The sequence below is a fragment of the Papaver somniferum genome, chromosome 8, assembly GCF_003573695.1.
Source record: "Papaver somniferum cultivar HN1 chromosome 8, ASM357369v1, whole genome shotgun sequence".
Lineage (NCBI taxonomy): Eukaryota > Viridiplantae > Streptophyta > Magnoliopsida > Ranunculales > Papaveraceae > Papaver > Papaver somniferum.
The window spans coordinates 174535325-174607099 of NC_039365.1; the positions used below are offsets into that span (position 1 = coordinate 174535325).

The 71775-nt window shown below is 36.6% G+C and overlaps 7 protein-coding genes across 13 annotated transcripts; 4 read left to right on the forward strand and 3 right to left on the reverse strand.

Annotated features, from left to right (window-relative positions):
- The first annotated feature begins 3107 nt into the window (after nt 1–3107).
- LOC113306489 (uncharacterized mitochondrial protein AtMg00810-like) lies at nt 3108–5038 on the forward strand. The gene is made up of 3 exons (XM_026555418.1): nt 3108–3219; nt 3664–4466; nt 4982–5038. Exons 1-3 carry the CDS (start codon nt 3108–3110, stop codon nt 5036–5038), a joined length of 972 nt encoding a protein of 323 aa, XP_026411203.1.
- A 15472-nt stretch (nt 5039–20510) lies between these two features.
- Nucleotides 20511–26597, forward strand: LOC113304021 (1,2-dihydroxy-3-keto-5-methylthiopentene dioxygenase 1-like). Of its 2 annotated transcripts, none has more exons than XM_026553121.1 (4): nt 20511–20698; nt 20790–20884; nt 20996–21226; nt 25923–26597. In XM_026553121.1, the coding sequence occupies exons 1-4, from the start codon at nt 20605–20607 to the stop codon at nt 26055–26057; spliced, it is 555 nt and encodes a 184-aa protein (XP_026408906.1). In that variant the 5' UTR covers nt 20511–20604; the 3' UTR covers nt 26058–26597. The 2 variants fall into 2 exon arrangements, with proteins under 2 accessions (XP_026408906.1, XP_026408905.1); XM_026553120.1 differs by lacking the exons at nt 20511–20698; nt 20790–20884; nt 20996–21226 and adding exons at nt 25040–25276; nt 25377–25471; nt 25583–25822 and having other exon boundaries at nt 25923–26587.
- A 5755-nt stretch (nt 26598–32352) lies between these two features.
- Nucleotides 32353–32791, forward strand: LOC113304023 (uncharacterized protein At2g39795, mitochondrial-like). The gene is made up of 2 exons (XM_026553122.1): nt 32353–32473; nt 32574–32791. Exons 1-2 carry the CDS (start codon nt 32379–32381, stop codon nt 32731–32733), a joined length of 255 nt encoding a protein of 84 aa, XP_026408907.1. The 5' UTR covers nt 32353–32378; the 3' UTR covers nt 32734–32791.
- A 9610-nt stretch (nt 32792–42401) lies between these two features.
- On the reverse strand, nt 42402–51278 carry LOC113304024 (nuclear pore complex protein NUP98A-like). 6 transcript variants are annotated; one of them, XM_026553128.1, is made up of 6 exons: nt 49726–51278; nt 47905–48037; nt 46735–46840; nt 46524–46611; nt 46128–46200; nt 42402–45887 (listed from the first exon to the last, which is right to left on the reverse strand). In XM_026553128.1, exon 6 carries the CDS (start codon nt 45123–45125, stop codon nt 42576–42578), a length of 2550 nt encoding a protein of 849 aa, XP_026408913.1. In that variant the 5' UTR covers nt 45126–45887; nt 46128–46200; nt 46524–46611; nt 46735–46840; nt 47905–48037; nt 49726–51278; the 3' UTR covers nt 42402–42575. The 6 variants fall into 6 exon arrangements, with proteins under 6 accessions (XP_026408913.1, XP_026408908.1, XP_026408912.1 ...); XM_026553123.1 differs by having other exon boundaries at nt 46128–46399; XM_026553127.1 differs by having other exon boundaries at nt 46289–46611.
- Nucleotides 49736–51091, reverse strand: LOC113306490 (F-box/kelch-repeat protein At3g23880-like). Its single transcript, XM_026555419.1, has one exon. It carries the CDS (start codon nt 51089–51091, stop codon nt 49736–49738), a length of 1356 nt encoding a protein of 451 aa, XP_026411204.1.
- Nucleotides 51279–69585: 18307 nt separating the features above from the next.
- LOC113306492 (putative B3 domain-containing protein At4g03170) lies at nt 69586–69960 on the forward strand. Its single transcript, XM_026555420.1, has one exon. It carries the CDS (start codon nt 69586–69588, stop codon nt 69958–69960), a length of 375 nt encoding a protein of 124 aa, XP_026411205.1.
- Nucleotides 69961–71035: 1075 nt separating this feature from the next.
- Nucleotides 71036–71495, reverse strand: LOC113302538 (peroxidase P7-like). The gene is made up of 2 exons (XM_026551461.1): nt 71397–71495; nt 71036–71286 (listed from the first exon to the last, which is right to left on the reverse strand). The coding sequence occupies exons 1-2, from the start codon at nt 71442–71444 to the stop codon at nt 71044–71046; spliced, it is 291 nt and encodes a 96-aa protein (XP_026407246.1). The 5' UTR covers nt 71445–71495; the 3' UTR covers nt 71036–71043.
- Between the last annotated feature and the right edge of the window lie 280 nt (nt 71496–71775).

The window sequence follows — 71775 nt, forward strand, 5'->3', positions numbered from 1 at the left end:
ACCTCACACAAGAAGATCTGCAACTTCACTAAAATGTACTGTTGGAACAAAGAAGAATATTTGGTGGTTTCTCTTCTATATATATATGGTTGGTTTATACAGTAAGAAAATATACGGCAATATATTCTCTCTAGATATGCTGTAATCTATACAAGATATGTGTAATCTATATAAGCCCTGTAAAACTCCATTGACAAGATAATAAGAAACCCTAAGTCATTCTTTTCCTGTGGATGTAGGATGTAGCCGAACCACGTAAATCTTGTGTTAAGTCTATCATCTTTTAGTAACAACATGGTATCAGGGGATCGTTAACGATCCTGGCCATTATTCTACAGTTAAACAATTTGTTTTTCCTTTTTTTTCCTTTGTGTCTATGATGGCACAATCAGATCATAATACTAGTTTACGGGTTAACCTCTGTTCTGTTGAATGATGTCAGTTGGTCAAGGGCTGCTGCTCTTGGTCTTGGGGGTAAGAGGAAATCTGGATATATTAGTGAAAACAGTACACGTCCAGATGCTAAAGATTCAAAATATGATGATTGGATTGCTGATGATCAACTTGTTCGCACATGGCTTCTCCAGTCGATGGAACCACATATTTCAGAAATTTTTTCGTTCTCAGATTCGGCAAAAGATTTGTGGATTTCTATTGCCAGTCTGTATGGCTTAAAAAATAATGCTGCTCGAGTGTTTGAACTGAAACGTGAGATTGCTGAGGCTGAACAAGGTACGAAAAGTTTTACTCAGCACTATGGGTATTTAAAGAAGAAGTGGGATGAACTTGATACATATCGTCCTCATACAACTGACTCCAAAGCTCTCTTGAAAAAGGTTGAGGAAGATAAAATATTTGATGTGCTCAGCAGCCTCAAACCAGAGTACGAATCTCTTAGAAGAACTATTCTCATGAGTGATGAACTACCAAGTTTGTCAAGTGTTTGTGCAACTGTGCAGCGCGAAGAAACACGAAAGAAAGTCATGAATCTTGTTTCTAAAGGCACAACAGACCTGGATGCAGCTGAATCCAGCGCTCTTCTGAGCCAGAAAGATGATAAACAAAGAGCTTTGCCAGTAGAAAAGGATAAAAATTTCCGTGCTAAGGGTAAGCGAGATGTTTTTCATTATGATCATTGTAATAAAACTGGTCACAGCAAGGACCGATGTTGGGATATTTATCCTCATCTTAAAGCTAATTTTGAAAAAAATAAGATTGCTCGAGCCGCAGTAGCTGATAATACTTCATTCACCATGGATCAATTGAAGAATTTTTTTCAACAGTTGGGTAACAAAACGGAGCACAAGTCAACACATGCTTCAGGTAACTTATTAGCTTTTCTTACCTCGACTGTTTCAAAATGTCACACTTGGATTATTGACTCAGGAGCTACGGATCACATGGCGAATGATCCTTCATCGGTTCATCAATTTATTCCCAGTTCTCATATAAATGTTTCTGTTGCTAATGGCACTACTTTCCCTGTGCTGGGCAGTGGGAAAATCAATTTTTTTCCAGATTGCCCGTCCTCTAATGCACTTGTTGTTCCATCGTTTCCTACTCAGCTATTATCTGTAGGTCAAATCACTAATTCTCTGAATTGTGATGTTACATTTACCCCTACTTCGGTCATCTTTCAGGATCGAAAAATGAATAAGACGATTGGTAAAGGCATATTTTCTCATGGATTGTACCTGTTACGCTCCAGTGACATGGCGTGTCTCACTGAAATCTCTAATCAGCATTCTCTTTATCATAAACGGTTTGGACATCCTTATGGTCGTATTTTGTCTAGGATTTTTCCCACAATTCCTGTCCAGTCTCAAGTCTGTGATGTTTGTCAATTTTCTAAACAATCTCGTTTCTCATTTACTAATTCTGTGACTCGATCTACTATGGCTTTTGAATTAATTCATTCCGATTTATGGAGTCCTGCTCCAATTGATTCTTATGATGGGTATAAATATTTTGTTATATTTATAGATGATTGGTCACGTGCTACATGGATATACTTACTCAAATCCAAAAATGAAGTTTCATCTGTGTTTGAGGAATTTTATCTTATGATACGTAACCAATTTGATGCACAAGTAAAAATTTTCAGATCAGATAATGGCACTGAGTTTGTCAAAGGACTTCTCCCAAGTTATCTTCGCAGTCATGGCATTATTCATCAAACTAGCTGTGTTGGTACTTCACAGCAAAATGGTGTTGCTGAACGGAAGTTACGGCACATTTTGGAAGCAACTCGTGCTCTTATGATTCAAATGAATTTTCCAAAAAAATACTGGTCACATGGTTCTTTGACAGCCACTTATTTGATCAATCGTCTTCCTAGTCGTGTGCTTGATTTTAGATCTCCATTGGAGGTATTAAAGAATCATCCACCTAGCATTTCTCATCTAAGAATATTTGGCTGTGTATGTTATGTGCATTTACAGGACAAACATCGTGATAAACTGGACTCACGGGCAACCAAATGTGTGTTTTTTGGATACTCTTCTACAAAAAAGGGGTACATTTGTTATAACCCACCTACTAGAAAACTTCAGATTTCGCGTGATGTTGTTTTCGATGAAACAGTGACTTATTTTCAGTATGAATCTAGCAGTCGGTCTCAGGGGGAGTGTTGGAATGATTTTGCACCACTTCCAGTTATTAGCAGTGAGTTACCTACTGCAACTGATTGCCACAGAGACAATGGTGTTATGGTAGAATTGGTGGATCCGCCTAATGTATTGTTGGAACCGCATAATGAAGCAGTTCATGACATAGCTCCAGACAATGATGTTACTGATGATAATATAGTGCTGCAAAATGTGCCGCAACAATTTTCAGTTACAGAAAATGATGTTACTAACGACAATATGGTTCCACAAAATCAACAACCTGTGGTACCAACTGTCAGAACTTCAAGTCGAGAGAAGAAAGCTCCACAGAAATACAAAGATTTCTTTACCTATCATTCCGCTGCGTATCCTTTACAGGCACATTTAACCTATGATCATATAGGTTCTTCACATTCTGCTTTTCTAAGCGCTATATCCAGTCATCAAGAACCTAAAAGTTAAAATGAAGCAAAGTATGATTCGAAATGGAAGGCACCAATGGAAAATGAGTTACGGGCCTTAGATGCAAATAATACTTACAGTATTGTCAAGTTGCCTCCTGGGAAGAAGACTGTTGGCTGTCGGTGGGTGTACAAAATTAAATACAAAAGTGATGGAACAATGGAGCGCTATAAGGCGAGATTAGTGGCTATAGGATTTTCTCAAAGATACGGGGAAGACTACACAAAAACATTTGCACCAGTTGCAAAGATGAATACTTTTCGTGTTCTTATGTCTCTTGCAGTTAATAAAGATTGGAAGTTGTTTCAAATGGATGTGAAGAATGCATTCTTACATGGTGATCTAGAAGAAGAGGTATATATGAGTATACCTCCTGGACATCCTCGAGAATGTGAGAGCAATATGGTTTGCAAGCTAAAGAAAGCAATATATGGTTTAAAGCAGTCACCGCGTGCGTGGTATGCAAAGTTAAGCTCAGTACTCATCTAGAATAAGTTCAAAAGGAGCTATGCCGTTTCTTCCTTGTTTATTAAAAGAGGTAATCTTGGTACAACTTTAGTTTTGGTGTATGTTGATGACCTTGTGATTACAGGAGATAATCAACAAGAGATTAAAAATCTTAAAGCAATGCTTCATTCTAGATTCGATATCAAGGATTTAGGGATACTGAAGTATTTCTTAGGCTTAGAAATTGCTTACTCAAAGAAGGGTATTTTTCTGAATCAAAGAAAATACGTGTTGGACCTGTTGAAGGCTACAGGAAAATTGGGAGTAAAACCTTGTGATACTCCTACAGAAAGTGGCAACAAACTTGATAATGACGGTGATGTGCTAAAGGATATTGGGTCATATCAAAGGTTAGTTGGCAAGCTAATTTACCTTACTGTTACCATACCTGACATAACATATGCAGTAAGCCTAGTTAGTCGCTATATGCATGCACCCCGTGTTAAACACTTGAATGCAGTAACTAGGATTTTACAATACTTAAAAGGGTCACCAGGCAGAGGAGTTGTGATGACAAAAAATGAAGCTTATTCAATTTCTAGTTACTGTATAACAGCATACTCGGATGCTGAGTATGCTGGATGTCCAGTTGATCGTAAATCAACAACAGGGTATTGCATCTTCTTTGGTGGTAACTTAGTTACATGGAAAAGTAAGAAACAAAATGTTGTTTCTCGATCGAGTGCTGAAGCTGAGTATAGATCCATGGCTTCAACTACATGTGAGATTGTTTGGCTTCGAGCATTATTGAAAGAATTGGGGTGTCTTCCATCTCAGCCAGCTAAGATGTTCTGTGATAATCAAGCTGCGATACAAATTGCTTCAAATCCCATCTTTCATGAGCACACAAAGCACATAGAAGTGGACTGTCACTTTATTAGAGAGAAGGTATTGGACAAAGTAATCTGCACTCCCTTTGTTCGTAGCCATCAACAACTGGCAGATGTTTTTACTAAGGGTTTACCCGTCAAGCAATTCAATGGAATATTATCCAAGTTGGGCTCCATTGATATCTTCGCACCAACTTGAGGGGGAGTGTTGGAACAGAGAAGAATATTTGGTGGTTTCTCTTCTATATATATGGTTGGTTTATACAGTAAGAAAATATACGGCAATATATTCTCTCTAGATATGCTGTAATCTATACAAGATATGTGTAATCTATATAAGCCCTGTAAAACTCCATTGACAAGATAATAAAAAACCCTAAGTCTTTCTTCTCCCGTGGATGTAGGCTGCAGCCGAACCACGTAAATCTTGTGTTAAGTCTATCATTTTTTAGTAACAACATGTACGTATTTAGTATTTTAGGGCATATAGCATTTTTACTTTTATTACAATGACAAGATAGACAGATAAGATACCTGGTGATTTATCAGTATGCATTTGTATATTTGTTGCAGTCATATCAGAATTCAGAGCTTAGCAAATGTGGGTTTTCTCTTTTGGATTTGGGCTGAGACTGCCTCTGTTAAGTCAGAAGATAGAGGCATCGCCGAATTCCAGGTAGCAACGTAATTTAATCCCTGATCCACACTCATGTCTCTACTTCTTAAGAATACCTCTTTCATTCCGATCGCTGCACGCGGAGACTTCATTGCAATTCCTAACATTTCATTCATAAGCATTTCTTAGCAGATAGTACAAGAGCAAAACATGAGAACAAGGGGAGTCTTTCTCGAGGCATATTAGCTAACCTGAAGTGTGATAACTAATAACATGCATGCACCTAAAATTACTGGTTGAACCTACACATAAATCTATCCACTTTCTAGGTTTACAGTTTACAAACTTTACATGAATGGGGCAGTTATACTACAAAGTCTATCTAAGTTCTAACTCCACTTAGGACTAGCAGAAGTTCGGAGATCTTCCCAGTGATAGATTAAGTTCAAAAATTCATTTCAAGAAGAAAAAAAACTTGAGCTGGAAATCCCAAATCCTTTTATTAAGATTGAATGAAGTATAAGAATTGTTTTATTAATGTTCTTCCTTAAGCTAATATCCACCAAAAGTGGTACGTAATAACCCACGAAAGATATACATCTTGTTAACCTTTTACTAATTACGAAACTCAACTGAAAAATACAGGGAGACTAATACAGAACATATCATCTCACTGTTCCTACCGAGTCCCACCAGTTTCCAATCTTGTTCACCGTTCCCACAAGGCCGTGACCTATATTCCAAGGTTCCAATACTAAAAAAGAGAAAGAAACTCTATCTATTCCTGTTTGTGAAACGACCAAGTAACAATATTGTGCATCTCTTTATCTCTTCTCCTAAACATCTTCAACTCCCCATTATTCTTATACTTCAAGTTCACTTCATTCTCTTAATATCTAGTAGTGTTGACCTATTTACAAAAACATGATATGGACACAATTACAGAGTTCAAAATCGACAATACTAGGCAGGGAACCTGGAACCCATCTATAGGCCTTAAAATAATTGGAACCGTAAACCCTTTGGGGTTAATGCCAATGATCCAGGGACTGATTAACAAACAACTAATATAACTGCAATAACAAACTTTTATTAACTGCGATGACAACCAACTACAATGCCAGATAAATAAATTTAGGAAACTTACACACTATTTATTCAATCTATGACAACTTTGGATCGACATTTCAAGATGACAATTTGCATGACTTTGAAATCATGTATACCTTTGAACACAAATTACAGATTTCAACAACTTCATTTACTTCAGCCTCCGGACCAATGGCCTAATGAGAACAATGCAATTCTTTAATAAAAACCTTCGTGAAATTAAACTTATTCGAACAACTTAATTAGAAATAACTAATTCCACATTACCCTGAAATCTTATAATTTTAATTCCACAATGAACTGGAAAAAGCCTATGTATCAATTTTAAATAAACTTATACAATTATATATACCCATATGACATAATTCACAATGAAAAAACAGAAAGAAAGAAAAAAAATCAAACCTTTTTCAAGAGATGGAAAGTGATACCATGAACTGATTCCGTTAAATAAAGAAGAATTGTAGTTTTCAATCTTCATTGCATATCGACACAACTCAATTTTTGAACACACCATTGGTGTACGGATTCTTCACTACTTCAGTTGCAGCAGGGACGGAGCCAGAAATTCCATATAAGGGGGGCGAATTTGAAATAAAATTTATTTAAGGGGGGCATATTAAGAGATTTTTTTTAATTAGTAAGAATTATAAGGGATTACCAATGAATTAACCAGAAATAGGGGGCGGGGGCCACCCCTGAGCTCTACATAGCTCCGTCCCTGAGTTGCAGATAGTTATATGGGTGAAGAACAACAATGGTGGTAGGTGATCATCTATTGGATTAAGTTCGTGACTCTTGATACGGCTATAAAAGAAGGTTGAAGGACTGTAGAACAGGATTTTAGCTAAACCATATAGCCTAACCTAACCCAACATACTGTAACTAACTCAACTGGGGAGGATATATTTGGTATGAATCGGTACTGGTGACTGGGCGGGTCACACTGAGTCAGACTCGCATACGGTTGTTAGCTCTTTTAAGAATTCGACCGTGACTGCACCTTTCCATTGAATAGTCGATTTGCATGAGGTTCGCTCAAAAATAAAAACTTTGCTCTGAATTAATAATAATTTTACTAAAAAACAGAAACAAAACATCACAGTTTGTGCTATAGAACTTTTCCAAATACTATATAACTTTTCCTAATATTAATAGTTTAAATATGGAAAAATCCTAATCGAAAATAAAATGAACAAAATATTTTTCTCGGATTAGAGAGCTTCCCTAGTATAAGTCCTTGGACCCTAAAGGAATTAGAAAAATGTTTACATATTTTGTTTAGATTCCTCCTACATTTCATTTGTTGTCATCTCACAATTTCTTTGATTCTTTGCTATAATATAATTCTTGGACATTATATTCATATTATTAGAGCATTGCTCGGTTGAATCCACCAAGCGTTGGTATGTCAAGTTTGATTGTCATATTTTAGTGAATCAAAACTCATGTTAAGAGTCGTTTGATTATGTACTAGAGTTAATCTTCGTATAGGTTAGCTTGAAAGCATTAGGATATGAGACATTACAAGTATTGCGAAGTCTTGAAGATGTGAAGAAGCAAGGAGCTACAACGACAACAATCATCCTTCCACTTGAGGTTAGTGATATTTGACTTGAACTGTTTCATTCCCTAACGTATCTTTTAAGTCGTGCATATTGAAAACATAACTGCGAAGCATATATGAACTCTAAATAGACATAGTATTAAGGAGTACAATAAGAGGTTTATTGCTTAACCATTAAACTTTGTAGATAAGACATCGCCATAATCATTTAAATGTTATTGTGATTTTATATGGGTATGAGGTGAGGATTTCATCATAGGGAACAATGTTTACATGTGTTCTACGGAAGTAAGTTCATAAACTTGTTTGTGGACCGAAAAGGAAATTTCCAGGAGTTATTGGTTTTGTTATTCATTGCATATCTTATGAACAACCAATATGTGTGATAGACTATAAGCGCTCACAACTTGTTGTGTTCTTAGTAGAACTATTCACAAAGTCCTGACTTTTGTATTGGTATAACTTTTATTAGTAAAACCAATCTTAAGTAATCACCGGTGGTATGATCGGATTATTTCTGCCTTGGGTAAAGGAAACCGATCCTAGTAATGGAAACGGAACCGATCCTTGTAAGGGTTGCAGTACATCAAGGGGAACCGATCCTTTTACGGAGTGCAACAAGGTTTATAGCAGAAAGGGGAACCGATCCTATGGACATGTGCAACACATATAAGTTAGATACCATATATATGTGGGGAACCGATCCTAGTACCTAGTCAACCGAATCTTTTGGAAGCTAGTATGACTATGCGTAGTACTCACATGGAGGTAGAACTGAAACTTGTTTTGGTAGAACCGTAAACCCATGATTGTGATTGAATGTTGGTTTGATCAATCACATAGTTCTTTAAAGTCATATGAACCAATTCCAAACTTGTTTGGAAGTGTGGCAAATCGGTTTCAAGGTTGTAAGTGTGAAAGAGAACTTACAAAGTAAATATGTCGACAAACTTTGAACACGTGTTGTGAATGTTTATTTCTATAATTGTTCAAAGATATTCCTTAACGGCTAAGGAAAGAGAATCCCAGGATCGAAACATAAGTAAGTTAAGAATCTTTTAATTAAGGTTATTAATTTCATTGTGTAGGGAAATTACAGAATTAGTAATGTGCATTTACTAATTAGATTTTCCGAGTGGTTTCGATTGTTATTTTTGGACAGAGCATTTCCAGGAATTATGGAAACCGAATTTGTGCTTTAATGAATATCTTGAGAATATTTTCGGTTTTAGAAATTCCTTGGTGTCCAAACTTCCTTGTATATAAATGCACGAATTTTTCCTTTCTAGCAAATTAATCCTTCGTAACAACAGACTTCCTCTTTTGTCTTTGTTACTGGTGTAGCCGCCTATCGGAGAAGAGAGTAATCTAATTAGGTGAAATATCTTACGACCGCTCGTTTTAAAGTCTTCTTTGGGATTTAGAAGCTCTAGCGCGACCCGTTGGTGGGAAACTAGATAATTGCGGTTTATCTTTGTTTTCGATTGATTGACTAACGGTGGTTGAAATCTGATTGCACCTAGTTTGTTTATTCTTGAGAATCTTCTCTTATGATATAAGATTCAATAAAACTAGTTCAGAGTTTCGACAGGGATTTTTAGACTGTTGTTAGTTCTAAAGACGATCTTGTGATAATCCATTGTTAAAAGAATCTCTTCTGTGCGTGATTGATCACAAGAGATTCAAATGATTGTGTGCATGTTTTTATTGAAGATTTGAAGAAAAAGAAGATATTGAAGATCTGACTTGGGTTTTATAATCTTTGGTGTGCACAATACTTGGTTGGGTAAAAGAGGATCCAATTAATAATCTGTTTATCCTTGTGGTAGATTTGATTGATTAATTGAGTAGATCGGCATCAACACGGTTCTTCGGATTAAAGGTGTTGTTGGATTAATCTTAATCGGTTACCTTTGGGTGATTGAACATAAGATAGATCTAGACCCGACGAAGGAGTTTATGTTGAGAAAAACGAAAGATTCTTTGTCCGACTCATATCACTTGGTTGAATAGAGTTGATATCAAACATATTTCTTGTTTCTTTATGGTTTGGAATACAAACCAATGGGATTGTTCCAAGTACGTGACTTATTCATAAGTCGGAGGCGTGGGAATACATACGGAACTAGGTGAACTATAGGGTTAATTACTTGGTCTCAACTATACGAAGTTAAGTGTAATTTTGTGTAGCGGATTAATCCTGAGAGTATTCAATTCTGGACTAGGTCCCGGGGTTTTTCTGCATTTGCAGTTTCCTCGTTAACAAAATCTTGTTGTGTCATTTACTTTTATTTTCCGCATTGTAATTGTTTTATTATAATTAAAGTAAATTACACAAATGTTAATTCCTATTTACTTGATAAGAAATCCTATTGTGTTTGGTTAAATCCGAATCTTTATATAAAGTAAACATACATCGTTGTTGTATTGTATCGATTTCGTATCCATAAACGATCACACAAAGTGTGAACCGATTAGTTGTATTGTCTCGACTCAGTCCATAGACAATCACTTTCGGAGAAAGGACTTATAGGTAGGAAATTTTTTAGCTTGAGGTATATTTGGATACCCTCTCCTTTTCACATATTTTATTCACCATAGCCACCTATAAATCCCTTCTCTAGATAATAGAAATCCAGACATACAAATGGTTAGAATATATAGGTAGTTATACCTGTAAATCGGCTTATGAATTAATTTGTCATTATAATTATATGTAATATAATGTAATGGAGGTGTTATTTTTTTATGGTAAACAACGAAGTTTTGACTAATCAGTAACGCAATTGATAAGTGTCTATTTTGACACAATTTCTATGAACTCAAATATTTTAAGCATAAAGCCTAGCGTAAAGCATATATGTGTGTCTTGACACAAAAACTGGATAAACACTGAAACCTTCACATCTACTCCACCAAGCTATCACGAAACTGTTGATGGTGGTTTTTAGCTTAGGGTTAAAATCATAAAGTCAAACAGTGACGTCACACTTGAGTAATAATGTCGCCACTAGCATATTTATTGAACCATTCAACATGTCTACCTTTTTTATGTATATGCCATGCTCCACGGCAGATCCCTCGGTACTGACTGACATCATCTCTGCACATGCCAGCCGCGCATGCTAGCCAAACGTGCCAATCACGCGTGCCACATGTTTTAAACTAGGGTTTCGACACGCTAAAACCTAATAGCCATATCTCCGCACCAAAGGCATACCAACCATGCCAGCCGCACCATAGTGCCAATGACATGCCATGCCAGCGACACCTCCGCGCCAAAGGCATCCCAACCATGCCAGCCGCCCCTCCGTGATAATGGCATGCCATGCCAGCCACATCTCCGCGCCAAACGGATACCAACCATGCCAGCCTCACCATAGTGCCAATGGTATGTCATGCCAGCCGCACCACTGTGCCAATGGCCTGCAATGCCGGCCACATTTCCACCCCAAAGGCATGCCAACCATGCCAACCGCACCACTATTCCAATGGCATGCCATGCCAGCCACATCTCCGTGCCAAAGGCATACCAACCATGCCAGCCACACCATAGTGCCAATGACATGCCATGCCAGCCACACCTCCGCGCCAAAGGCATGCCAACCATGCATGTCAGCCGCACCTCCGTGCCAATGGCATGCCATGCCAGCCACATCTCCTTGCCAAAGGCATGCCAACCATGACAGCCGCACCACTGTGCCAATGACATGCCATGCCAGCCACATCTCCGCGCCAAAGGCATACCAACCATGTCAGCCGCACAATAGTGCCAAAGGCATTCCATGCCAGCCACACCTCCGCACCAAAGCCATGCCGGCTATGCCTTCATGCCGTTGGCTTCCAAACGAATGGTTGCAACAATCAACGACCACCTTTCCTTTTGAGATGCAAATCTCAGCCTTCCAAGTTCGCCACCAAACGCGTGGCAACTTTTGGCCCAATGCCAAGCCCTAATTTTGGCTGCGCCTAAACTATCCCAAAACCCTAATTTTGGCCGCGCCTAAAACTATGCCAAAATCCTAGCTTGGCCGCGCCAAAGCCATGCCGGCTATGCCTCCATGCCGCTGGCTGCCAAACGAAGGGTTGAAACAATCAATAGCCACCATTCCTTCTGAGATGCAAATCTCAGCCGTCCAAGTTCGCCACCAAACTCGTGGAAACTTTTGGCCAAATGCCAAGCCCTAATTTTGGTCGCGCCTAAACTATGCCAAAACCCTAATTTTGGCCGCGCTTAAAACTATGCCAAAATCCTAGCTTGGCCGCGCATAAACCATGCCAAAGCCATGCCTCCATGCCGCTGGATGCCAAACGGAGGGTTGCAACAATCAACGGCTACCCCTCCTTCTGAGACGCAAATCTCAGCCGTACAAGCTTGCCACCAAACCAAACGATTTGTGGAAACCTCTTGGCTGTGACGCAAAAGTTCCACGGTTTGTGCCAAACCCTAATTTGGGCCGCGCCAAGAGCATGAACGAGCCGTTCCGTCCATGCCTCCATGCCGCTGGCCGCCAAACGGAGGGTTGCAACAATCAACAGCTACCCTTCCTTATGAGACGCAAATCTCAGCCGTACAAGCTTTCCACCAAAACAAACGATTTGTGGCAACCTCTTGGCTGCGATGCCAAAGTTACACGGTTTGTGCCAAAACCTAATTTGGGCCGCGCCAAGAGCATGCACGAGCCGTGATGGCCATGCCTCCATGCCTTTGGCCTCCAAACAGAGGGTTGCAACAATCAACGGCCACCCTCCTTATGAGATGCAAATCTCAGCCGTACAAGCTTGCCACCAAATGACTTGTGGAAATCTCCTGGATACGCTGCCAACTCTTTGGCCACGACAAACACTTAGCTATACCAATTAGCTTCCCAAATTGCTAACGTTTCACTTTCTAATACAAGTCGTAAAACAACCACTCTTCCAGAAATCAATTATTCTGGTCTCAACACTCTCTTCGTTTCCCTCCCTAAGACCAACCCTTCTCCTTCACTTTGTACCGAAGCAAGTATGGAATGGCCATTTCTTGGTTTAGGCCGGATTTGTACAGATTGATCTCTCGAATCTAAAGTACTCTCGTGCAATATATTGTTTTAGGTGTAGACTCGTTTCTCACCCACACACGACATTACCGAAATCAGCAAAAATTGTTTTCACCCTCAAACTGAAACCTTTAGTTTAAAATTTGGTTACCTTTTTTTTTGGGTAAACAAAATTCATTATTGAAAATTAATGTGGTTCAGGCTCAAAATGCCTTGACAACACAGACTCGATCAATCCAAGGGGAGTAATCCTTGTACTCTTCTACAATAAATTTATTCATCCTAATTTTCCTAGAGATGAGATCTGCTAAATTATTATCCTCTTTTTTAATATAAGAAAGTTTTCTGAAATTAAACTATATAAAATAGTTTTGATCTCTTTTATGATCTTATTATTTTCCCGTCTGACATGAAGATGATCATTGGTTATAGAATTAACCACGACTTTCAGAATCAGCTATCAAGTGAACATTATACATCCTTAAGCTTTTGATCCATCTTATAGATTCTATAATAGCCATACATTCACTGGGTTCATCATCAATTACTCTAGTTGCATAAGTGTCCTTGACTCCTTCACAATTTCCTATAACAGAAAATAACACCATACCAGTGCCAGCTTCATTAGATAAGTGATTAAAGGAAGCATCAACATATAATGTGTTCTTGACATCTTCATTGTGGCTCACATTATTAGTATCAGTTAAATTCCTAGGAACAGGTTGCAAAGTTAAGCGAATATTACGCAACTGATCATTAATTCTAGAAACAGTAGAAACACTGTTTAAATATTTATTCTCAAAGATGCATTAATAACTTTCTTTCGATATCACCCATATCCAACCGTCAGTTTGTTTCTCTATTTAATCATTTCTTCAACTCCAACATCATTGATGTCATTGAACCAAGTGAGAATCCATTTTCGGACAGAATTTTAGTTAAGATTTACCTGAGCAATGTCAATATTGACTAACCTCCAGACTGCCCTGGCATGTGAGCAGTTAATGAGAGATTTTATTTCATTGATTCATATACTGCAATATGGATCCATGGTTTTGTTGTGCCGAGAAAGTCTTAGTTTAGTAGGCACAATTCATTTTAAACACTTCCATACGAAATTTTTTACTCTGTGAGGTAAATTCATACTCCATAGGGTCTTCCAAATCTTCTTAGGTATAGTGTTCAGAGCATCTTGATTATTCACCTTATTTTCCACTAACTTATTATATGCACTTTTGACTGTAAATACTCCATATTTTGTAGGTTTTCATCTGACTACATCCTCTTCTTGCAGAGAGATTATCATGATATTTATCCTGTCAACAACTTCAGTGGATAATAAAGAATTTCATAAACATATGTTCCAAGCAGCAATGTCAGGAAACATCAGTTTATTAACCCAAATGTAAGAAAGATGATTAGGACCGCTAGGAACTGGTTTAATATCCATACCAATTATTCAGTTATCTAACTATATTCTTGTTTCCTTACCATTGTTAACCTCCATGCAATAATTTTCTTGAATAATATGTAATCCAACTTCAATGCCTCTCCATACCCATGAAGTATTATACTTCTTGGAATTTATATGCGAAAACTCTTCATTCTTGAAGTACATAAGAATTTGTGTAACTAAGTGATCACTCTGATGACTTATTCTCCCGGCCAGTTTAGTTAAGAGAACATGGTTAAGCATCTCAAGATCTCTAAAATCCAAACCACCTAAATCCTTAGGAATGCACATATTTTCCCAGGCAATTAGTTTTGGACCTTTGTTGTTTTCATGTCCCCACCAAAAATTTCTTTATTGTGTATCTTATTTCTTAATCATCTTATTTGGCATTTTGAAAGTGCTCATATAATACATGCGCACCGAGTTGAGTACAACTTTAACCATAATAGTTCTTCCTGCTAGACAGATATTAATGCCTTGCCAGTTAGATAATCTTCTTTCAAAAGCCATGTTGACCTCTTCAAACGAATTAATTTTAAAATTACCGATGAGAAATGATGAATCCAGATACTTCTCCTTCTTGTCCATATATTTTACCTCAAGGATGTTCTTAAGAGTATTACTAACATCAGGATCCATATTGTTACTAAACAAAATGGAGGATTCATCAAAATTAATGACTTTACCAGATTGTGAACTAGAATCATGCAGAATTAACGAGTTAACCAGATTGTGAATTAAATTTTAGTTACTAAAGCTAATAAAATCATGGAATCATTAAGCACCTACCCATTCCCAAATCCGCGCAGTAACATGTTTCAAAATATCCCGTTCCTGTGAATTAAACTCCTCCTCTATTTCTCGGTTCTCTTTACTTTATCCTGCTAATCCTATAATCAACTTAAAATAGCTACCATCAATAAAAATAAATTCATCATGGATTGCTCTCGTGGCATATATGCTGGAGTACCTTCACACTCGGATATGCCCAATGTAGTAAATTCTCGAAATAATGTAGTCCCTATCCATTGGCACTGCTAGTTCAATTCTTGTTCTTTTTCCGTTCACCACAACTTTTAATTGTGTTACTTCATACAGGTCAAGAACTATACTAATGAAGCGCTTTCATTTTTATTTACAGATGACGACGAAGTCGTAAAATTCTTGTAGAAATTGATTTCCCATTCAAGCCCAATTGTCGGAGGTGTCCCTTGCAAATTGAAGTCATCCATTTCAATTCAATTGTCCCACAATGCTTATCTACAGAGAATCATATATTTAAGCAACGCTAGTATTCAACTAACCATCGAGCAATGACATGACAAGCGCATAAATACTAGCCGTCCGGTTGATGTAGCGATGAAAAGATCCTTCTTTGCATAAATCCTAAATACCACTTGTTGACTTATTCTTGAATTTTTATCTTCATTCAACAACCACCCCGATGGCTAAACCAAAACAAAAAAAAAACTTAAGTTCTTGAATAATTTTCTTCACCATATCTGTCACCGACCACCTTCTTCACCATCTTCATGACTCACAGATCACCACCATCACTCACTACACATCTAAAGTCGTTCATTTTAGATGAATCAAAAAATACCTTAGTCAGTCCAGAAATGACCGTTTGTAAAAGCACGTAGTCGTTCATATACAACCTACTATTGCTTTACACATTCGTTCGTATTTGAAATACTATAACACCTTCTAGTCGTCCAGAAATCAGTGAATACTTCAACGAAATTCAAAAAAATAAATAAAATGAAAATGGAATGTCCAATGTTGATCACTTATTACTTCCGAATCTTTCCCACTTAATGTGTTTTCAGTAGATTAATATAATTATTGGATGTAGGATTCATCTAAAGTTTAGATATTTTTCCCTAGATTTTCAGTAATGGAATTCCCCATGATAATGGCTTATGGATTAATCATCGATTAATTCATCTATTCATGGATGAATTAAATGATAAAATAATGAGTTTCTGGTGCATTGTAATTAAAAAAAATCCTAACCCAGGACCGGTAGTCTTTAGTTGTAACGGTTTTTTAATAAAAAGAGATTAACAAAGAAGAAGACAAATATTGTAATAGTTAGGGTCAAATTTAATTTGAATTTTTCAGGTGGTGAATAAGAAAAAATAAAACTAACAACTAAAATTACATTAGAAATTGTGAGATAGGTGGTAAATAGGAACACAGTGGGTGGTAAAGCATGTACATAGTTTTGAATTTCATTTCATTCATCTCAATTTTACTTTTTAGTTTATTAGTTCTTAGTTTTAGTTAGAGCTTAGTGCTTTTTAGGTTTAGTTTTGGGGTTTACCCTCCCTTGTCGGCGGCAAGTTGTTTGCGTGTTCATGACGTTTCTTTTTATGCTTTTCAAGCTTCTTTATTTATATACTTTAATGGTTGTTCTCTATTGAGGTTTTTAGTTTTTAGGTACATCAAAAGTTACCGCCGGTGACCGAAAGCCACGTCGAAATTTTCATCACCCCGGTCAAGACTTAAAGAAAATCACTCCTACTTTGGAGCATCTTTTTCTATAGAAGAAGATAATCAACAAAAATGACGAACTATTGATCCGAAAAACGTTTCTCCTCCTATTCAATTGGTTCTCTACTCACACATGTTTCTAGTCTTATTTAGGTGTTCTTTCTCTTTTCTTGTTAGAATGCTTGATGTTATACTGGTATCATATGGTATTTCAATTTAGTTCTTAAAATTTGATGTGTTGAGCTGTTTGTAATCTTAACTTTGAATCATCAATCAAGAAAAAGAGTTTTATCAAAAAAACAAAAAAAAAAGGAAGAGAGAACTGAATAAAAAAAATGTAGGATTTGGTTAGGTATACCGTGCATTTGACAATGGCATGATGTTGCTGTGTTTCAGTTCTCCCTGAAGCTTGAAACTCACATTCTAAATTGAGAGAAACACATGATCCGAACTCACCAACTCGGCATGCATCGACTGTGGGGATACCTGCACCCAAGTTGCGGGAAAATGATTGGGGGACAAAAAAGTGGCCGAAAAATTGAAATTACTCGGTTTGGTATTACTAAAAATCATAACTGCCCAAAGAAGAATATCGTAATTGTTTTTTGTTCCTCCTTTAATACTTATACACCAATGATGCAAGGTCTGGCATTAAAGTTCACAAAGTTTCGTTACTCTTTATCTTCGCATACAATATAAACTCCATTTATTAATACTCGATTATTAAATAAATTCTCTCACATAATATTTTTAGTTGGTACCATGTGGGGACAATGTGTCAAATTAATAATTTTCTAAAATTGTAAAACAACAAAAAATTGAGTAATTATGTAGACCCCATATGAAATATAAATTAATAATTCGTTATATCTATATCCAATACATTAGTGATGTATAAATATTTTTTGAAAAAAATGATTCAATTGTCTTCTGATTTTTTTTTCAATTTTTTTTACTTAATATTCAGACTTTGTGCACATTCCACAATAAAAGAATATATTACATAGTAGGCAAGCGAGTAACAAGCTGCGCCGCAAACCCTTTTCAAAATCAAATATCACATTAAATTTCATCTCTAATTTTTCTTATCATCGTAAGAATTTATGGTGTTATTTTCTCATAGCTCAGCGAGAAAGTATTTAATGTGATTGCCAATTTAATAACATCGTTTCGTGAGAGGTATTTATTGTTAAGCTTTCATCATTTCCATTCATATCTATATTAGTTTCCATAACGATTTCAATTATTTCTTCATCAATCAACAATTACGTAACTTCTCATTGTCTTCGGGATATTCATGGCATCTTGATATTCATTGAGTGGCGATAACCCAACTTTTCAATCAAATTTTGTAGGTCTTGAGTGATTTCATCTGAATTGTATGAACTTGTATTATTTGTTGATCTAAGTTTACAATGAAACAAAGTGAGAGATTAAAGAGTGCTTTGAAGAATATTATTATTCTTCGATATTCATAAAATAATCATGTCATAATTAAAATCTATATAGAAATTAATAAGATTTTTCTTTTTTGAAGCATGGAAAAAGTTAATAAGATATTCATTAATATCTAAATTATTAATATCTAAATTAATAATCATTAATTTATTGGTTAATTGTTATCCCGCTTAACTAAAAAATTTTGTTAAGTGACTCATGTGGAGTCACCTTCGCACGTGTAATAACTTTTTAGCTGCTTTTCTAATATATGCATGCTTCAAAAAAAAAAGGTATTTTGTAAAAGGGTCGTATGTTTAGTGTCTAATTAGGGTCTGGGTAGTAGAAGATACAGTTGATGTAATAGGGTCGTAGACTAACTCTGACCATTAGAAAACTGTTAGTCTTTTTATGTTATCCTACCAGACACCCTGACCATCAGTTGACGGGTATTGACTGTTAAATCATTGTCAAAACCAACTTACATCGCCTTCTTCAGTTCTGCCATCTTCTTCAATATGCCTGAACTTAATTAACTAATGAGAGATCGACAATTTAAGCACTTCATCATTATCTCTATCAAATTTAATTTTAATACTGTATAATAAGATAAACCAAATGGATTATTATCTTTAATCACAAAATTCAACCAAATTTGGAGTATAACAAACCCATAAACACATGTTTTTATCAGGAGTTCATTTTGACGAATGAACTCCTGATAAAAGGTGATTTCTGAAAAAATAAGTAGAAATTATCAGGAGTTCATTTTGACGAATGGACTGCTACAAAGAATAAGTAGAAATTAACACGGAAGGGTACTTTAGACCATTTAATATTTTTAAATAATTATGGACCAAATGGAAAAGGTAATTTTTAAAAGGACTAAACAGACATGGGACCACCTAAAAAGGACCAACCGATATTTTTCCCATGTTAGTTTCTATATATATAGCACTGGTGCTGGTGGTTATTGTGTGTGAAGTAGATTTGGTTGTGGAGGGGAAAGAAGGAGATGAAAGAAAATCACTAACGAAAAGTGAGGTATCAGATCCAGTTAAGTGCTATGACGGGGTTAGGAATATTTAGGATATCATGTCCTTTTAAGGTTTTGCGAGGGTATTTTGGTAAAATATGCAGACAATCAAAGTTAGTCTATGTTAGTCTACGACCCTTTTACATCAACTGTATCTTTTACGACCCAGACCCTAATTATACATTATACATGCGACCCTTTTACAAAATATCTCAAAAAAATAACTAATAAATTCTGATGATCCCAACAATATTAAGTTATAGAGTTTATACTATAATTTATTTTATTTTCTTCGGTGTGGACAACAGTAGAAACAAAAATACAAGCTTTGCTCTAAATTTATAATAATTTTCTAAAAAAACCAAACCACAACAAGACATAGTGCAGTAGTACTATATATAATTTAATTCAAATAATAATTTAAAACATGTCAAAAGCCTAATCAAGAACAGAATTGAACAAAATGTTTTGTCGGGTTAGAGAGCTTCCCTAATACAGCATAAACCCTTGGACCCTTAGGGCCTTAGCAAAATGTTTACATACTTTTTTTAGTTTCCTCCTAGATTTCAGTTCTTATTTCACAATTTCTCTGATTATTTCACTATAATATGATTCTTGGACGGAAATCTATTCCCCAAAATTTTACTCGCCAAATAATAGCCTCCTGTACCGTCGCTGGATAATAGAAATTTAGACATACAATTGGTTAAAATGGATATGATAGGTACTTAGACATGTAAATCGGCTTATGCACGTATCATTATAATTACATATGATGGAGGTGTTCCTTTCTTATGGTAAACAATGAAGTTTTGACTAATTATTAACACAATTGATATGTGTCTGTCTTGACACAATTTCTCTGAACTCAAACATTTCAAGCGCAAAAAAGAGTCGGCAAGTAACAAATGCTAACATAAAGCCTAGTGAGTGAATCACGGGAAGGCAAGGTAATCGTGGAAGGTTCAGTTTGATTTTTGGGTACCAAAATGCACAAGGATTGCGACTAACAAAATCATAGGAGCATCAACCAGTGATTTATTGCCAAGTTTGGACACAACGGCGGTCCCCTTGAGTTATACTCCTCGCCTATTTCTCGATCTATTTACTTCATGCTAAAATACTATTTATCCAATAAAATGATTTCCCATTCAGGCCCAAATTGTGATAACGATTCATCGTCCGAAGGCGTCCCTGGGCAAACTGAAGTCACCGCTTTAAATACAATAGTCCCACATCGCTCATTAAGATAGGATCGTATCACTTTTTTGCCGTCCGTCTGATATAGCTATAAAAAGATCCTTCTAAATGCTAGTGAGTGATATTTTTATCTTTTTCCCCCATTTCCCATTTCTTTTGAATGATACAAGAGGTTACAGAGTAAGCTTTTAAGTACTCAAAAACCAATATCGAACCAGAGCCATAAAAAATAAGAAGAGACCATGGAGGCATGGTACATGGAGGAAGCCTCTGAGGATCAAAGACTTCCTCACCAAAAAATTCCTAATCAACCTGTCTCACTAAACAAATTAGAAGGTACATAGAGTTTCCTTTCATTTATCCCAATTTTACTTCCATCTTTCTGTTCTCAATTGTATGATTTTTTTTTAATCCTTTTTGTTGGTAGATATTGGGGTATTATACTGGCACTTGAACCCAAAAGACTATGAAAACGATAAGGAGTTGCAGGAAATCAGACAAACTAGAGGATACAACTACATGGTGAATCTTCCCCCCTTTGTAACACCCTTTTCACTGATTTGGGTATTTCTTAAATTTGGACCATTTGGTAGGATGATTGTTAATTTTTGAGTATGGGTTTTGTTTTTGCAGGATTTATGTCCAGAAAAAGTTGAAAATTATGAAGAGAAACTCAAGAATTTCTTTAGAGAGCATATCCACGCTGATGAAGAGATTCGTTACTGCTTACAAGGGAGTGGATACTTTGATGTTCGAGATAATGATGATCAGTGGATTAGAATTTGGATCAAAGAAGGTGATATGATTGTTTTACCTGCTGGTATTTACCATCGATTTACTCTAGACAAAGGAAATTATGTCAAGGTAAAATGGAAATGTGTTTTCTCTGAATGTCATTTACTCTAGCATTAATGAACGCAATAGAGAAAGTCTTCCCATTAGTACATAATATGCTTTGGACATTCCATATATGGTGCAATGTGATGAATAGGTGCAAGCCATAAATTTGTCCACCAAATAGGAAATTGAAGAGATTAATAAGCTACAGGAAGATGAACAAGAGGATAGACAAGAGGAATTTGAAAAACAATACATTCTAAATCACGCTAAATGGGGTTGCTTTCTCCGGTGAATGGGAGTCATTGACTTGGTCTCTCACCGAAGAAGAGTATAATATAAATCTTGCCGCATTTATCGAACATTGGTCTAGCCCCGATTATCCTGAGGATATTGTAACGTATGTGGTTGAGAAATGGTTGAAGCCGCACAAATGGCGTTTCGTTTATGCAATTAGTTACCAACCATCATAAATACTTTGGGAATCAAGCGACAAGTTTGGCAGAATCGGCTCACCACCGGTTGAAGAAAAATCTTTTTGGATGTGTCGAGAATTTTGTGATTGTGTTTAACGCAATGGAAAATTACTTCAACCGCGAGATTGATAGAATTAAAGAGAAATTTCAAAAAATCCGCATCATGAAGTACAAAAAGATGGTAACATCAAGAAATTGGAGGACCTTCGGTTGTTCAAGGGACTCCATTATAATGTTTCACATGCTTGCATTAAGAAGTTAATGGTAGATGTTAATTTGATTGAGACATGGGGAACCAAGTTAGAAGAGGTGTGTGTTTGCAACATGATGAAGTCTATGAGACTCCATTGTCGCCATATAGTATTTAACTATGAACATGGCATAATCCCTTTAAGCGATATAGATCCATATTGCCAACAATTAAGTTTTTTCCATCCTTCAAAGGGTGATGCCGGAGAAGATTTTGATGATAATGAAATGCTAAGAATCATTCTCGAGATGTACCGGAACATGAACAAACTCGAAAGGAAAATATTTTGGGATGACATGCGGACGATTGTTTATCCGCACATTTCGGAGAATGTCCAAGAACCGAAAAAAGGAAAGGGCAAAGGTAGGCCAAGCACCAAAGAAACAAAAAAATAAGTAAGAGAATATGCAAAGGTGTTGGCTAGGAGGAAAAGGGAAATGAACGCTTTTACTAGAGATCCTTCGGGCATGAGCATACCGCGGCGAAGTACCAAGAAGATTCTAAGAAAAGGGCTAGGAGTATTATGGAAAAGGGAGACACAAGTGAACGGGATACGAAGAAAAAAGGACCGATGTTACACTCGGCACCAATCCAACCTACTCCATCGGAACCGAGCCAACCAACTCAACGAGACGTGAAGCTTAAGGCTCCAATGTGCCCCATCCAATAAAGAAGTCGATCAATTGATGATATACCACAACTTATTAATAAAAGCTATTTGGAAGAGTTACCTCTTTACATTAGAGAGTACGTCATATCCACCGATGACGTCCCTCCGGATGGTAATTGCGGTTTCCACGTTGTCGTACAACAACTAGATCCCTTTAACTAAGGTGCCAAGCTATATAATGATTGTCCAATCACCTATGTCTGGTAAAGGTTGTTGATGAAGCTAAAGGAGAACCCGGAATTTTACAAGACAATGTTGTGCGATAGGGATGCTAGTCTCAATGTGCAGTTTGTTTGGTATCAACGCCGTCTCCACGGGGACAATACAATCACAAGGGATCATTGGATGGGCGTTCCAATATGTGGGCACTTAATCGCCGATGCATTCAATTGCGTGGTTCACTATTTCTCAAAAGATGCTAGTTTTACATAAACTCCGAAAACAACCATATGTGTTGAGCAACTTAAACATAGGAGAGTGGTGATTATGTTGATTAAGAACAACCACTTTATAGGCCTCCGATTAGAAGACAATTATCCATTGCCTCCGATATACGGAAACTCTTATTGCGTAAATTTAACCCGACACAATGTTGGGTTAGTGCATTATGTATGAGTATAACATGGAGATGTGGAAAGCTTTGAAGAAGCCGAACGAAATTATACACGAAGGTCAAATTTCCCTTGAGGATGATTAAATGTACCATTAATTAAACTAAGTATGCTTTGAACATCATATTATGAATTAAAGATTGTGTTTTTTTGAAATTTGGTCTTATTTTTGGGTGTATTATAGTGTAGTTGTATAATTTTCTTTTATTTTTTAAGGTTTACAATGATATATTCGGTTAGAAAAAGAAGTTTATGTAGCAATCGAATCGCTTTGTTTGGTTGCCTAGTACAATTTCGCAGGTAACCGAACCCTACGCTGAACTGTTATTCAAAGTAGTTTGATTACGTATTAAATTTCGCAGGTAACCGAACTACTATCACACTCTCCTTGCTTTTGGAAGCATTGAGTTCGGTTACCTGGTAAAATTGTACTGGTAGCCAAACTATGAGTTCTTTTGTTTTCTGGTGGCATTCGGTTATCCACTGTATTTAGCGAACTAACCGAAACTGCAGTTCGGTTAGCCTATAGTTTTGTGAACGTACAAAACTGTCTGTTCGGTATGATCTATAACTTGGACAAACAACCAAACTTTTAGCTGGACAGAGCAATTAGACTAGTTTTCGGTCATTAAAAGTAGGCATGTCAATATGTGTCCGATATCCGGAATTCGTTTCCGAGTATTCGATATCCTATAGGATTTTATCTGTTTTATCGGATATCAGATATCAGATCGGATATTCTATCGGATATTTCTTCCTTAATATATCGGAATCGGATTAGGCTCCATCCTAATTGTTAATATCCGATATCCGTTGGAACAATGACTTGTTTGTGATTTACCCTAACCATATTAGAGTCGAGTAGAAGAATAAGGAAAAATATCCGATATGAAATATTTGAGAAATTGACTTAAATTTCAATTATGAACAAGTTTTATAGGGTTTTTAACATTTTTTATCGGAACCGGATATTGTCGGATAAATATCCGATAACTTAGTCTATCAGAATCGATATCTGATTTTGATATCCTATAGAATATTATCAGATATCGAATATCTGATAGCGCTTAACCTATCGGATACGGATTTCCAAATATCCGACGGATATTCTTCCATTGACACCCCTAATTAAAAGTTCTATAATTTAGTTAAAATTGAAAAACAATAAAAACCAAACATTTTTTTTTATTGAATTCTTTTGGCTCCTGGACTTCATAACCATTCTTCTTTGGAAGTTGGCGAGTCTCCAATAGCAGGTGTTAAAAATCCTATGTGGATTTTTTTAAGACCCTTATTTAGGAGGATTTGCACATATGTTAAATATAGGACCCCATGACTAATAAACCATCTCCAATAGTATTAAAGTTTGACCCTTAAAAACGTTATGCAATGAAATCTTAACCGTTTAATTGTACTTTAACTAATTATTAAAAATAAAAAATATGACATGAAGGTCATTACGGAGGTCAAGATAAGACTTTTTTCAAAACCTTCAAATTTCATCCCTCCCGTTTTGGAGGACCTACTGTTGGAGATTGGTTTAGTTAAAAAGAAGGTCTAAAATCCTAGGTGTTACTAAAAAATAAATCTTCCACCTTAGAGCTTCTCCAATGGATCATCTGTGAAATAAAAAGTCTTCATCCACGTAGGATGCACTACCATTTTTTTTTAAAAGAATCTCCAATCCTAGCCTATTTAACTAATATGGAGATGACATGGCATATTTTTAGGTAGACATCCTCTTGGCTAACCCAACCGAGCTGCAATACCACGAATTTCCAAATAAATACGAGCCGTCCATTTGACATGTAGCGATAAAAATCGATAGTTTATCTTATTCTTCTAGATGCAACCGATAGTTTATCTTATTCTCCGGTTCCTATTTCTTTTGAATGATACAGGCTACACAGTATGCTTTAAGTACTCAAAAATCGAACGGGAACCATAAAAAAAAAAATCGAAAAGAAGAAGATACCATGGAGGCATGGTACATGGACGAAAGCTCTGAGGATCAAAGACTTCCTCACCAAAAAAATCCTAATCAACCCGTCTCTCTGAACAAATTAGCAGGTACATAGAGTTTCATTTCATTTATCCCAATTTTAGTTTTATCTTTCTGTTCTCAATTTTATTCAATTGTAAGATTTTCTTAACTTTTTTTTGTTGCTAGATATTGGGGTGTTACACTGGCACTTGAACCCAAAAGACTATGAAAATGATAAGGAGTTGCAGAATATCAGGCAAACTAGAGGATACAATTACATGGTGAATTTCTCCCCTTTTTTAAAACCCTTTTCACTGATTTGGGGATTTCTTAAATTTGGACCATTTGGTATGATGATTGTTAATTTTTGAATATGAGTTTGGTTTTTGCAGGATTTATTAGATTTATGTCCAGAGAAAGTTGAGAATTATGAAGGTAAACTCAAGAATTTCTTCAGAGAGCATATCCATGCTGATGAAGAGATTCGTTACTGCTTACAAGGGAGTGGATACTTTGATGTTCGAGACAGCGATGATCGGTGGATTAGAATTTGGATCAAAGAAGGTGATATGATTGTTTTACCCGCTGGTATTTACCATCGATTTACTCTAGACAAAGGAAATTATGTCAAGGTAAAACAGAAAACGAATTTCTCTATATGTTAGTTTTGTGGAATTTAGAGACCTTTTAGACTTTGTTGAGGTGTTTTTTGAATTATGTGATATGTTGCAGTTGATGAGGTTGTTTGTTGGCGAGCCAGTGTGGACTTGTTATAATCGTCCACAAGAAGATCATCCAGCTAGAGTGGGTTACGTCAAGAATTTTGTTGATGATAATCAGCAGGGAGTGCCGCTGGAAGCTCATTGAGTAAGCCTTTAGCTGTTTTTATGCACATCATGTTCTCTATAGTTGTCCTATGTGTATTTTAGACTCTATAACTATTAAGGCATGAAGAGCCGATAGTATAAGATACTGGAGCATTGATGACAATAAGCAGGGAATGGTGCTGGAAGCTCATTGAGTAAGCCAATACCGGTTTTTATGCCCATCATGTTCTCTTTAGTTGTTCTATGTGTATTTTAGACTCTATAATTGAAGGCATAAGAGCGAACAGTGTAAGTCAAGTTTGGTGCATCTATATCAACTTATCAAGCCTATGTATTTGTGTCGGGGATGTTGAATTTGGTGTCAGGAGACGAACCTACTCCTGAGAATACTCCTAAGCTTGAACTGTTTACATTCCTTGAGAATATATTGTAGATTATTGGATTTGTGTATTCCAATTGGTGTTCTCTTCGTAGATTTGAGAAATCACTTGTGAGTTTCACAACACTTGATCACCAGAATACAAACCCCTGTCAGGGTTGCTATGGTATAAATTCTAATTTCATGTCTTATGTTATGGAATATCTATGTTACGCTCTGTAGTATAGCTTTTGGAAACTTACTTTACGAAGCCCACTGCCATGAATATATACAGTCTCGGCTGCTAAGACCAGAGTCTGAAGCTGCGAGAATCAGCATTGACTTGATTAAACTGTCACCGGTATGTTTATTTTCTGAAAGGCAAGTTAACTTTGTGTTCAACACTGAGAATTCCAGGATTCCCACATAAGATTAGACTTCGCCAGTTATTATGAACTAACTCAAACCTGCTATGTTTGAGACTTGAGAATAATATTTTACTGCCTTTTCTGTTCGAATGTGATTACATACTTGCTTGAAGCTTGACCTGTTACAAAATGATGATTCAAAGTATAAGAGGTCGAAGAAGAATCCTTAATGGAACAATAATACTTTAGGAGGCCTTAGACTCTGAACCAGTTGCAGTCTACAAATCAAAGTATCTATCTGTCAGATATATTTAAAATGCTTAGAAAAAGAATGTTTATCTAGTTAGACTGTAGAAAGAATTTTCTTTTTCGAGCATGGGTGACCGACCAGAATGAGTCCTGCTACTGGAACTACTAGTAACAACTGACAGTCATGAATTCTGAGATTCTAGTAATTTTTTTTTTGCAGGGCTAGTACACAGAGATACTGGAATGTGTTCAGTTGTGTTGGTTGAATATCCACAACCTTAGGGATATTTTTCTTTTGGGATCAAAACATATGATAATTTAGCGTTTTTTCGACAAAATTTGCACTCTTACTTTTGATTTGAAATCACTAATTTGCATCATTACTCTTACTTTTGATTTGAAATCAGAAATTTTCTTGGAATAGACTAGTATTATAATACCTCATCCCATCGTTTCCTAATGTGAAAGTCCTTAGGAAAGTTGATAGTTTCCCATCTCTAGGATTTGTCCTCTCCATATCCAAGGACCTCCTGGATTCAAAAAGATGGAGCCAACCTTAAGATTCAGGTCGTATGCGAATCTTCCCAGTATTCATGCCACGGAAAGTAACATCTAGAATTTCATGTTTAGAAACGTTAAATGTAGAAATTGGTACCCCGCATTCAAGTCTCCACCCAAAGTTAACCAACCATGTTCGTCATTTTTCTTGTTTATGTCTGTTACGGCTTCTTCTTGCAATGGTTTGCTTATATAACTCAAGCCCAAATGCAGTTCATGAGCGAAGCCCGGAGATGCAGAACTGTCATGGTTGTTATGAAGTGACACCGCTCATTTGCAAAGGATTGTATCTCTTATTCTCTCTATCATGCCTCTGACATGATGAAGAAAATAGGCTCATCTTTTTGAATATTTTGTTGCTGGTTGTTTTTTCTTCAGCTGGGGCAGCTACCCCTGCCCAGCCGGTAAAATGACCGAAGATAAAAAGGAGTAGCGTCCTAAAATACTTCACTTTTGCCCCATTCATTTATAACCGGCATCATATATGTAGTTGGCCCGACCGAGCGAAGTGAGGGAGGACTTTCTAAATGGTCATCTTTTTGTAATATGTGACACAAAGAGATTGTAAATGGTCCGGGCCGAAAAACCAAAAACGCCCGTTTGAATCAACTTTTTTTTTTCCTTAGACATTTTCGTAAATGAACAGAATAGGAAGGGAAAATTGGTAGTAGACATTTTCGTAAATAAATCAAAGAAGAAGGCCAATTAAATATAAGAGTCAAACTATATTTTAATTCCTTATATATCGTTTTTTCAGGGGTATAATTGGCAACCAAATTTTAATATAACATATCTAAAAATCAGCGCCTTTCAATTTTACAAATTTTATTTTGTTGAAACTTTTAAAAGAATCTACTCAATGAGTATGGACAATAATATCAAATTTAGAATTTTTACGAAAAATTTGGAGGTATATATAATTTACAGTTGGTTAATGAAGAACAAATAATCGTAACTCCATCTGGAACCCTAATTTTGAACAGATTTTTTTTTGAGGATTCTGATCCATTCTGGGTTTTTGTTAGTTAAAATTAGAGAAATAAGTTTCTTTTTTAATTGTTTTGTTTTGATAATATTTTAGGTTTAAGATGGAAGGGTTGTTGATAATGATCGATTTTAATGGTTTAATTGATGGAAGGTTTTTTCAGTGGTATTAGAAAATTGGTCTCCTTTTTTACGATGAAAGGGTAATTTATATATTTACTATATCTTCAGGACACCCCATAACCGACTAACTAGATATCATAATAATGGAAATACGCCTCTGTTAGAAAGTGAAGCCCCCTGTATGGAGTTTCCTAAATTAATAATAATTTTACTAAAAACCAAAACATAATATCGTACGATACTATATAACTTATTAAAATAATAGTTTAAACATGACAAAAGCCAATCAAGAACAAAATGTTTTTCTTGGATTAAAGAGCATCCCAGGTATAAACCTGGGAACCCTAGGGCCTTAATGGAATGTTTACATATTTTGTTTAGTTTCCTCCCCCGTTTTTCATTTGTTGTTATTTCACAATTCCTTTGATTCTTCACTATGATATATATACAACTCTTGAACACTATATCTAGGACTGAACATGATTTCGGTTTTCCGCTGGAATCTACCAAACCAGACCAATTAGAAAGAAATCAAACCGAACCATTTTCTAATGGATTGGTTACGGTGTAGAAAGTGGAAAACCGATAGTGTTGGTTTTGGTTTGGTTTGACCTCTAAAACCGAACCAAAAACCATTGGAAAATCGATTAATTTTTAAACTTAATTTCTACCCTTGATTTACAAGTATTAGATTCTACCCATTGATTTAGAGGATAAATAGAGACCCTAAATCTAATATTTCATTATGATACTCTCCCTCTTTCTCTTTCTCCTTCTCTAAGTCGCCTCCGTTCTCCACCGCCAACTACAGCCGCTGCTACTCGACTTTTTTCTTCCCGTCTTCCTTCTTTTTTATTTGTCAATAACTAAATTAAGATATATTATATATCTTCTTTTGATCTCTAGAATTGGAGTAAGCTTTAACTATTCTTGATATTTTTTTTTGTCTGTAAATTTGTGTAAACCAGTACTATCGGCAACTATGATTTTTATATCTGTAAATTTGTGTTTTTTTTTTTGATTTTATATAATTATTGGTTAACCAAAAACCACTGGGACAAACCGAAACCCACAGGAACCATTTGGAAACCGAACCAATGGTTAATGGATTGGTTTGGTTTAGATTTTTAGAAACCAATAGTATTGGTTTCGGTTTTGATTTGGCTAGAAACCGAACCAAAACCGACCATGAACATCCCTAATTATATCCATGTTGGATCCACTGAACTCACTTCTCCAAATAATAGCCTCCTATAAATACCCTCGCTGGATAATAAAAATTCATAAAAATAGATGATATGTAGTTAGACATATAAATCGGCCTATGAATGTGTCATCGTAACTACATGATGAGTGAGGGAGATTTCTGCATCACATGTAATGAAGGTGTTCCTTTTTGATGGTACATGATAAAGTTTTTGACTACTTAGTAACACAATTGATATATGTTTGTCTTGACATAATTTCTGTGAGCTCGAACATTTCAAGCATAAAAAAAAGCAGGCAAGTAATAGATGCTAGCATAAAGCCTAGTGAATGAATCACGGGAAGGCAAGTTATTTGTGAAATGTACCGTTTGATTTTTGGGTACTAAAATGCACAAGGACTTCCACTAACAAAATCATAGGAGCATCAACCAAACCAAAACGTTCCCTCTCTCCTCTTTCACGTCCCTCAACAGAAGAAAAGCTCTCACTCGTTTGAAACACCACCTGCTCAGATCTCATCCGTTTTGGGCCAGGTCTGAACGGGATTTTCATCTCTTTTTATTACTTTTCACTAGATTTTTGTTAAGAATGCACACAGTATGGTTCGACTCGGTTCTTGTCGAGACCGAGTACCTGTACCTCCCTAGCCTCGGTTCCTATTTTTTGGACCGATACCTGTACCATGTACTTCGGTTCCGGTACTAATCGGGACCAGTACGGTACCAGGTACGGTTCCGGTACTAACCTCGGTTCTAGACAAATTATCTCTCCAGATCACAAACATCTCTCCGTTGCTGTCCAGCGTTACCTCACCTGAATCATGTCTGAATGTTACAATCCAATCATCGCACCCGTAGTTAACATCACAGCCTTTCCATCTTTAGAGATCCTAACTGTAAGTGTAACCGATCTCAATATCCCGTTGCAACACGGTGTAGATGAATCATACAGCGTAACCATCCCCACTATAGGCTCAGCAAATCTAACAGCAGCTACCGTATGGGGTGCGATGAGAGGATTAGAAACATTTTCGCAACTTGTTTGGGCTTAAAGGTTACTAGTTGGAACTGGTCTGTACATTTCTGATTGGCCGACTTTTGGCCATAGAGGTGTTATGCTTGATACATCCAGAAACGAAACTACTATGGAGTTGATGATATTATACGGATTATTGGAGCAATGAGTGCCAACAAGCTCAACGTGTTTCATTGGCATATAATTGATTCCCATTCTTTTCCTTTGGTTTTGCCTTTCGAACCAGAACTAGCTCGAAAAGGATTTTATGGACCTGAAATGCGTTATTCTACAGCTAACGTATAAAAGATAGTCGATATTGGATTTCAACATGGAGAAAAGAAGATGAAGTTGTAAAAATTATGGACCTGAAATGCGTTATTCTACAGATAATGGTGTTAGTCACATGTACACCATTGTATATATGATAATTCGTCTTCATTTTACCGATGAAGATGAAGTTGTAAAAATTATTTTCTCTCACAGCGGTGATTAATGGGCCTAAGAAGCCAAGAGGCATCCCTCTGCGAAACTGTCCCATAATGCTTAGTGAAAACTACAGGGAGACCCATTCTCCCTGATGTTTCTACTGTGAAACCCACGCTCCCAAAACTACAGGCGCGCACCTAAATTCTGGAAGAAAATTATTCTCAAACCCAAAATATATAAAAATCATGTTTTCCCGAGATTTCCAATTCAATAAAACTACTTCTCCTCCTTCTAAAACCCTAAAAACATCGAGATTTCTGAGAAACCCTCGGCAAAAATGGCGACTTTGAGTAGAATGATGAATAAAGCCGCATATTCAGTAATCCCGCTAGCAACCGAACTCCTTGTAGAAACTACACCTCTGCCATCTTCACTACCCCATTGAAGACCAGCACCGCCATTGAAACTGTCACCGGCAATAGTAATCTATTTAGAACAACTCCAATTCTAACTCATCGTCAGTTCTCTTCTCTAGCTAAGAAGAAACCAGATTCCGATGACACTCTTCTCAGAGTTATTGATTCTGAAATCGTTGATGCTGAGGAGGAAGCTGGAGATTTTGAGGGTTTTTTTTTTTCTAAATTTGGAAAGTTTGTTTTATGAATTTCTGTAATGGGTTTGTGTTAATTTTGCAATTAGTTACTTTAATTTTGATTTCATAGTAAGAGATTAATTTGGTTGCCCTTGTCTTCATCAATTGAACAAGATTATTGTCTGTATGTGTGTTCTCAATAGGTTGGTGAGGCACCAAGTGAGTTTCCATTCAAGATTGTGGATAATGATGGAGCTGAAACTATTACACTGACTAGGAACTATCAAGGTGAGGAGATCAAAGTCACAGTGTTCAAGCCTGATCTCTCTGGTGATTATGAAGAGGGTGATGAGGAAGACCAAGACGACCAGGAAGCAAATCAAGGTGGTGAGGAGGTGGAAGAAGAAGCTGGTTCTCAGCCTGTTGATATGGTTGTAACTGTTAAGAAAAAACCGGTCCAACTTTGGAATTCGATGTTATGGTTGAGGCAGATGAAATTACAATCAACAATTTGGCTGTCAAGAATCCAAATGTTTCGGATGAGGATATTGCTTACGAAGGACCTGAGTTCTCGTAAGTTGAATTCATTTTGAGTTTTGGTTATTATATTTCTTGCTATTGGTTTTTGGAGTTATCTATTGATGTTGGTCTTTTGTTGCGTTTTGTTTTGAAGGAGTTTGGATGCGGAACTGCATGAAGCTTTCCACACATATTTGGAAGTCAGAGGGATTAAACCAAGCATTGCCAATTTCTTACATGACTACATGGTTAAGAAAGAGCATAAGGAATACACTGCGTGGTTGAAGAACTTGAAGAATTTCATTGCCAACTAGATGTTGCTCGAGTTCAAGAGCTTTTGAAGGTTAAATACTCTTGCGCAGGGTTAGGAAAACAGATTGTGTGTTCACAAATGAATGTTTTTTCTGGTGTTGGACGATGTTTACTAGAAATTGAGAGACAAATACTGGGGTCCGTTGCTGGTGTTGGTCTGTTTAGTGTCTGCAGATCATGGTTAAATACAGGCTCGAGATGTGCAGGTTGTGGTGATGTGCAATAGCCGATATAAGGTGCACTTAGCCGCGTTGCATAATCCGTTAGGAGATTTGGTTAGTGCTGTGGAAGATTTGGTCAAGGATAAACAACAAGAACATAACCAGCTGCAGCTGCTTGACCGCACCGTTTCCTTGCTAGTTTGTTGTGCGTTTGTGGGATGAGTAAAAGGGTTGTTTGCAACGGATGTGGCGTTAATTAGAAACCAGTAGGGTGAGCTAACTTGGGTACCAATTTGTTTCAGCATCGGATAGAGTTTGTTATGACTGCATAACATGTCAAGATCAGATTTGGTTTTTAGTCTGTTGGGTGTTGTTTTAAGTTGTTATGCAGCTATGAAAATGGATGCATAACCTGTTATGCATCTACAAAATTTGTTGCATAACTTGTTATGCAGTCCAGAAAACGGTTGCATAACACGTTATGCATCAACTTTTTCATCACTATTGAAACCAACAAAAACAAAGACTGCACAACTTGTCACGCACCTACAATAATATCTGCATAACATGTTATGCAGTCGTGAAAATTGATGCATAACCTGTTATGCATCCGAAAATATGGCTGCATAATGCATTATGCATCGAGAAATTTGTTGCAAAATCATTTACGCATCGAGAAAATAGATGCATAACCTGTTATGCATCCGAAAATATGTTTGCATAATGCATTATGCATCAATTTTTTATGTACGCACTAAAATCAACCAAAACAATGGATACATAACTTGTTATGCAGTCGATAAAATGGTTGCATAATTCGTTATGCGTCTGCGGAATGTGTTATGCATCTTTTTTGGTGGCTGCATAATGGTTATGTAGTCAGTTTTCGAAATTTTGCCTAAAATGATGATCACCTCTGATTTTTTCGTGAAAAACAAAAATTTAATATTGTTGTTTGTACTCGTTGCGTAACTCTCTTAAAAAGATTTCCAACGATATAAAATTTGTAAAATTCCAAGGCGCGGATTTTTAGATATGTTATATCCAAGTTGCGTTGTCAATTATACCCCTGAAAAATTAGGCTGCATAACGAGTTATGCCTGAAAAATTAGTATGCATAACGAGTTATGTATTAATTCTTAATAATTTTGGATAATTTTGGGTGTCAGAGAAATAATTATGGGTGTCACGGTGTACAAAATTAATTGTGGGCCTGAGAATGAGAATATTTTTTTTTGGGGTCTCCCCCTAATTTCCCCTAATGCTTAACTGGACAAAATTACATCTCTCCCTTTTAAAGAATTTGAAGCTGGCCAAAACTAAGCCGTTAGGTCTGATTAGATTAAAATGCAGCCGTCGGATATGAGAGATTCCCGAAACTCCTGCACATAGGGAGTGAGGTATAATATATTGTACTCTATAGGGGTCTTACCTTAATAACTGAGTTTTAGAAGGATCAAGATTTCTTTCACTTTATCGTTCTTTTCCGTTATAAATAAGGGATACAGAATATATGCATCACCCCACAATTCAAATAATTAATTCTTAATCAAAATTTTCAACTTATACTCCATTTCTATCAGAAATTTTCACCGCATAATGATGACGATGATGATTATTGCAGATAAATAAAACGTGTTGTTAAATAGAAACGCAAGATTGGATTCAACAAATTTCTTACTAGGGCTAAAAGAAAACTCAATCAGCACCGTCCGATGTTTGTCAATGGGTTTTCCTAATTTTGGGATTTTCAATGAAATTTCGACTGAAATTGGACACTGTTATCAAAATGAAAGAATTTTCAGGGTTTCCATTTCTTAGATGACCGGGAGTTTACGGAGAACAGAAGTTTCAAAAATCTTTCCTTAAATTTGAGCTAGAGCTTAAAAAAAAATCGTCTTCTTTTTCGGATAATTTTGAAAGGCCAAAGAAATTCGCTAAAGGTTTTGAGCTCCGGACTCACTTTCTTCTTCAATCACTTGCACTACTAAGATTTCAGCTTATTGACTAACATATTTTTAGCCAACGTGGACTCAACTTGTCTCTTTACGTAATGCAAGGAATCAACTTACTATCGAGCACTGAACAAGCACATATAGGGTTCCCATTTATCTTCAGATTTTCCCTTTCCCTCCCTGAAGATCCCTTTCCTTGCAAGAAAATATGTGCATTTTCATGAGCTCATTTATTTTGGTGCGATCATAAGTTCTCATTATTGTTACCTTCCCTTGGGGCAGCTGCCCCTGTCAATTTTATATCATCAGCATTTTGGCTTCAAGACTTCACTGCCGTACTTAGTTGGCGGGTTTGAAGATAAATTCTGTTTTAAACTAGCAAACAAAACCAAACATAAAACTTGTCTAACTAGTCCAAAATATTTCGTTCAAAACATGGTGGTGCGATGAGCTGGAGTGAAGTTCAACACTACCACGGCAATACATATCTCTAATGGGTGTCTCCCTATCTCTCTCTTTCTCTCTGGCAATGTCTTCCTTTTCAACTTCTCATTTCTCATTTTGCACTATACCTCCCTTTCGATCCAATGACAGGTAAGATAGTATAGTAATTAAGCACTTGATTTCTGAATTTTTTAAACAAGGTTAGTGGTTAAGTGCCTATTCTTTAACTTGAAGATCTTTGTAATGTTTTGAAACAGAAACTCTACACTCAAACAAAACATTAGAGAGACCGGAGCAATTTCTATGTCTCTTGTCGTAAGGCCTGCACCTCAACTGCGGAAGCTTAATAGAACGGGAATATATAGGAACATTTGTACTTATCGCGTATCAGTTTCATTGGTATGCCGAATGAGGTCATTTTTCGATGGGGCATTTTCATGCTTAGCTTTCTCAGCCTTCCATGATCAAACAAACAATGAAACTAGGAGTTATATGGGTAAAATTATCAGTTGCGATAATGGATTTAGCCGGGTTGATTCAATTGTTCAAATACTGCACGAATGTGCAAGGAGCTTTTCTACAGACATACAGAATCATGAATTTTTAAGTGGTCGGTTGGAGCTGGAAAAAGCATGGGTCGGTGTGGATGTAAATTCATGGTATAAACATATAGCATATCAGGTATGAACCCGGGATGATGTTGTTAATCACACGATTGCTAAATCTTGAAGTATGAAGTTAGCTGACATATTTCTCTAGAGTTGGCTATTTTTTCATTCATGGTATGTGTTGGAATTCGGTTGGGATGGATTTAGCGACGTTATTCTTTAGAGTTAATTGGCGAAAATTGGTTCGCTTATGGATGGTTTCCCTTAACTATATCCTTGCAAGTTGCAACACAATTCAATTATATGGTTGGAATCTGTTTGTCAATGTTGAGCAGGCAGCAGTATGTGCACTGTTGAATACATCAATAAGAGAGAGGCTGTTGCCATTTGGTGAATGCAGTGCTGAGCTTTCTCTAGTGCGAAAAGTGTGAGTTACATACTTTTGTGGGTTTTGGTTCTTTTGACTTTCTTATTTAGTTCTTTTCTTTTCCTCAAAGATCAAACTTCATCACAGGATAACCATTTTCGTTGACAGTTTTCAGTCTCTCCTCAAGGATAACCATGATTTTTGAGCATATTGATGGTCAGCTGGCAATAAGGGACACAAGAAATGAAACATTTTGGTCATATTGTGTAATTTATAGGTCGTGGTTGAAGAATGCGGATGGGTCAATTTTTACGCTACAATTCCATCTACAGATCTTAACGATAGAAGGCGGTCCAAGCAGCATACAATCCAAGCAGAGAAAGAAATTATTCTCTCTGCTGTTTTCACAACATGTTCTGACGTTTTCTCAGCATTTGAGCACTATCAAACTTCAACACAACATTCTTTCAATATGAAAGTGGCTGCAGTTTTTCAGCAAAGGTATACAAATTCGACTCATATTGAATTGAAATGTGGTCTGTTTACTCAGTAGTTTCTTTGATACTTTTCCCAGTCAGGTTCTCTTAAGCGTTTGTTTAGAAGATTATTGGGCAGCATATTATAAATCTGGGTACGTTTGCGTGGCTTTTTGGGGTATTCTATGTTAGTCATGTGTTATTAACAAACTAGTAATTGTTTGGGATATCATCTAACAGAGAACTACTAAAGAGTGCTGAAATAAGTCTTCGTGATCCAGTATTGCAACCAACTACTCCACGCACAACCGACGTATCTGTATACTCCATAGTGCTTCGAGAGATTGTCGACTTTTTCATACCGGGGTATAACTACAATAACATCGTGGCTCAAACTATCAAGGTATGTTGGTATCTATATTTTTATGCACTCTCTCTCTCTCCCAAATGGGTAAAAACTACCGTGAACTACTTAGCCACGAGCTCCTTGGCAAGATGTAGACACAAAAAAAACTTTAAATATGCCAATGCTGTGCTACAGAGCGTTTGCGCTGGTGAAACGAGAACATACGGAAGTTTGTTCAAGAAATCCGTTAACAGGCTGATATGTATAAGCTGTGTAAGGTTCACAAATCTTGTTCATTTTTTTTTTGTAACATAGAATTTAATTATCTTAATAGCGAAAAAATAACTAATTAACTGTTTCATCGTATTGATTTGTAGGATATTATGAAAGGAACTCAGTTGTTGTTCATCGATATATCTGTCTTTCGGCCTCCTCTTCAAGTGCATATATAGCGGCCACAATCTCACACAACTACAAACAAAAACACTGAGCCAAACAATTGCTGATTTTGGCGCAGTTATTCCCATAACAGTTCTTATGCTGATTCCTGTGAGTACTAGTGTACATTCCGTTCGTGTTGAAAGAAATTTTACGGTTACTTCGAATTTTAATAGTTGTTGAATTTTGATTCCTTCTCCTTATTCACCCGAAAGGTTGGGAATGGTGAAACAATTGAACAGAATTAAGAAGATGGAAACTGAGACATGGATGAACAATTATACCCAATGAATGTAACTCCATTCCTCCTCTTTGCTATAATCCTTTTATGACAATGTAAAAATAAACAAAGACCTATTCTCTTATATGACGGTTAAGTTGTTTCTAGTCGTCTTTCATGCTTTTCGAAACAACAAAATTCATTCCAAAAGTACTGAGATAGCACAAGAAATCATCCTTCATGTTACATGTCTTTGCTACCTTTTGTTGTTTTTACTTGCATGAGAAAATATCAAAGTCGTTATATAATTACTCGACAGTATATTTTCATTACCTCCTCTAAAGATCGGTAATACGCAATAATATTAAAGAAAAAGCCAAACAAAGAAACGAAAAGAAAAACAACTATCAAAGCTAACAACTAACTATGACATGTTCTACGACTTTTCTTTAGCTTTGAGGATTTGAACATCTGGATGTTGGATCAAGGTTTATTGGTATGTGAGTTCATCATTCGCCATGATTGGTTGTTGTTGGCCACCTGTGAGAGGGAGGAGCAGTGGAGGGAAACCTTTAACTGATGACAATATGTTTGAGAAAAGAGATACTATACGATATGATTTAGACCAACGACAATACAATCAGACGATATCGAGTTGGACTTGGATTTTCGTAGACTTCCTTGAGTCAAGTAATATTTTGAGAACCGGATCGGGTATCGAACTGGCAAGTCATTGGATCCGATTGTGATTCCCGGGTCAATTGTGTAAGAAGCTAAGAACCTGTAACATCATCAATGACAATTCCATTTCATAGTTCAATTGTTCAAAAAGGAATATAACCTATATCCCTTAACTATTTTTCTTTCTTTCTCCTCCCATAGGCCACCACTATGTTACGCCCGCCACCGCCACCCCTCAGCACTTACCGCTACAATTGCTGCTGCCTAAATGGACTTATAAATGTTAAGCTTAAAGTAGTTCAAGCTCTTGTGCCCAACTCGAAGCTTCTAGTTTATTAACTCATCAGCATCGATTGACCCAAAACACCAGCAAGTTAACTCACGGTGAGAGAAACCAACAACTAAAATATTGTTCATATCAAAGTAATTAGAGTTGTAAAGTGATAAAAAAAAACATTTAAATTTTAAATTCAGAGAAAATCACAGAAATAAAAAATTTAAAAACAAATTACATAAATTCTTTAAATTTAATCCCACAAAGTTATAACAGTTGTATCCATGCGGATATTACCGGGATAAATTGGATAACAAAGTGTTCCGCCAAGATTTTGTTTTCACTGATGGTGGGACGCTAGTGTTCCTTATCTTTAAAAAAGAAAATATTTTCTTTATCAGTAAACCATAATTTCTAAAATTTAATTATACTTTATTCAGTTTACCCCAATATCTCACGGCTTCTTTTATTCAACGTTTTTTTGAACTATTAAAGATTATACTGGTTGAATATCGTTTAGGTTTGCAACTCAACAAGAAGGTCATCCAGAATGCCAACCAATAAATAAGCATATGAGTCACAAGGAAATAACGTAGGTTCAATTGAATGCACATGTTAGTTAATTTCATGTTGTATTTTCGAACGTCATTTAAATTGCATGTAATCCTTCCCTAGTGCTAATCTCCTGTGTCTGTTTATTAAGTTCTCAGTAGAACATATTTCTTGGACCAAACTCTTAAGCCATAAACTTTCGGTTGCCACTATGCCCGAATCAAACAGAAAATTTACATGCCAGTCGATGTTATAAGCTGAAGCCAGCACATGAGGATGTTGAGTCACGTATCAAAATTTGTGTTGGCAAGAGGCGCAGTAAATGACGTTTCAATACGCTTATCTTAGTACCATTTGAGGTTTCAATACGTTCATCCGCACTCCTAGAGTTATATATATTTCATATAGATGCTGATCCAGAAATCTAAAATTTTGATACGAAGAGGCAACAAATTTTCAGCGTGCAACGAAATTTTAGGGCGGGTATTAGGCACAATTAGGCTTGGAAACGAGCCCAGCAGAGTAGGCAACTGCCCAACCTTGCCATGAGCTGGCTCAGCCACCGGTTCATGCAACTATGCATGTCTATGCCAAGTTGCCAAAGCAGCAATGGCAATTGGTTGCCTGACTTGATTAGTTAATTATCAAGAAACCTATACCATCGAAGTATTTAAAAAAGTTAAAACTCCTATCCGTGAGAATCCCAAATACGAAAATCTGTTTTCACCAAAATTGGTATACATAAATATTAGGGTTGCATTTCGAGAGTTAATAAATTCTTTGGCTTCATTCAATATTTTTCTTCTTCTTTCTGTTTAGGTTTATCAAAGGATTCAAAGCACTGTTTTCTTCTCAAAATAATGGAGAGATATTCACAAGAGGCTATGGAAGTCGACGAAAATATCAATGATAATCAAAAATCATATAAAGATGAAGTAGAAGTGGCTGCAATGATTCTTTGTAGTTTCAAATCAAAGAATGAGCCTTGGTGGAAGAAATTGGAATTAGGGTTTCCAGACATTATTCCTCCTGCACCACGAGGACCACCACCATTTGTACCATTGCAAGAGGAACAAGATTATGAGTTTTTTGATAACATTCTTGATATTGATTCAATGGAGCAAGAAATAAGTAGAATGGCACAGCCGTATTCAATAGTCTCAACTACAAAGCAATTGTACAAAAGCGATATTATTAAAAGCCAAGGAAGATTAAATTTAAACAAAGAATTTGTTGAGACGGAGATACTAGAATCATTGCTAAACATTAAAAAGATTCCGAAGGAAGGAATTGCAGTTAAAGTATATGACAATGGATTACAGAAGTTCGATATGTTTCTCAAGGATTGGGGTCTTTTGGTTCTTACTAGTGATTGGAATCATTTTCGAAGTGCTAATAAGTTTCGAGAAGGTGAGAGCATACAAATATGGGCTTTTCTTGATGTTGATGATGGTAGACTTTGTTTTGCTATTTGCAGATGTTGAATATATCACAACAGATGGAGATCATGGAGTATTGGAGAACAAAGTAGGTAGAAGAAAACGGTACATAAAAAATATGCAGATAGTAAAAAGGTAAAAAATTAGCAATAAATAATTATAATGCAAAAGATTAGGTTTCATATGTTATTTTCAGTTTAGTTTTTCTATATATCTTCGATTTTTTTGATGAAAGTTTTTAGGTTTCAAGTAGTAGTTTCCTCTCAACTTCTTTGCTGACACATATGTTAGAGTTTTTTATTTCCATATATATTATGATAAGAGAGCTCGAAATTTGATTACTGGGTCTGTGAAGTTTTATACCTTTAATCTTTTTCATCAAATTCTTACAAACATAGATTTAAAAAAGTTATAAGCCTTGATTTCTGCAACATATTTTGCATTTTACTGTGCATATATATTGACTTCTTGCATACCGGTTCTGTGTGGAGTTGAAGCCCTGGGACTGGGATGTCTGTTACACCATAATACAGTTCTGTCTGCAAGCCATTGCACCCCAATAAACTGAAAGAATACGGCATTTATTCATTTGAAAACAATAAATTTCTGCTTCCCATAAACAAATGCTGCATAATCAGTTGTTACATTTGTAGTTTCAATTCCTGAAAGAACATCTTTTCCATCTTTTTCCCGCTGCTCAACTTTTCCAAGTGAAGGTTAATGTATCGGCTAGCTCAGACCCGGAGAGGTATAGGCTGTTCTGCTGAGATGGTGGAGTCCAAAGATTTATTCACAACTTCTGAGCAGAAAACAAAAACAAAAACTAGCTTGTGAAAAAAGGGTAACCGAGACCAAGAGTGCAATCTTGAATCTCCAATATCCCAATCTACACTGGAAAGAGCTAAAAGGACAACCATATGTAACATAGGGATTTAGATAGGAAATTACTATTGCTGCAGTGGTATCTACTTGTAACTATCTAGTTTTTACTTATTTAATAAGATTCGAAGTGACACCCCCACTTTTAAGTACTACTCACATAATCCAAGAGTGCAGCATAGAACAGGTTCAACAGAATCTATTAACAAACTGTCATTCAGAGAGATAGGAGAAAGTGACGTGGTCGTTGAGACGGTGTGGATGGTATTCTAGCATCTCCCTGAAGTACTCCTTGACGTTATCCTTAGCTACCTTGGCCTCTTAACCTCAAATTGTTGATCTAATCCCACATTTATTGGCTGTCCAAACATATTACAAACCAACTCATTAGCAACTAAACCAATGTTCGAAAAACCTTTTACAACAATTATTAAGGCGAAACAGATATCTAATAGCTAGAGTGATCACACTCCTACACTAATATAGCAGGTCACTAAATAACTCAGACTCATCAGTCTTAAACTGTCTACCTTGAGTTACAAGTACTTTCCTGGCACTTTGACACATGTCCTGAACAATGTGTGTTCTCAATACCCCAAGAATAGTGCCAACCAAGAACTCCCATCATGAAATTCTTGGAACTGACGAGTAGATTCTTACTGTTTCTGAAGATAAAATCTCAGAAATCACAATCATTTACCTAAGTGAGACTAGCGTTTTGATGAAATTCATCCAATTTTGAGCTTCATATAAGACTGAATTTGTAGCTTAGAGTGGGAGTGAGAGAATTAGGTCCTGAAATTCGTATTGACACCAACTGTATTCTTCATTCATCAATAGTAGTACTGGGATAACATTTTACGAACACTGAAAAATTAAAAAGGAAAACAAAGTAGTACAAGGAGAGAAGAGTATCAAAAACCTAGAGCGATTCATACATGCACCCAACTCAGGAAAAATAAATAAATTAAAAGAACACCACCACTTATATATACATGTATTGACTAAAAGTGGTTCACCCTGAACTTCCACTCTCCCTTGATGGGATCATAAGAAACAAACTCGGCACCCTGGTCAACCGTTTTCTTCATCAGCAACTCTTTGAACTTTTCAACCTTAACCCCTTCCAAGTATTGCTGTCCAGTTTTCTTATCAAAGCACTTGATGTTGAGGAGTGTCACCACTGCAGCCTTGTTCAGTCCTTGTCCAACTGGGGGCTTCTTACTATCATCCAGGTAAACTATCACCTCCCGGTTGTTGAATTGTACCAGGGACTCCAGGTCAAGGTTTCGCACATCAGTCTCTCCTGCAAACTTGATGCTACGTAACCCATGCCTTCCAACGATGAAGTCCTTCACCTTACCGCAGAATCCTGGCTCTGCCCTCTCCTTGGCTGCTAATTCTTGAATCTCAGGCTCCGTGTAGTAGTCACAGTAGTGGAGTTTTGGCATCAGCGCCTCAATATCTGCCCCGTTCTCATTTACTGTCCGCTCCTTGTCATTGCTATTCTCTGCCAATGATGGATTACTCTTATGGTTTTCATGGTTGATAGAGCCATTCAAACTTGAACCTAAATCTTTCTCGGAGACTTTACCATTCTCGTGCAGAGGAGTATTGTTGGTATTCTTTGATTTTTCTGCAGAGACTCTTGAGGTCCAATGTTCAAGGGGGCGTATAACAAGAGCTCTTGGATTCTCCCTTGGAATGAAAAGGGCATCTGCTTTTGGCGTGCTAGGAGGTTCCTCATCATCACCGAAAAATGGCACCCTTGAGCTCTTGTTGTTAGCAGATCTCCTAGCAGGTAGCCTAATCCTGTTCTGAGACAAATGTCTAGAAGTCATCAACAAGGGGGAAACTCTGACAGGTTCCGCTTTCTCGACCACAGGCATCCTAGATATTCCATATTGAATTGATGGTGCAGCTCTTGTATGTCCAATTGATATTTGAGGCATTGCAGGAAGTGTTCCAAAAGGATTCATTGTAACACCAGATGGTTGTGTAGCTGGTGGATTACTTTGGTTGCCAGTAGACAGTTGGGGAAAGGTGTTCTGCCCAAAACCACTTGATGTCTGTTGCTGCTGAAAACCACTGCTATGAAAGTTAAAAGCTGGCAGAGTCTGTTGTGATGGGTTTGTTTGGCCTTGTTGCTGAAAACTGCTGCTAGGGAAGTTAAAAGCCGGTGCCGGAGTCTGTTGTGATTGGTTTGTTTGGCCTTGTTGCTGAAAACCGCTGCTAGGGAAGTTAAAAGCTGGCGGAGTCTGCTGTGCTGGGTTTGTTTGGCCTTGTTGCTGAAAACTAAAAGCTGGGGTAGTCTGTTGCGATGCGTTTGTTTGGCCAATGCTCGTACTGTTCCAGGCAGGCGTTGAATTGAAAGTATTGTTCCAGACGCTAGAATTTTGTGTACCAACCGTGCTCGTCAGAGGAGCAGATCTTGTGCTTACTGGTGCAAAGGCTGTATTTGGCTGTTGGAATGCAGATGGTGTAACAAAGGGGTTGGCTGCTCCGGGTATTGAATTAAAAGGCGAGGTTGCAGTTGAAGGAGTAGTTCCAAAAGTAAAGGCTGGAGTGGTGGTGAATGAAGGAGTAGTTCCAAAATTATATGGAGTGGATGCAGGAGTAATACTGGGTTGATTAAATGCATTTGTTGACGTTAATGATGTACCTGTTGCAAACGGGTTTGATGGTGTTGATCCAGCCGTCCCTGAAGTGTTGAAACCAGTAAAGGTAGTTGTTTTCTGAAGACCAAGTGAAAATGGGTTGGGATTTGTCGTCGTAGAGGTAAATGAATTTGGCTGAGTAATTTGACCACCTTTATCACCCAACTGGTAATCTTCCCATCTCAGTTCTTCATGACTTTTCTCTGCATAAACAGGCATACAAGATATTGATTGAAATTTATGTATTTCAGTCTTCCCACCAAGAAGTTCCTCGGTATTTGTAGGAGCGAATGGCACTGCTCTGCTTCCACCACGTGATGGTTGACCGAAACCTGGAGTTCCAAATGTAGAGGGTGTTGTAGTCTGCATACTAATAGAAGAACTTTGGAATCCGAAGGGAGCCGGATTTGAACTAAAAGGGTTGTTACCAAATCCAGAATTTGGTTGGCCAAACCTAGAACTCAAAGGTTGAGCACCAAAAGGAGGAGCGGTTGTGGAAGCAGCATGTGTAGCACCAAATCCTAGGTTGCCAAATCCCCCTCCGAAGCCTGTATTTTGTTGAGACCCGAATCCTGCAGTTGGTTGGGACCCGAAGCCTGTATTAGGTTGGGACCCGAATAGTGTATTTGGTTGGGACCCGAATCCTGTATTTGGTTGAGACCCGAAGACCGGTGTAGTTGGAGTAGCGAAGGCTGGAGTTGTACCAAAAGCCGGAGTGTTTGCATTGGAAGCAGGCTTCTGCCCAAATATAGAAGTTCCGGCGAAGGCGGATGTAGTACCGAAAGCTGGAGTTGTGCCAAAGGAACTTACCGGGGCTGATGCTGTATTTCCAACCGCCGGCAATGAAAGAGCCGGAGTTCCTCCTCCGAAATTACTCGTTGAAGTGCCGCTAAACATAGACCCCGCTGCCTGAGTACCAAACGGAGTTGTAGGAGTGTCAAAAGGCTTAGGAGAAAAAAACTGTTGTTTTGCCCGAAAACCGACTGCTGCTGTGTACCAAACGTAGGTGCAGAATTGTTGAACATTGTTTCTGATTCTGATTCTTCAATTCGCAATCAATAATATTCGAGAGAGAGAAAAAAATTTAGAAGATAGATTATTCAATCGAGCATCCTCTATTTATAGAGGACGATTTTACCGAGTCTGCTTAAATATAAAGCTACGCGGTAACTGCTTAAATCTAAAGCTATCTAAATACAAACCAAAGTAAAAGAAAAAAAAAAAAAAAAGGAAATAATAATATTACTACTGTCGGTTTCAGGCCAACGTCAGCTTATTTACTTGGTATTCCAAATATATATCGTCCTCGGAAATTCAGAACCAACCCGGGAACGGAAACTCAATTCAGGACCAACTCGGGAACCTAGTTAATCTTATTTAGTGTTCACCTTGGCGGATTTTGTCGCCGACGATGACCACGATGAAGAAGATGAAGGATACTAGCTACAGCTACGATGATCAAATACTGTGCAAGATACTGAGCAGACTCCCATTGAAATCCCTTATGCGTTTCAAATGTGTAAGCAAACCTTGGCAATCCTTAATTGATTTACACCATAGCCGGCAACTGAAATTTTTTTTACGTCCCATATAATGCTTCTTCCTCGTGACAATAAGTTGAGAGCCCTCGTTAACTTTGAGAGTTACTGGACAGCCAACCTGTGCTTAGACACAAACAAAGAGATAACGAAAACAACAACAGTTCAGGAAGCAGCTATATCGAACAAAGATTTGTTGGTTCGTAAGCAAGTATCGAAACCTATTAATGGTATGATCTGTTTAATCAACAAAGTAGAAAGAAACGATAGGCCTGGTCTTGAAAAGTTAAAAGAAGATCATGCTGCTTCTCTGTATAATATCATCACCCAAGAATCAGCACCTTGGATCAGATCAACTTACTTAGCACAAGTAGAGCAGTGGTGTGATTTATCGAAAGTATATGTGTCTCGTACTTACGAATTTGGATTTGACCCTGCAACCAAGGAATACAAAGTGATATGTATATGGAGAATATCTGGATGGTTACTTCAATATTTTGAAGGGTGTGGGGAGTACACAACATTAGACGAACACCGCCCTGTGTACGAGGCATGTTACAGAATGTGCGAGATCTTGACTCTAGGCAAGGACACTGCTTGGAGAAGGATTGATAAGGTACCACCGTCAGATTACTGCCAAGTAAAACATGGTTCTGTGTATGTGAATGGTACCGTATATTGGACGCATTACTAGAATTTTGTTCTGACACTAGTGGCATTTGATGTTGGAAGAGAGGAGTACAGAGCTATATCGGACCTTGATTTCATCAGCCACCATATGTCTGACCTTGATTGCATTAGCTCCCATGAGTCCTTTTATATTATGAAGTTGGATGGGCATCTAGCTATAAAAGAGGACACAGGAAATCACAATGTCAATCTATGGATACTTGATGATGACTGTGACAGAAATATCAGTACTAGAAATACTAGTAGCATAAGATGGACTAAAGAGATTATTACGTTACCTCTTGACTGGAGCTATCAAAAAATTCGGTTTCACGCCATTGCCGGGACAGAGTACTTGATCCTAGAATGCTGTCTGGGTTATCATGAACCGCATGTCTGGGTTCACTGTTACAATAGGAAAAACAAGACTTTCAGCAGGATTAGATTTACTGGAGATGGAAGTCCCGTATCCTTGTTAGGTGCGTATATAGGTCATCCCTTTCACATGTTTACAACATATGTTGAAAGTCTTTTAACCTTTCAGAGGAGTCATAGGCCAGCAAGGAAGGCACCTGACACGAGCTCAACCAAGAAGGAGAGTCGGACACCTGACACGAGCTCAACCAAATAACACATTGAAAGTTTTAGTTTTTATCCTTGTTAGGTGTGTATATAGGTCATCCCTTTCACATGTTTACAACATATGTTGAAAGTCTTTTAACCTTTCAGAGGAGTCATAGGCCAGCAAGGAAGGCACCTGACACGAGCTCAACCAAGAAGGAGAGTCGGACACCTGACACGAGCTCAACCAAATAACACATTGAAAGTTTTAGTTTTTGATCTCCTTTTAATTTTTGATTTCAGCATTAGGTCGTGACGTGAAGTTTTTCTTAATGATTCAAAAAATAGGCCATGAAATACTTCATATTTGTGCCATGATTGGCGTTCAGAGATTGCTTTGTTCTGTTTTTGAAAAGATTTCTAAGTGTAGAATGAGATTTGCTTTGTTGTCATGAGTCATTTATGCAAGCTTTAATGATGCAGGAAAAGCAAATAGGTGAACCATTCTATTTGTGGTTTGTATGTCAGAGATCAATGTTATCCTACTCTAGTTTGTAGGAAAAGCACGTTTCTGACTGCTTCATTTACAGTTACTAGTTAATAGTCTCTGTGCATATCTTTTCTCTAGTGTGGATACATTCCTGAGTTGAGGCTCATAAAAAATGCGCACGTATTCCTATCACAAGTCTCATGTCTTCAGATAGTGAACTGTTTGTTATTCACAATCTCCTATCAAGTTAACAAAAAAGATTGCGCAGGTACCTCGCTATAGCAATCTGATTTTTTTTATCTAATACAATGATTCAAATAACTAAACTGTGGTATAGTCCATTAACAAACAAACAAACAAACAAAAATCATCACAGGGCTTCCAGAGAAGTGAAACCAAAGTGTCTACACATACTTACTTTTCTCCATTGATCCAAAGTTACAGACCGTGTGCATGTTTGGAAACTTGGCAACCACCAAAACAAAGACAGCAAGCGTGTTGAGAAAGAGTATCGGTTGTTGTAGTCAGTTATGTGCGGGGTTATTAGGTACCTACAAAAAAAATGTTGCGTTTTATACTTCATATATCAAGTTAAACACCACATCAAGATACACCCATAATGCTCCCAAATTGTCAGCTCCTTTGATCCGACAAATAACATATGAGGAAAATATCAATCTTCGACCCATGACTATGAGTATTATGTAAAAACAAAAAAAGAAGTACTTGGAAATCAAATGCAACAATGAATTGGGCAACATGGTAAATATATAAGAAAAGGAGAAAGATCCCATTAAGGATCAACTCAAGTTTATTCGGGTGGATAGATGTAAATATGTAACTCAAGAGGAAGTTCAAAAATGAGAAATTAAAAAAAATGAAGATTTTCCAGACTAAAGTTTTTAGAGATATATTAACATGCTTCTTCAAATTATATATGGCTGAAACATCTTCCCATAGTTGGGTCATTTCTTTCTTCAAGATCTTTCAAGATATGTTTTCTTTCTTTTTTGCAGTACCATTTTGGCAAACCAACAATTCGGTGCATTCTCTGAGAAACAACCAATATACTGCAAGGATATAAAGTCAGAAATATTTTAACCTTATGTCAGCCTGAATAGGAGGTACTAGGCCTCATTGACCTCTGATATAATTTTGTTCCATGAGCTTAGATTGTTTAAAGCTATAACTTCTAAACGTTGCAAAGTACAACCTGTCCTGGAAAATTGTTCTGGGAATAAACCCGCTTCTTTGATTAGCATGCGGTTCAGGCTTTCTGAAATAGTTGGAGCTGAAGCATCTCAAACTTAAATGTTTCAACAAACTTTTCATCGATTATATGATGCACCTACATCCTAACACAACCTTAGGAAACTGATTCTGAAAGACAACGAAATCACAAACTCTATCATCCTCATATAAGCATGTTGGGGACATTTAAACCTAAGCCAATTTATCAGTGATTAACTTCAATTCCAAGAGCTAAAGTTGTTATTTTAAATCCAGTTTCATGAAGGCAGACAAAGCAATACAAGTAAAATAACAAATAAATAGAACAGAAAATACAACAGATTAGCAAAAGAACCATGGGAATTAAGCTTTTGGCTGCAAGTGCAGGGAGCAATTAGACCAAGTAGGCCTAATGTGTGTAAGGAGGTACCTTTGCTAATAGTTTGTAAATGAAATCAGTGTTCTGAATCCCGGTAGTAGTAGTCCACAAGTTACCTTGCTAATTGATGTTAGTCATCGCCTAGTTGACTCTATTGTTCAATGATATTTATTGATGAATGAAGACAAACTTTTCAGTGCAGTTACCTATTCAAACTACCATTCGTAGTTGCATTATGAAAACACTAGACATAAATGAACAACTATAAATAAATCCCTAAACTATTATCAGATAAAGTGAACTGTTAAGGTGGTAAGACAAACATAATCGAATATATTTCCTCATACTGCTGGAAGGCTATCACTTTCAGCAATTGTGCCTACATTTACTTAATCGACTCCCATGCATTAACAAAATAAGTAACCAAAGTATACATCATATGTACTCTGCCCTGTAGATAAGGCAAGTCACTAAAAAACTGCAAAGTTAACAAAAGCCATCTAGCTTAACGTAAGAAAGTATAAACACTCCAATAATGTTGGATACATGATATGAAAACAGAAAAATAGTAGTCTACATAATATCACTCACTAAGACAATATCAACAGCATTTAGGTCAAAGAAGATTACCAGTTTATAACTAGGAATCCCTGGCCTCATCTACATCCAGCTGCTCCAAAGAAGAACCATGGCTTTCTGTCTCCTCAATTTCAATCGACTCCATAATCTCCTTATCCTTTACCCATATTTCTTTCAATGAAAGTAAGGCATCCAGGGCCTCAACCTCTTCCGGCTGCTCCAAAAGCAAATCACGTCTTCCTGCCTTTTCAACTTCAATCGGCTCCATTATCTTTGTACCTTCTTCCCCTAGGCCTTTCAACGAAACTAAGGTGTTTTTGTGTGGAAATATTTCATGAATAAAACATTCCTTAAGATCCCCAAACCTTTTAGAGGTAGAAGATTTTGGGCCGTAAATATTGAACCACTCCGCAGAGTGAGTTAAAGCACCGCCACTCTTCGTAACAGCTACTAATGTGCTTTGTATAAGCCTAAACTCTTTAGTCCAACCAAATGACTGATATCTCTCGCTCTCTTTCATGCCATGATTATCGTTCTTCTTTTTCAATAGCCATATGTCAAACCATTCTGTTTCATCTCCTTCGACAAGTTGCCAAACAGCTACATACAAACACCCATCCAAAACTCCTATTGTGTTCCAAGTCCAAAATCCATTTGGTGGCACAGGAGGTGGTGACAGATTTTCACAAAACTTTTCCTGAGTCAAGTCGAAGGTAACGATCATTTCTAAATCACCCGAAACCCAATAAAGAGCTCCATTGGCAAAGACACCTTGTGGTAAAAACGCATAAGATGATTGGCAGAGGTCCATATCGAATCTTCCAAGGTTTCTCCATCCGCTGCGACTACCTAGTGTGTATATCTGGACATCTATGAATATGGGCTCCGAGGAAGCATGTATTGCTACAACTTTGTACTCATTTGTTGAAGAAAGGTAACCAAACCCATTAGCCCACATACAATGCTCATGATTATCACAATACTGTGTCTTGATTTCAGGAAGCATTATTTGTTCTCTAGTAATCGGGTTACAAATACAAATAGATGGGGTTCCAGTAAGACAAAGCAGACCATTAGAAGAACCAACAATCTTAGCATCTCTAAATGGAGGTTTGAAATTAACCTTTTTAATTCTCTCAATAGACGTTTCTGAGTTATGATTCTTGTTATACTCAAAATATTTGAACTCTAGGTTATCATAATCCATATATTTCTTACTAGTTGAAGCAAGAAAACTCAACTTACCAGAATCATCGTCCTGATTGTGATGATGGAAGTGAATTTTAGAGAATGATACAGGACGAAGAAGATTTCCCCAAATTTTACATACTGATTTACAGTCAGGGATCGTTTCGGCTGGAACTCTGGTTAAAATTTCCAATGTGGTCTCTAATGGTAGACGGCTGAAGCAATCCATGAAACCTTCTTTGATTTTTACAGAAAGAGAACACACAGAAAGGGATTTTCTTGCTAGGGTTCAAGAAATGTTGCGATGGAAAATTGGGGTTTTCTTGTTAGGGTTCAAGAAATGGTGTGATAGAAAATGGGGGTTTTCTTGTTAGGGTTCAAGAAATTGGTGTGATGGAAAATTAAGCATGGAAATGAAAAAGAGGTGGACGATCTATACGAACTACTACGGACTACGGAGTGTCTCATATCGGTGGGTTTGATACACGTGGAATGTATACAGCACGTCAATTTGGGTGGCACCCCGTCAAGGCTAGGCTACAATACACTACGATTCAATTCCCTCCCAAATTTTCATAGCTTTTGGGCCATGGGATTTTTTTCTTTTTTTTCTTTTTTTTGTTGGTGGGTTTGGACGTAGAATTTAAAGGTGAGATTCATGAGTCTATGGGAGTTGGTGAAATTATGTTTTTTTTCGGTACGTTTGGTTGCCCAAGTCCCTGGATAACATTTTTCACGAAAATTAGTTTTCCAACAAATCCTCCATATGGAATCCAATCTCCACCCTAAAATTTGCTGGAAAATTTATCAAGGGATTTATGAACCCATTTATTTTAACTTTAAATCTCATATATATACCACATTTTAAGATTCTGAGAGTAATACCAAACAACATATGGACTTTATAACAAACTAATACTATGAATATTAGCAACTGTAAATGAGTTATCAAACACAAAAGGGATTTACATGACTCCTAGAATTTTTGATCCCATGGGATTATAAATCCTTGAAATCATGAATTCTGTAAACAAACTCACCATTAGTGAATTGGTTATATATATTGAAAGGAAAAACTGACACCAGGAATCAATAGACTGACCCTAAGAAAAAGGAAAAAATGATTATTCTGATCAAGGCGGTTGACGCCCTAATGTTCCAAACTGCTGACAGGTATTTTTCCTCTGAAAAACAGAATTTTCTAAAACAGAACTTGACAAAGCAATAGACCTATAATTTATTTTATCTAATATTAAAATTGCAGAAAGAAAATTTAGCGTGATTAGACTCCAACTTTGATGAAGAGACGATTTGTAAGCCTCTTTTGCCAACTTATATGCTCCCTGGTTACTGTCTCTTGGTGTGTAGATAAATCCAAAAAAATTATCACAACTAGATAAAATGAACATTGCTTCTTTGAGATCGATTCATTATGCCATTTGACTAAGCTGTTCTTCCCTTGCATAAAAGCCAAATTCTCTCGCGATCTCCTTCCATCCAGAAATATTTTAAATTTATCTGTTTAGCACATTTAACTCCCTTCAAAAGAGCTAATGCCTCTGCGTTTTTTGGATATGTTGCTCTGAAGAATCTTGAATTTGGTCTTTGCTTGTTCTCTGCACAGTTCCTTCATATTAGACCAAAACCAGAAATCAAGGATTTTGAAACCCAAGTCTTAGATTGGCTTTCTAATGGAGGATTCCAATAACAATTTGTTTTCTCAATTTGATGTGAAACATTAGATTTATTCTTATTTGCATCTTCTGTCGGTTTCTAAAATTGTAAGTGTCTTAGAACAGCAAGGCTAATGCTCAAGGAAGAACTAGATTTGTCTTTAAATATTCTGCAACACCTTTCCTTCCATATCAACCAACATTTTGTAGCGGTTGATTGAATGTCAATTGAGTTACATGTAACACTCATCCAAACATCAAAATAATCTATAAAAGCAGTTCCAACTTCCAAGTCAGTACACCTACCAGCCATAGGAGGTAGCATTCACAAAGACTTAGCAAAAGAACATTCAAACAACAAACGAGATAAAGTTTCAATTTCAGAATTACAGAAAATACAAGTTTAATCGGGAGAAAAAATCTTATGTATGACGGGTAGGGAAACATTTAAGCATTTCCACAAAAATATTTTAATTATTCGAGAGATGTTAATATTTCAAAGGGACTTTCAAAAAGTACAGGTTGCCTCAGATGGGGTTACGAGCATATTAAACTTATCATAAAAAGACGTAACTGTAAAGACTCCATTATTGGTTATAACCATCTAATTTTATCTTTTTCTAGACCATACTCCAGAGAGCTAAACAAGTTAATGTTTAGAATTTTATGGGCAATAACATGAGGGAAAGTAGCAGAGATTGTGAGTTAGTTTCACTTATAAGTATCAGGGTCAATCAAGTCTGATACAAGGGGTTTGTGTTGAGGCCATAGTGACCTAAAGGAAATTTTAAATCGGAAATCCATCTATCATTCCAAAGACTAATAGACTGACCATCCCTTACTTCTCAACAGATGTGACTTTCTATAAAAGACACATCTTGCAAAATGCATTTCCAAATCCAACATGTATTGGTATTTTTCTTTTTTAAGCCAAAAATGGATTTATTCGTATAATAATTAGACTTTAAAAACTTAGCTAACCAAGATTCTGGTTGAGAGACCAATCTTCATGCTATCTTTGCTACCATATCCTTATTCATTTTTCCTACCTCTTTGAAACCCATACATCCTACAAATGTTGAATTACAGAGGAAATCCTGAGCCGTAGGACGATGACCCCTAGCATTAGAATCTTTCCCCCACCAAAAATCCATTTGAATCACATTTATCCTTTTTATTATCTTTTTTAGGAAGAATGAAACAACCTATTTGAAAAATTGGTAGACTAGATAGAATGGATTTATTGAGTATTACTTTACTCGCTGTGAAAGAATTTATTGAGCAATCCATCTATCATTCCAAAAACTAATAGACTAACCATCCCTACTTCCCTACAGATGTGATTTTATATAAAAGACACACCTTACAAAATGCATTTCCAAATCCAAGATGCATTGGTATTTTTTTTTTCTTTTTTAAGCCAAAAATGGATTTATTCGTATAATAATTAGACTTTAACAACTTAGCTAACCAAGATTTTGGTTGCGAGACCAATCTCCATGCTATGTTTTCTACCATATCCTTATTCATTTTTCCTGCCTCTTTGAAACCCATATATCCTATAGATGTTGAATTACAGAGGAAGTCCTAAACCATAGGACAATGATCCCTAGCATTAGAATCTTTCCTCCACCAGAAATCCCTTTGATTCACATTTATCCTTTTTATTATCTTTTTAGAATGAATGAGACAACCTATTTGAAAAATAAGGAGACTAGACAGAATAGATTAATTGAGTATTACTTTACCCGCTGTGAAAGAATTTTACTCATCCAACCTTTTACTCTTTCTTTCATTTTCTGGACAATAGAGTCAATTTTTTTGAATTTATACCTATCAATTAACAAAGGAGCACCTGAATAAGAGTCTCTAATTGAAATTTTCTTAATCTTACATCATTCTCTGTAATTTAGGATGGGTCTTCTTATTAAAAAAATGCCAAATTTATTGAAATTTATTATCTTTCCTGAAGCTAAACTAAAGGTTTTTATGATTTTTAATATATTCTTACAACTTTTTAAATCTTCATTAGTAAATAAGAGGTAATCATCTATGAAAAAAAGATGTGAAATAGGTGGACTATATCAAGAGATCTCGGTTCCATGGACTAATTTTTCAAGAGATCTTGGTTCCATGGACTAATTTTTCCTTCTCTTTAGCTAGCAAAAGCCTAGAGAAAACCTCCATATATAAAAATCAAAAACAGGTAAGGAGACAATGGATCTCCTTGTCTCAAACCCCTCATATGGTTTGAAAAATTCCCTTGGGATACCATTTAACAACACAACAATAGAAGGGGTGGAAATATGTTTATTCATATGTTGACACCATTCACTACTAAAACCTAATGCTAGCATTGCCTATTTATGAAATCTCAATTTACCCTATGGAATGCTTTTGACATATCTATCTTAATCCCAAGTCCTTCTATTTTTTATTTCTTTTTGTGAAGTGAATAAATTACTTCATGTACAAATATGATGTTGGCATATACATGCACATCTTCCAAAAAAGAAGGCCGGCTGAAACGAAGAAATAATTGTATCCAAAAAATTTCATTCTATTTGTTAACAACTTAGATATGATTTAATAAGGTGTATAACGTAATCCTATAGGTCCAAAGTCACTAGGATCCGTTGGATTCGTAATTTTAGGAATAAGGAAAAGAAATTTTTTGTTTAAATCAGGATTTAAAGTTTTTGACACAAAAAATTATTGAATACAACTGACTATCTGGGAACCTACAATGTACCAATTGTATTTATGAAAACTTACTGGAAACCTGTCCCGACCTGACGACTTATTCGGTTTCATAACTACTTTCCAAATTTCCTCTTTTGAATGGATGTCCATCAGATTAGTATTATCCTGTTCATTTATGCCTATCGTTAAATGTTTAGAAATCTTATTATCATTTCTTACATGAGTGGCTAAAAAGAGATCCACAAAATTAAATAGTGTTTTAGAACTACCTTGATCTCATTTTTATCAACTGTGACTTCACCATAAGACCATCTCCAACGAGGAATTTGTACCTTTAAATTGGGGAAATATCATCTCCTATGGAATTGGGAATTCCCCAAAATTTATATTCCATACCCCATATACAGGGAATTTGGTTATGGAATAAGGGGATAAGGGAAATGATATGAAATGTATACCGATCGGTATTCTTTTCACGGATAATTAAAAAAACATGGATAGGTATTCAAGACATGTATACAGATTGGGTCCACATTTTCTTTTCCCATCATAATTCAAAACATGGATCCGTATTCATTATACCGATTGGCTCCACAACAGTACAAAAACAACAACGTTATATGTTTTAAAAATGCTTCATTTTAAGTTATTAAATATCAGAGGAAATTATTCTCGTTAAACTATTTTCCGACCGTGAATAAATAAGGTAATCATGTAACATTTAACCGATCGGTATACTCTTTAGTTGTAACATCATAAGACTTGGTGATTCCTTATTGCTTTACATGGAGATTTTATTCGCTGCCACGTCAGATTTTAAGGAAATTTCCTCTTCCCTCATTGGAGATGGTATAAGGGCTAGCATGCAATCTATATTATTCATTTTCCTTCTTTTCAAGGTTTTTATATGAAAATATTTTGTATTCCTCTCTCCTAGATTAACAATGTGATCTGTAGATATATTTGTTTACTTATCTCTTGTTCTGTATCATAAAGTTTTTCTAAATGCCGAAGTTTTTCATTTATTTTTAATTGAACTATAAGAGAGAAGCTCTTTTTGTTCGGTTTTTTAATATCAGACAACAAATTCCTAATCTTATTAGTTGTCCATGGGGCAATTTACGCGTCAATAGACAGATTTTAGTCGGCGGTTCTTTTTGTTTTGTGAGAACCATAAAACGGTCTGGTGCTTAAGGTTTGGACTGTCTAATTTCTAAACCAACTCCAATTTAAAAAAAGATCGGATGTAGCCTACGAACCACTATATTACCGTATTAAAAAAATAATCATATCAGTCACAACCTTCATATTAGAATTACCGATAGGTTTGTTTAATTTGGGTCACAAGCATAATTTTATGAACATGACCAACTATGAGTCCATAGGCAGAATCTAGTGGTTGTCCAAGTCAACAAATATATCAACAAAGATAATATAGTACCAGAAGCCTTCATTAGATAAAAGTGGAGCAGGACCCTAAACATCTGAAACAATAAGATCCCAAAGGATGTTCATAAACTATAGTACTAGCTGAAAAACTAAGTTTATGACTTTTATTAGCTAAACATGACTTACACATAAAGGAATTGAAAAGAAGAAACAGGTAAGCTATGCTTGGAGACATTGGCTTTAACAGTTTTGAGCATTGGATTCCCCGAACGAGAGTGTCATGTTCGTAAAGAAGTACTTTTATCAAAAAGAGCAAAAATCAATGAAATATGAAGAAGAGTATAAAGGCCCCCCTTATTGAGAATTCCTTAAAAAACTACCTCCCCAGTTTGGCGATCCTTCACAGGGAAAAAAGTGTCATAGAATTCAAAGAAGACATTATTATCAAGGAAGAATTTAGAGACCAATAAATTTTTTTTGAAGAGATGTGGAACATGAAGAACATTAGGAAGGAGAAACTTACGAATAGGAGTGGCAAGAATACCATCACCAGTGTTGGAAATCGGCAAGGATAAACCTCCAGCAGTGCGAATATAATATGGTCCATTTTATCCGTAATGAGTATGTAGGTTACAGAGATTATTAGCCATATGATTCGTCGTACCACTATCGGGAAGCCGACCGTAGGCATAAACATAATAATGAGATGCAATATACGTAGCTGGAGCAATATAAGATGGTCATCGTCCTCTGGTAGCAGTATTCTTGGATTGTGGGTGTTTGTCACGCAAAGAGTAAGTCACTGTATCCAACCTATTGCGACTGTCACGAGCATTATGAAAGGGTTTCATACAGATTTGACAAATAACATATAGTTTTCCATCTCTTGTAAACGGAACATCCTCAGTGCGACTTACAGAAGCAGCACTAGCAAGTGGGGAAGAGAGAGATGCCTGATTTTGTGCTGTGACACAAAGATAATAAGAGAGAAGCATGGATGCAAATTCATCGGCTGTAATAACACCCATTGTGGTGATTAAAGAAGTGACAATTGATTCATAGGAAGAATCAAGTCCCTTGACAACATAATGCGTGAATTCTTTGTCAGAAATGTCAACACCACTAGCTACAAGAAAATCAATAATATTTTTAACCGATTGAATATAGTCAGACATGGTTTAGTTTCCTTTCCTGATTGATGACAGAGACTCCTTGAGATGAATAAGATGTGCATCTGTTTTGGATGCCAAGAGAGCATCAAGTTTTGTCCAGATAGAAAAGGAAGTATCACATGCCTTAACCTTAGCCAGGATTGGAGCAGTGAGGGAAGACATAATCCAGCCAAAGTTTATATGTGCTTCTTCAGGATAAAAACTGTGGGTTAGAAATATTATTGACAAGAAGTGGTGGACTTGTAAGAGAACCATCAACATATTTTTCCAAATCATATAGCTATGGTCGGTTAACTTTTATAAAATAGCACCGTGTAATCATTCAAAAGGTGCTTGATCTACAGAGACAGAGGAGTAGCGGAGAAGGTCATAGCTGAAGATATAAATGATGTAGTTCAAGAAGAAGTTGAGGACGACTGAGAGACATGGAGAAGTTGAAGTTAGAAAAAGGAGGATGGAAAAACCAAACCCTATACAGGACGTATAAAAATCGACCTGTTTAATACCAAATCAAGTTTTGATTATGGAAGGTTTCTCAACTTGAGAAACCAAAAATGAAACTATGTGTATATATATATTTGTTTACATAATCTTGACATACATGGCAAGACACTTGCCATAGACTTGGCACACAAGACAAAACAAATATAACTCAAACTAGGGCTGTCAATGGGTACCCATTACCCAGATCCGGAACCGGACCCGGTATATTAGGGTCCGGTTCCGGGTCCTAAAGTTGGATCCATTAGCTACTTAGGACCCGGCGGGTAATTACCCGATTGGACCCGAATTTAAACGGGTCCAAACGGGTAATACCCATTGGTTACCCGCGGGTATCGGATACCCGTTTATTCATTCTTTTATTCATGTTTTTAGCAAAATTATAAGTATTTTTTTCTAGTTTTAGCTTTGATATTTTACTCATTTAAATTTTTTCTCTTACATTTAATCTTTATTTAGTACATTCATAAGAAATAATAATATTTTTTTATAAATATTACTTAAATCCAAGCTAAAAAGAGAAATATATTAAGTTTTTGAGATTTTTTAAATAGTTTTCTTTAGACCCAATGGGTATCCGAAATCAACGGGTACCCGAGTATTTAAACGGGTCCGATCTGAGTCCACAAATTTAGGAACCGGACCCGGAACCGTTAGGAACCGGACCCCACCTTTATAAGTAAGGTCCGGGTCTAGTGATACTCGGGAGGACCCGGACCCGTTGACACCCCTAACTCAAACAATAAACAGAAAAATACAATTCCAATAGGAAACAAAGGCTACGTTTCCTAAACTCTAATATTATATATATACTCGTTGGTGCTTTATATAAATGCTAACTTCATTTTCATTTCATAGTTTTGAACTTCATTCAAATTACATGTAAGTCTAAAATCTTCACAGAAGTTAATGTCCCCAGCTTAATAAATGGAAAACGAGAAAAAATAAGGAGAAAATATTAAACAAAAAGTGATTTCAAGAGATGGGAATTAAGTGAAGTGTGTAGTTCCGTAATGTAACAGTAGAGTTCAGATATTTTGAGCATATGATAAAATGTTATGGTTATCAATGCTCTACCTGCCAAACTAAACAGGGGCGGAGCTATGTTAGATGTAGGTGGGTCTCCGGATTCACCTAAATTTTCCACACTAAGACGTTAGTAGTCAGCGTTTTGTTAAAAGTCGGAGAGGAAATTTCCTATCCGTGGATATAGGGAGACCGAAAGGCTAAAAAAGATACAACTTTTAGGATTTTTCAAATAATTTGGGAATGGATCACAACAAAAGTAAAAGGGATGCAGGAGGTATGTAATTTTTACTCTTCTTCCATCGGTATTTAAGAAGACATTAGATGATCTGATGATGTAATATGTATAGTCTTCATATATTTAGTTGTTTCCTTTAATTTACATAAGCGGACAAAGTTAATATGATTTGAATTTAGTGGCCATATGAATATTGCAATATGCCATATGCTACCAATTAATCAAGTATAAAGTTGTCAATCAAAGTCATCGTACTGTCAAAGAACTCCTAGTATCATAAACACGGTGCCCCAGTTGGATTTATTTTAAGTATGGTGGTGATTTTTTGTTTGATAAGATTTTCATTTTTGTCTTTTGAATAGGTATCGAAAGATATTTCAAAAAAGTTAGGCGAGAGAATTCGGCTCCTGTATTGATTAATGATAATCAATTGGCTTCTCAACCTGAATCAGGACCTGATAGTCAAGATATGAACGATTAAATTTTTTTTAGATAAAAATTCATTTATTCTTTACATTAATTTTTGTTTTACTGTGCGTATGATGCGAACCGGTATATCTTGTTTGCCAATAAAAATAGATTAATTAAGGTGAAAAGTTTTTTTTTAATATTTCCCCACCCAACCAGATGGACTAAGTGACAATAGGATCCACAAATAGTAATCTAATTTGCCAGTCACGGTATTTTGTGGTGTCCATGACACTGTCAGTTAAGGTATAAGAAAAAGTGTTAAACTCAACTCTCTTCCGCACCAAACAAGATTAAGTATACATGCAATTGATGTTACAATTTACAAATCCCTTGGTGTTGCGAGTCGCTGGTATTAAAAATTGTGTTACACCTAGAGAGAGATTAAGTCCACGGAACAGATGTTCTCACGGCCATAGAATATCCTTAAGTTAATAACAAATATTCGTCGGACTGTTAGCCAACAGCTGAGATTCTAAGTATGGTAGCAAATTTCACTTTGGACGGTTTTGATCTAACTTTCCAGGTGCCATTACGGAAACTTGATCGTCAAGAAACCTAAAATACTTTCCGAAGTGTTCCGTACTTTTAAAACTCCTCCTTTGAAAAATCCAAATAGCTAAAAAAGCCTAAAGTTGTTTACATCAAAATTTGTATTCTTATATAACTAGGTTTTCACTTCAAAACTATATAAATTCTAGGGTTTCATTCTTTTTTCCTTCTTCTTTCTTGTTGTCAAGTTTATTAAAGTATTGTTTGGGTCATAAATTTTGTAGATAAAAATAATGGATGTTGTTGAAGAAGAAGTTAACAATGGAATGTCATACAAAGATGAAGTAGAAGTTGCTGCAATGATTCTTTGTAGTTTCAAATCAAAGAATGAACCTTGGTGGAAGAATTCTGAATCAGGGTTTCCAAAGAATATTTCTCCTCCTCCAACACCAGGACCACCACCGTTTATTCCGTTGCAAGAGCAAGAAGTTGAGCTTTTTGGTAATAATATTCTTGATATTGATCTAATGGAGCAAGAAATTAATAAAATAGCACAGCCGTATTCAATAGTCTCGACTACTAAGAAATTGTACATGAGCGATGTTATTGATAATCAAGCAAGATTAAGTTTAAATAGAAGATTTGTTACCGAGGAGATACTACCATCATTGTTGAAGGAGGGAGAGAATTTTTCAAACGGAATCAATGCTAAAGTATTCGATAATCGATTACAAAAATTCGATATGATATTCAAGGATTGGGGTAGTCTTATGGTTCTTACTAGTGGTTGGAATCAATTAGTACATGATAATAAGGATTTGGAAGAAGGTGTTACTATTCAAATATGGGTTTTTCGTGATGTCGAAGAGGATAAACTTTGTTTTGCTATCTGTAGACATTGAATAACAACATATGGATGGAGGTCATTGACACTGAGTATATATATTGAAGAACAGAAGGCAACTAGAAGAAAACCGTACATAATATACAAAGGTAAATAAAAAAAAAGAAGCAAAGATTAGGTCAATTTAATATGCTATTTTGACTTTGATTTCCCTGTTCCTGAAGATATTTAGTTTATTGATTAATATATTCTTTTGCTATTGAGTTTTAATTTTGTTAGTGTAATGTATTGTTGGCATTTGGAAATGTGGCTGACCACATTATTCCATGAGACCCGCCCAATTTAGTGATAAAATTAATCCATTTCTTGATTAACATTAAACTGATTAGTGACTCCACTTGATGCCACATGTTTTGAGTCGTGGCAACACCTTATTGTGTGAGTGTTTTTTGAGTTTGGCTATAAATAACCTTGAGCGGTTTTGTAATAAAGATATAAAACTTGAGTAATGAAATGAAATGAAATGTCCTCTTTACTTCCAAGTTCAAAGTCAGTAATTAGTAAAGCAGCTAATACTAATTAACTAGCATATACACTTGTACCCTAGTCCTTCTGCACATGTCAGTACCTTGAGTTAGTGTGGAAATACTAAGTCGCTTATCAGTATCATTTTATAAAACGTTATCAGCACGAATTGCTCGATAACTACGGTGTGTTCGTTTGATCGATTAGAGGAGATGTAGCGGGAGCAACATCTATAACCGACGGAGATTATATTTTTCTTCCCTAACTTTTTATGTTTTATGTTCATTAAATATGATCTTAATTTTGTACTTACCTATATTATTTTTGTTTTGGTCAGGATACCATAACGGGTTAAAGTTTCGATTTGTACAGTTAAATTGAACTTTATCCTAATTAAGGCGCAAATATATATATCAACGTGATATATATTTTAATTTGTAATTGTTGGTAAGTATGGGATGGTGAGTATCGCAACTCCGTGAACTTTATCAATTTTCTTTATCATTTTACTATGGTACTAACGGTTTTAATACCGTTAAAGTGAGAAATTATCGCGTCTTTGAAGAATAGCGTATATTTGATACTTCTTGCCCTAATAATCGCCAGAAAATTTAAAACTATTCCACCAGAAGCTGGAATATCGTGTGGCATAGTATGAATGCAAAAGTGCGCTTCGCTAGCCAGTCGGTCCCAGAAGTGACCCGTTATAAAGTGCTAGCCAGTTTCTATCAGCGGTCCCTGAAGTGACCTATGACTGATTTTGAGGCAATTTTGCCAAAGTGTATCCATTTTTGCACACTTGTAAATTAATATTTCGTTGACTCTGAAGGTGACGAAGTTGGAGATTTATTGTTATTGTATTAGTACCATATGTGTTTTGATGTTTATCCTTTGTTTTAAGTTTTGTTTGTTTTCTTTGCTTATTTTTTGTAAGTAATGGATTCCAGAAGCAATCCATGAGATGTTTCCGACTCCAGAAGCAGTCCAACATGTAATTTGTGGTTTCTTGTAAAAATCATATTAGACTCCAGAAGTGGTCTTTGGGTTCCAGGAATAAGCCATTAAATTCTGGGTTACCGAAGTAGCCCATAGTTACTAAATGCTTTTGTTAATGGCTTTATTATTTTTCTCTCGTCTATCTGTACTAACGAATATGGATCCCTGAAGTAATCTATCCATTTTAATAGACAATAGAGATATTTGTCTCAAAGACAACGGAACAACAAACACAAATTTTCGAACCAATTCTGTAACCTTGTAGAGGTTTTGGGAAATGTAAAATATCATTTCAGGTTCGAATAGTATGATAGACGTCTGCAGAAGGCGTATATCATTTTATCTGGTGGTGTAGTATTTGCCTTATATTCTATCAGGCTCCAGAAGAATCCGTTGAGTCTTAGAATATTTGGTATTACCACTTTGAAACGATAAATGAGCATTTTTGTGGAGTATTTTGTTACTTCATTTGTTTTTTTGTACCAGAAGCACGTTGTAAAGAAACGTAAGGCTCTCTATTATTGGGTGTGCCATAGGAGAATTCGAACAGTCGAATTCCACGTTGTCATTAGCCATAAGTTTAATGACCCTTGAATTATTCATGCTTGGGCATGTATGATTTGGACACCCAAGTTCTACCAAAATGAGTAGAACGATACGAAATGCTCATAGACATCCTCTATAGAACCAAAAGCTAAGGATGTAAATTGTGTTGTTTGTTCCCTAAGTCATTTGGCTATTTAAGTGGCATTAACAGAAGCATTATGGTAATTCGTTGAATCACCAACAATCTTGTATAGGATTTATGGTGGCATTTGTAGGACTTATTCACCCTACACTATGGACAAGTTTCAATACTTTGTGGTATTGAAAGACACATCCGTTGGATAGTATCTTGTTATATTAACACGTAATGTTAGATTTTGCCAAACTGTTTGTGCAAATCTTGTGGTTGCGCATCCATTTTTGGACTTTCCAGTTAAGTCCATTTATTTTGGTGGTAAATTTATAGGCTTTTTATGCTTTGGCTTTAGTTGGTATTATATCGAGCTTATACCTAGCACATATGCGCACTCGGCATGGTTTAGTTGAGTTCTTTGTTTAAGCATCTTTAGTTTATTGCTCGACCAACTATTTACCATCAATTATATCTTCGGAAGCAACCTTACAACTTACGTGTTTGTTCCATAACGTCACCTAACTATATATGTTGGTTTCGATTCATAAGACATTTAGAACCCTGAGCTGGTAATGTCTTATTGAAGATGAGACTGTATTCCCGCCGTTAGGGGGAGGAAGTAAGCCGCCAAAAAGGAACGGCGTGAAATATCTCATCTCTTGCCGAGCCTGCAGCTGTTTTTGGGTAGTTTTTGTGTAGTTAAATTAAAACCCAAAAACCATGATGAGCAGAATTGCCTTTGAAAATAAGGCAATTATGGAACCAGAAGTTTCTAGAAATGAGATAGTAATATTTCCGCCATGATCAGGAAAACTAAGATGCCACTAGAAGTTGGAATGACAACCTCGCCACCAGAAGTTGGCGTGACCAAGGTTGATAACCTTTAAGGTTCTCCCACTTTAATCAGGGGGAGAAAATTCACCACAAGAGGATGGTGCGAATTATGTTGGTAACCTAAAAAGGTTCTCCTGCCTTAACCACGGGGAGAAAGACTGCCGTCTGAAGATGGCAAGTATTATGTCGACAAATTTAAGGGCTTTCCTTTGAAGTCATGGATATGACAGGCATCACCTAAGGGTTGCAGTAAGAGATGTCAACAATCAAATAGGTTATCTGATTAAGCTTTATCCTGATCAAAGAAAGTTCGGCTGCCACTAGAATTGGCGTGAAACATCTCATTTGTTTTCTCACACCAAGATAATGGATGCAATTGAGGTGTTGGAGATTACTCATGATTAAAACAAATAACTGCAGCAACTCTGGGAAAATATTATTTGTCACTTGCTTGAGGATGCAGACACGAGAATTTGTCACAGCAGGTTAAATCATGCATCTCGCAATGACCAAGTCGTGTGTTAAGACACGCTTGAGGCGTGAAAGAATGCCTCATATATGCCCCATTAAAGAAAAATCCAATCACTTTTATTATATGTAGTGATCTTGAAGAGAGACTAAGGATAGTGCTCGTGGAGACCATCAGAATATGATCCACATTCTCTAAGCTTATACCTCATTAAAATGAGGATATCATGATGCCCTTGAAGTGGCGCTGGTACCAGTCTATGCAATTTTCATGAATGTGCATGCACTAGAGAATGTGTTAGATTGTATATGATTGTCGATTACTGTTTACAATAATGGTTGTGTACCCCTCTGTAGAGGAACATCGACATTGTGATTCGTAGGCATATGACATGTTACCTCAAACTAAGGTAGAAGATGGAATCTCTCGAAAAAGCGCAAAAGTTCGGATCCGACTCACACCGTAAAAATCATGAGGCCTGAATATTACAGGCTGGTGTTTGAAATGAAGCGCAGAGAGAGTAATATAATCGCTCAAGGTGCGATTTAAGGGTTTTTCCTGCTGAACCCCCCAGGATTGATTCTGTAAAACAAACAGTATTCTCCTAATATAGATGCACTTTAGCGTGGTATTCCATGAAGGACTCATATTGCATCTTGTCATGACTAGTGAATATAATGAATCCCTAAAGGATTCGAGTTTCCAACTCAGGCAGCCACCTGACTTTATGAACTATGTGAGGCTTGAAATCAAGTCATAATCACCAGTTAGAAGAGGAGAATTTTGTGAACAATCCTTTGTGTGTTTTGAAATGTTGAAAAATGACTAAAGTCTGGATAAGTTGATGGTATCATCCTTGGCCTCTTAACGAGCACTTAATAGCGCTAAAATCCACGCTTAAACTAAACTGTGAGATCTCGTCGAAATTGAAATATTTCTCGGCCAGAAATTCGAGAATATGCTAGCACAGACTAGAGTATCTAACTTTTGATACTGGTAATACTTATTGTGCTACTAAAATTTACACCATTACTATGTGATTCCCAAAAATGGGAAGTGATCGATCTATCTGATACGTACGTAGAAATAATACTTTATGGTCCAGAAGTACCATATACGAATATAATGCATGCATTCTCTTGTTGTGTTCTAACTATTGTTTTGCAGGTTACACTTTTAGAGGCTGAAATTAATTCTACGGTATTTATGAGTTTACAAAAGGCCTTTCATTGTTATGCCTGAAGTTAAAGCGGAAAACTAAATTTGGTGTGCAATAAGTGGAGGATCTAAATGCGAGGTGTACATTGTTAGTGGTACACTCGGCGCAAGACCTGCAACCAATCCTCCATAAACTGCAAATGGTAAAGCAGTTTTCTAAAGGTTATATAATATTTGCACCACCAACCGCTTTAAGATGTCATGCTTCAGGGAGAGTAAACTCGTAAAATCATTGTCTGGACTTAAACTCGTTGTACTCTATTTCCTTCGCTAAGATTTTGTCCCGAAGGGTTTTTCTTGCCAAGGTTTTAACGAGGAAGCATATACGTATCCAGCACTGTCATTGGGCGACGTCCGTTATACTCTTTTCCTTTGGTCTGGTTTTGTCCCACGTGGTTTTCCAGACGAGGTTTTTTAACGAGGCAACATGCTCTTCGACGTCGGCATTATTCTGAATTTTGGTGGTCAAGTTTTTTCCCAAGCGGTTTTCCTGGCACAAGCGTTCAGGTTTTGTCCCCAAGTGGTTTTCCTAACGCAATTTTTTATGGTGGAAGTATTTCTCGGTGCTAAGGTTTTATCCCAAGTGGTTTTCCTGGCGTAAATCCTGTCAAAGAAAATATTTTGTGGCGGCGATCACCCTCTTTCTAAGCTCGGGTTTTATCCTAAATGGTTTTTCCTGACGCAACTTTGACAGAGGAAGCATTTCATGGCGGTGATCAAGCTCACTCCAAGTTCAGGTTTTTTCCTAAATGGTTTTCCTGACACGGTTTCGGCGACAGGAGAAAATTCGTGACGACCATCATCACTTCAAATCTACCAGTGTTGTGTGAACATGCCTTGTGGGTGGCCCACCATTTTTTTTCGCCTTAAGAAGAATCGGGAGAACTTTACTATTGCAACTGTGGTCATCCAAGGGGGAGTGTAATGTATTGTTGGCATTTGAAAATGTGGCTGACCACATTATTCCGTGGGACCCGCCCAACTTAGTGATAAGATTAATCCACTTCTAGATTAACATTAAACTGACTAGTGACTCCACTTGATGCCACATGTTTTGAGTCGTGGCAACACCTTATTGTGTGAGTGTTTTTTGAGTTTGGCTATAAATAGCCTTGAGCGGTTGTGTAACAAAGATATAGAACTTGAGTAATGAAATGAAATGAAATGTCCTCTTTACTTCCAAGTTCAAAGTCAGTAATTAGTAAAGCAGCTAATACTAATTAACTAGCATATACACTTGTACCCTAATCCTTCTGCACATGTCAGTACCTTGAGTTAGTGTGGAAATACTAAGTCGCTTATCAGTATCATTTTGTAAAAGTTAGGATAAGATTTTGATTTCTAATACACAAGGTTTTGGCTTTTGGATTTAAATTAGCGAGGTGGCTTTTGGATTAAAATTTGCCACATCAGGTGGGCGCAGAGTGGGGCTGTGATAACATTTCGGTTAATTTTATGAGTTTTTGTACTTATTCAATATTTTTTCATCAAAACCAAGATTTAGTATTATAGTTGGAGTTGGCTTTTTGGTCGGTTGTGTCTTTTTCTGTCGAAATTCTTTGCATTTAGAAATTTCTCTACTTTAACTTTAATTTTATTTTTGTGGGCTTTTCGTTATTTATCAGTTGTATTCACTCGCATCGAGCATATATACATTTTAAATTATTTTCTTTATGCATGTGCATTTTAATTTAGGAAAAATGATAATCGACCGAAATCAACCTCCTGAATTTTCTCCCGCATGAAATAAGAAATGTGACCTGCGCCACACCATTTATAATTCCAATGCAAAGAGGCATTCCCAGGACCACACGATCCGTTTTCGGGATTTTATTTGGGATCGGTAGGTGTATCACTTCCATTTTAATCTATTCTCTTTGATTGATCAAGCAAAAAAAAAAGGTTTTTGCTCTGAATATATACGTGTGAAGGCAATTTTAACTACTTCGTTCACGCATTTCAAAATGATAAACTTTTGTTTCTCATACGAGATACCTATAAGGTCTAGAAAGAACGCTGACGAGAGCCTACTCCTCACTTTGTGTCCCACTTACTAGACCCCAAAGCATTTTTCTCCCAACAGGAGACCAAGATATATAGATAAATCATTGGGAGATAAATCTGCCTACAACCAGAACTAGCATGATTATCTTTCAGAAAAAACAATGCGAGCATAAAGACCAAGCTGGTGCGGCATGCTTTTGGGCTTGTAAGACTTTGATCCTGCAACAAGCGTTCACGGGAATTCTGTGTTAACTGAATAATACTACTCCAACGATTATGAATGAGAACAAACTAACCATATAATCATACAGTCTTTTAATTTCCCAGGAGTGGTGATCTTTTTATTGTAGAAGTGTGTTTATTGCTAAACTATGTCATTGGCATATTAGATGTTCAGAGGATTGGAAGGAAAAGAATAACAAAATGAGATGGCGGAGGAAATTGAGTTAGTTTTACATTACACAACTGCCCCTTGTTGCAAAAACTTTTGAGGAAATGAAGTTGGAAGAGATTTCAGCTTCCCAATTGTTGGCGGGGATGGTAGACGAGGTATGCGTTTCTCCCAATGTTTCACTGGCAAGATTTGTAATTGAAGGAGGAAATCAACTTAAGGGCGGAAAATGGTACTAACACAATCTGATGTGAGTAGCAGATTGAGATTACCAGTGGATTTCGTCCGGGGAGTACGGGTGACTTTTAAATAAGAGTTAAGATCTTAGAAAGGGATGTTAAAGTTTATAACAAGAACTTGGAAAAGGTGGATGACCAGTTCAGAAACTGGGCCAAGAGTCACTCCATGGTGCTTCGTAAGAGACGGATCAAGTTTAATCAAAAGTTCTGATATGATGATAAGAAAATTCTGGATCTTAAACTGTTGCAACTGAAGAAGAGTGTGGCTTTTTAGGATACATATTTTGTAGGTACGCTAGTTTTGTCTTCAGTGTTGGGGTTGGGGTCTTACTTTTGAATATTGAGCACAAACATATATGCTTTTGTGGAGTTGATGACCGATGTTTCCCGTTTAGATAAAAAAATTTCAATTCCACCACTATCATGCATATTAGAATATGTATAGCCACCATATTACCCGCAAGTGTTGCCAGTATGGTTAACCGTCTGCGGTTCATTTGAATCGTATTTGATTTTTATTTGATTTTTTTTTACGATGGTATATTGTGTATTGTGTATCTTTACCGGTCAGAATAACAAAAAAAGGTATATTGTGTATTATGTAGGCCTAAGTGTTGTCAGTTTCAAGAAGACGTGCTAACAGAATTTCATCTTTAACAATAGAAGGGTGTTGTATCTTGTATATCATGAAAAAGAAGGTATTGTGAACTTAACCTTGGGTTTCTATAAAACTCTTTCCAAACTACTTGAAAGAAACCATAATTGATCACAATTCAGGTATGAGACCAGTCTCTCCTCCGCACCGTTTATTCCATTGCAAGAAGTTGAGCTTTTTGGTAATAATATTCTTGATATAGATCTAATGGAGCAAAAAATTAATAAAATAGCACAGCCGTATCCAATAGTCTCGACTACTAAGAAATTGTACATGGGCGATGTTATTGATAGTCAAGCAAGATTAAGTTTGAATAGAAGATTTGTTACCGAGGAGATACTACCATCATTGTTGAAGGAGGGAGAGAATTTTGCAAATGGGATTAATGTTAAAGTATTGGATAATCGATTACAAAAATTCCATATGATATTCAAGGATTGGGGTAGTCTTATGGTTCTTACTAGTGGTTGGAATCAATTAGTACATGCTAATAAGGACTTGGAAGAAGGTGTTACTATTCAAATATGGGTTTTTCGTGATGTCGAAGAGGATAGGCTTTGCTTTGCTATTTGTAGACGTTGAATACCACAACAGATGGGGGTCATTGAGGATTAAGAACCGAAGGCAAGTAGAAGAAAACGGTACATGATATACGAAGGTAAATAAAATATTTAGAATGCAAATATTAGGTCAATTTCATAAAGAGATTTTAGTTTATTGATTTATATATTCTTTTGCTATTGAGTTTTAATTTTGATAGGATAGATTTTGATTTCTAGTATACAAGGTTTTCGGTTTAAATTATAGCGAGGTGCTTGCTTTATATTTTTATTAATTTAACGATTTAAGAGTTAGAAATTTAATTAATGAGTTTGTGTATTTTTTTTTATTCAATATTTTTCATCAAAGCCCAGATTTTAGTATTATCGTTAACCTAGACTAAGCAAGAAGGGGAGGGAGTACTACTTGGAATTTAGAATTGTTAAATACCTGGGTTCTTGCATGGATGTCTGTTGGCACCATAATGCAATTCTAACCCTAGTTAGGAATTCGGCGACAGATTCGCGAATTTTCACGTTTTGATCGGGACCGAACAATACGGACGTCCCACTCCAACTCCGAACCAAGTACGTGTACTTTACGGGAAATCCGAATTAGTCGCGAATTATACGAGGACGCGATTTATAGGCTGATGCAATTCGGACAGTTGTCTGTTCGTGTCATTGGCTCGACTTGGACTGAGTCAGTCCGGTTCTCACTGTTTCAGCCCGTTTCCTTCCTTTCTAAAGAGCTTTTAAAAATTATGGGCGCAATGTGAATTGAACCCACGTCCTATGCATTCTGAATAGAGCTGGCAAACGGGCGGATCGGGGCTTGCCCGTTACGGGTTACACGGGTTCGGGTTAATACGGGTTGAAATCCGCGGGTTGAAATTCTTCACGGGTTATCATTTCTTCAACCCATGCCCGTAAGGGTTGAACCCTCGGGTTCACACGTTAGCCCACCCGTTTCAGAACTGACAAGGGTTGCTAATTAAGCCATCTTTTCTTGTCCATACAGCCAAGGGTTGAACTCAATCGGTTGCACAACCTCGATTAAGCTATTCACTTTTGCTCTGTGTTCATTATACTTTGGCATGCCAATAGGAAGAATTGGCAACATCTATTATTTTCTTCTTCGTAATGAGAACATAAAGCTGATCAGAGTACTACTTACGAGTACAACAGATTCTCGAGCAGCCATTGTCAGGATATCTGCACATGACACTACCCCTGGGCACACCTTCTCTACTGCAGTCTTTATATCATCAATAACATTGAACCCCCTCACAGAATTCTGATTAGGATTCGCGTTTTGCTCCCCTGTGAAATTTGATGCGTCATCGAGCAGAATTGAACCATCACATCCCTGATAAAGTACACGAGATAATCAATAATACCAAAGCTGTCAATCCATGAATAAATTTGAGAAATCCACTGGCAAAAGGAAAAGTTAAATAGCGTAAAGAAGAAAATTACATTGACAAAGCAGTCATGAAAATGCAAGCGGAGAAGAGAAGCACCCATTCTTCGTTCTTTGAATACCGCTGCGCTAACAACAGATTTCACAGTAGAGAAAATATGCTTACATGATTTGGACTTTGGAGTAATAATTTACTGAGAATTTAGCATTAGAACTTCCTATAAACAGTATCACAATAAAGAGGGCTAGTACTTTGGAAGAGGAAGCCATTGCTTTCTTCTTTTTGTGGTGCACCTACAAATGAAGCGGATGACAATAAGTGTTTGTGAGTTTGTGTTGAATATACGCAGTGATAACGTGTATTTATAGGAGGTTTTCAATCTGATCAATGCCCACCAAACTAACCCAAGAGAAGAGACAGCAAAAAAGAAAAAT

What these genes read in the sequence shown, in the direction of transcription:
- LOC113306489 (XM_026555418.1), top strand. Translation starts at nt 3,108, where the DNA reads ATGGAAAATGAGTTACGGGCCTTAGATGCAAATAATACTTACAGTATT. An exon ending in GTACAAAATTAAATACAAAA is followed by an intron (nt 3,220 to 3,663) that starts GTGATGGAACAA and finishes TTGTGATTACAG; the next exon opens with GAGATAATCAACAAGAGATT. An exon ending in GTCACTTTATTAGAGAGAAG is followed by an intron (nt 4,467 to 4,981) that starts GTATTGGACAAA and finishes TATTTGTTGCAG; the next exon opens with TCATATCAGAATTCAGAGCT.
- LOC113304021 (XM_026553120.1), top strand. Translation starts at nt 25,099, where the DNA reads ATGATACAGGCTACACAGTATGCTTTAAGTACTCAAAAATCGAACGGG. An exon ending in CTAGAGGATACAATTACATG is followed by an intron (nt 25,472 to 25,582) that starts GTGAATTTCTCC and finishes TGGTTTTTGCAG; the next exon opens with GATTTATTAGATTTATGTCC. An exon ending in ACAAAGGAAATTATGTCAAG is followed by an intron (nt 25,823 to 25,922) that starts GTAAAACAGAAA and finishes GATATGTTGCAG; the next exon opens with TTGATGAGGTTGTTTGTTGG.
- LOC113304023 (XM_026553122.1), top strand. Translation starts at nt 32,379, where the DNA reads ATGGTTGAGGCAGATGAAATTACAATCAACAATTTGGCTGTCAAGAAT. An exon ending in TACGAAGGACCTGAGTTCTC is followed by an intron (nt 32,474 to 32,573) that starts GTAAGTTGAATT and finishes TTTGTTTTGAAG; the next exon opens with GAGTTTGGATGCGGAACTGC.
- LOC113304024 (XM_026553129.1), bottom strand. Translation starts at nt 45,125, where the DNA reads ATGTTTAGCGGCACTTCAACGAGTAATTTCGGAGGAGGAACTCCGGCT.
- LOC113306490 (XM_026555419.1), bottom strand. Translation starts at nt 51,091, where the DNA reads ATGGATTGCTTCAGCCGTCTACCATTAGAGACCACATTGGAAATTTTA.
- LOC113306492 (XM_026555420.1), top strand. Translation starts at nt 69,586, where the DNA reads ATGGAGCAAAAAATTAATAAAATAGCACAGCCGTATCCAATAGTCTCG.
- LOC113302538 (XM_026551461.1), bottom strand. Translation starts at nt 71,444, where the DNA reads ATGGGTGCTTCTCTTCTCCGCTTGCATTTTCATGACTGCTTTGTCAAT. An exon ending in TTCATGACTGCTTTGTCAAT is followed by an intron (nt 71,287 to 71,396) that starts GTAATTTTCTTC and finishes GTACTTTATCAG; the next exon opens with GGATGTGATGGTTCAATTCT.